The 72,089-nt window shown below is 38.3% G+C and overlaps 2 long non-coding RNA genes across 2 annotated transcripts; both read right to left on the bottom strand.

Moving 5' to 3' along the window:
* Nucleotides 1-31,994: 31,994 nt before the first annotated feature.
* Nucleotides 31,995-55,409, bottom strand: LOC118163408. Its single transcript, XR_004749032.1, has 3 exons — nt 55,290-55,409; nt 33,705-33,936; nt 31,995-32,281 (listed from the first exon to the last, which is right to left on the bottom strand). It is a non-coding gene; the product is annotated as an uncharacterized LOC118163408 (long non-coding RNA).
* A 12,213-nt stretch (nt 55,410-67,622) lies between these two features.
* LOC118163409 lies at nt 67,623-68,734 on the bottom strand. Its single transcript, XR_004749033.1, has 3 exons — nt 68,664-68,734; nt 68,298-68,373; nt 67,623-67,749 (listed from the first exon to the last, which is right to left on the bottom strand). It is a non-coding gene; the product is annotated as an uncharacterized LOC118163409 (long non-coding RNA).
* Nucleotides 68,735-72,089: the final 3,355 nt, after the last annotated feature.

The following is a 72,089-nucleotide window of genomic DNA, read 5'->3' on the forward strand; positions in this document are numbered from 1 at the left end:
GCAGAGGCAGCTGCAACAAGGGCAGACTGCTCAATCCAGGAAAAGACACGTCCTGCCATGCAAACACCCAGAGAAACCCAGACTTGAATGTTTCATGGCTGCCAGGGAAGTTGCAATTAATTCATTTTTAGGCTGGTTTAGGTTAGCAATATGATTCTGCTACTGTCTGGTGAGGGACTTTGAGGCAATGCCAATGACAGGGACTTTGATGACACCAAGCTTTGGATGACACCAAAGAATGAAGAGATGCCATTCAAAGGGACCTGGACAGGCTGGAGAAGTAGACCCATGTGAAACACATGACGTTCAACAAGTCCAAGTGCTGCAAGGTGCTGCACCTGGGTCACAGCAATCCCAGATAGGAGTAGACTTGGAGAAGAACTCATTGAGAGCAGGCCTGCAGAGAAAGACTTGGGGGTTCTAGTGGATGAAAGACTCAAATGAGCCAGCAGTGCATGCTTGCAGCCCAGAAGGCCAACTGCATCCTGGGCTACATCAACAGAGGTGTGACCAGCAGGTCAAGAGAGGCAACTGTCCCCCTCTGTTCTGCCATTGTGAGGCCCCACCTGGAGTGCTGTGTCCAGGTCTTGTCCCCCAGCACAGAAAAGATGTTGGCCTGTTAGAGAAAGTCCAGAGAAAGGCTACAAAGATGATCAGAGAGCTGGAGCACCTCTCCTGTGAAGAAAGGCTGAGAGAGCTCAGGATATTCAGCCTGGAAAAGGCTCCAGGGAGACTTCATTGTGACCTTTCAATACTTAACGGGGTCTTATAAAAAAAAAGATGGAGAAAGACTCTTTACACTCAGGTAGATGATGATAGGACAAGGGGGAATGGTCTTAAACTAAAAGAGGATAGATTCAGATTAGACATTAGGAGGAAATTCTTCACCATAAGGGTAGTGAGGCACTGGCACAGGTTTCCCAGAGAAGCTGGGGTTGCCCCACCCTTGGAGGTGTTCAAGGCCAGGCTGGATAGGGCTTTAACCAACCTGATATAGCGGGTGGCATCCCTGCCCATAGCAGGGGGGTTGGAGATAGATGATCTTTAAAAGTCCCTTCCAAACCAAGACATTCTATGATTTGAGTTGCTACAAGCATTTAGTGGATGGGACAGTGGCAAGCTGACATCAAACTTAGTTTTGCTGTTGGCTAAGTGAAGGACTTTGTTAGCTGATCTTCATGGTTAAATGTCAGCAGCTCTCTCTGTGGAGCAATATGAATAGAGAAATATAAGCCGTGACGACCAAAAAAACCTACACACCCAGATTGATGGTGTTGCTTTCTCCACCTGATTTGTACTGAAATAGGCATCAGAGGATTTGCCTTTTGTACAATAATGTTGCAGGGCAGCAACAACTGCCAAATAAAAGGAACTGAGCCTAAGGGATAAGGGTTCTGAAATAATGCATGGGATGTACTGTCAGGGAGTCACTGGTAGACTTGTTAGGGATTATGGCTTACAGTGAATCTGGTTTACAGTTTGGTGAGAGAAGATAGGAGTTATAGGGTCTGAGAGGGGTGGAGAATGCAAGCTGTTTTACCATATACAGTGACTTCAGGCCACCTAGGCAATAAGCAAATAGCCATGGCCTTCTTTGCTACTACCATGCTTCCAACAGCAGAATATGCTTTATTAAGCATTGGTAGCTGTTACAGCATAACTCCTTCAGCCAAAGTGACAATAGGTTTTGTTTTGGAGGTGATGTTTTGGTGGAACCTCCAAATTCTCTAAAAAATAAATGTTATTTATTGCATAAATTCTTGACATAGGAAAGCTTATGAGAATTAGATTTCCTGTCAGAAAAATGCAAGACCAAAACCAGATAAACACCACAAGTCACTTTTTCTTCAGGTATCTTGCCTTAAATAGGGAAAAGTTAGGAAGTACCCAGCATGCAAAAAATTAAGACAGATATAAAAAAAAATGTACTGAAATGATGGGAATGAAGATGCATTTTCTTAGATGCTCTCTGAGCAGCTGTGCTCTGAGCCCCTGCTAGCTTTTTGTTCTGAGTGAACTTTAAGTGTTGCCTTTTGGATAAGCATGTGTTGTGCTTCATTTCACTTGAATTTCAGGCTAGGAACAAAATAATATGAATCAAAACTTTAATTCCTGAGATGTTGCCTCACTTTGTGAAAATGACACTGTCTTCAATGAACCCCAGCTTTCCCTGGGTAAAACAGGTTTTGCTTTCTTGTAGTTTTCTCCATATTGGTTGCTTTTATAAGTATTTCCCCCCCCCCCCCCATTTTTTTTGCCTTGGAATCAAAGAAAATAAGACAGCGATTGACCTTGGAGATTGACCGCTAAGCTAGATACATCCAACAGCAGCAGAATAAGTGTAATTCTTTGCCCCTTTTAAAATTTCTGAGAATCCTTTAATATGTATCATTCTGCCTGGTGCTCTTCCCATGTCATACACTTCTTGTTTCTTATGAGATTATTTTGAATTGGTTATTCCAGAAGCCCCATATTCAATATTTTCCAGATCACCCACTCGGTGACCATTTATGCATGTTCTCTGTGCAGATTTTAAAACAACTTTGGTTTCCATTACTTTCACCTCACTTCCTTATGTTGCAGTTTGTTTCTACTAAACAATGTATTTCTAACATATTCCCCTTCAGTGTTTCTGTAAGGGATGTCAGCAAAGCTCCTTGTTACATTTGGCTCCTTGGCTTGTATGCCATTTTACCTTTCAGTAATGCTTGTATCCAAAGCATAAAAGAAAGCCTTTCCATTGCTACTGCATATTTCTTTTTTCCTGTTGCCTCTAAGGCATGGAGCATGCACTCATTTAATTTTCTCTCCTTTTGGTCTCTCTACTTTCACAATCCTGCCCTTCCCAACACTAAAGCTCCTCTTTCATCTGCATTTCACAAGCTGGGGATAGTGGGGTTATAGGGCATTTTAAATTATATCCTAAACTTCAAGATTTAAAGTGTATCCATAAACAGAGGAGAATCAGAGAATCCTTCATAATAGAATAAATTTAAGAAAATATTGGAATGCCAAAGGCCTTGCTCTTGTTTTGCCTAACATATTCAAAAGTATTGCAAGAGACTAGCAGGACTTTCAAAATGGAACTAGTTGCCTGAAAACGGAAGCTACCTAGAGCCTCCAGTATCTAACAAAACCCATACACCAGCCACAGACTGCCACAGTCTATCTGGTCTAGAAATGATGATGCCCAGTCAAGCAGATAGCATGACAGGCTGCCCTCTGATATTCAGAGGGGATATCTCACTATCCACACTCCACCATCACGATATCTGAGTATCTCTAGCTCATTTACTTTCACCATCTCCCATCTCATTTTCCAGTGATTTTTCATCATGGAAAATAACAGCTCAGGATCCTTGGGAGATGCTGTTTCATTCCAACTGTTTTGGGCACTGCACAATTTCATGTACAGTATGATCTCCAGCATTTCCCCCTGCCTACAGCTCCCACCAGCTTTATTCTGACAACTTGCTGGCACTGCACATGGTACTGCTGCTGAGCTCTGCTTCTGCCATGGTCTGGAGCATTTTAAGGAAGGCTCCCTGCAAGTGTCATGCACTTTGTGCCACAGTCTCATTGGGTTAGGTGACTCCGGCTATATTGATAAAATCTGATTATATTGTACAGTTTCAGATCATTCTGTCCAGTAAAAATCCAGTCAAGTATAGAGAATAAGAGAAAGTCCACAGAAGTAATTTGAGTTGTCATTCTTCATCCTCTCACATCCATACAAAAATCCTATACGCTGTCTTTCCAAAGAGACCGCTGAAAACAAAAAGCACATTAATGCTGTGCTAATATATGCACATTACTGAGCTACCTGTGACACACAATGATGCGCTTTGTAGAACTCCGTGTTGGAGGTGATCTGGCTCTATATTACTTAAATACTGCAAACAGAGGGGTAATGCAACCTCTCATTATGGATGCCCAAAGCCTTTCAACAGTAGCATCTGCTTTAAATGAAATTGTTAAACTTCAAATTCCTTTGAAAAATTGTGAGTTTATCAGGAGAAGAACAGGTTGGAAAGTTATTTCTGCTTCTTTACCAAGTGAAGTGCTAGCTGCATGCTAAGCTTGTGTGTGCGCTGAAGGGGAAAATACATCGAGTGAACATTCCCTGGTGGGCCTGTCCCAGTATTGCCCATGCTGTTGATCTGGCTGGTTTTGACAAGCCAGAGACTTGTGACAAGCACAGCCTGTTTCCTACAGGCCTCTGAGGAGAGAAAAAATAATAATAATTTAAAAAAATCTGCCATTACATTAAAGTGACAGAAAAATCCCAATTTGACCTGAAGGTACACAAGAACCTGGAATTAATAAATTGCCAATGGTAATTTTAGCATGCACTTTTCACTAAGGAAATAAAAAAAGGATATTACCTGTTTAACCACGACCAGACATGTTACACACAGGAGATACAGTGAACATCTCACAGTTGCAGCTCTGCCTTCTCCCTTCTCTTCCCAGCTTAGATTTACCAGGGACTAAGAAGATTCTAATTCACCTCTCCCACTATATATTACCACAAAAGACTGTGAGTCAGGTGAGTCAGATCACTCACAGCTGTAGCCACTTTTCTGCATCCCTTGAAGTCGTCACTAGCTCCTCGAACTCAATTGACATGATGGGAAGCACCTGGCCCTGGTTACAGTATCTGCCTCCTCACCTTAAAACTTTGGCCAAGTTTCACAGTTTCCAGTCTCCCATTTCTTTTACCCTTGTGTCCCTGATTGTTTTCCCCCTAATCTCACCATGTTTTTCCCCAGTACTGTATATTTCCATGGGGATCAGCTCGACCTGCTTACTGGAGTTCCCACTTGTCATGTGATTAACGCTTTTGTAGCATGCTATTGAGGCATCAGTGTTCTTTATTGACCAGCTTTTAAGTCTTCATGCACACATATTTATGGATAGTGTTCATCAAATACTCAAATGACTGTAACCTGCTTTGTTGTACAGAAAAAGACACACAAACTGATATAAACTGAAATTAACCAAAGGAGAAATGAAGGGAGAGAGGAGTGAGTAGCGGTGTTTCTCGCACCAGTGGCAGCTGCTTCCCATGAGAACCTGCACAAGCACAGCACCAGGGGCTGCAGCTGCAGGCCATGAGACCCACAGTGCCAGAATAAAAACATGGGAATGCAAGGGAAATATGCTGGCAAGGCTCTGGCACTCCAGGCAGCTTGGGTGAAAGGTTACAGAGCTGCAAATAGCAGACTCATAGCATTATAGATGTCAAGGTACTAAGGTACCTAGGCACAGCGCACTTCCATTTTCTCTTTGGCTTCTTTACACCACATGTGATTTCCCAGACCCCTTCTATGCCACCCCTCTTTATCTCTCTTCATTCAGAGAAATCTAGTTAGTCATTCTATGTGCTGTCTGTCCTGAATCTGTGATCATCCTAATCACCCTTCTCCATGCTATTGTCAAGCCCACATCTTTTAATAGTGTTGCACTAGAATTACACACAATTTTCAAGACACAGTGCTTATTATAAGTAGTATTATAAGTGTCCTGCTGATGTTTTCTGTTTTACTGTTCTTCTCCTGACATTGTTTTTACTTTTTCACTGCAACAGAGTAATGCAGTATCCTTTCCATTTTTATAAATCCTGAATCTTGTTCACAGTGAGCAGAATAAATCCAATAGTTGTAAGGCACTGTGAATCTTTCTGTGTTTAAGATTTTCTATATGAAGTATGCAGACTGAAGCTGGATCACCACACGAGCAGGGGCATTTGGAAAATCACACATTTATATGCATGTAGATATGCAAAAAGTATGGTTGAAGAGTGATTTTTTTTCAAATAACTTAGATACAGGATGTTTATGCATGGCTTGGGAGATATATCTATAATTTTGTAGTCATGGTCTCTGTTTGGGAAGAGGACTTGTCAGATTTTAGAATTACTGATATTCTTTGTAGGTTTCTCCTCAGAAATTTGGAAATACCTAGAGGTGCTGTTGTCATGTTGCACGCAACCAACCCTCATGCAGTTGACCTCGAGTCAATCACCAAAAGTATTTTCAAATGAATATTCATTATCAAAGCTTTTTGTTGGATTGTTATAGAACTAAGCAGAGGTACTGGGACAATGCTATTTTTTGTGTATAGAGTGAATACACAGCCTGTTCATCACCTCTGAACAGTGTTGATTCTTCTTGGGCTGCCATTTCTGATGCAGAAACCATACAACTGTCACAAATATTAACCCATTCCTGGCTGGGAAGGGAGGAGAATCACAGCATTAGCAACATCAGCCCAGTGTTAAGGAATGTCACTTACCAAAAGCCATTGAGGACCTGATTTGAAGGTCTGGCTCCCAGGCACCCCAGGGATTTCAGTCTGCTTCTGAATGCAATGGGAAACTCATCTGAATATAAATTCCCATTGTAATAAAATGTTTTGTGTTTCCCGTGCAGCTGAAACAGAGTAGAATGCATCACTGAGGAGAAAGGGAAATATTTTAATCTCTTGGAGACTGAGGTGACCCCCATCACCTCCTCCCCTGCTACACTCGCAAGCAGTATCTCGGACACCGAAGTGCCCCTTTGCCTGGGGGGCAGTTTCTCATGGCCAACAGCAGCACACCGAGTGGGAACAGAGCACACAGACCCCGAAGCCCCATGCTCTGACCCTGTGTGGCAAACCGTCCTCTGTGTAGCATGCTGGCTGTTTGCCTTTCCCCAACAACACATTGCATGCAATATGGCCAAACACAAAGATCATGTAATAAAATATCATCACAGTCATTCACGGCTTGTCACTAACATTTGCTTTCTTAGTTGTTTTTGAAAGGTAAGGAAATATCAGAGATTCAGCTGACAGAATGCAGAGATAGAATCAGTAATAATATCAAAGAAAGGAAATTAAAAAAAGAAAAAAGAAAAATAAATCAGAGGGCACTTATCACACTGTGGCAGATTTATGCTAATCTGCTTTAGTTAATTTTCATATTTTAAAATAATGCCTATCGTTTCCAATTCTCTTCTATTACTTCTTAGCGTAAAAAGATTTTTCTTCTTCACTCAAAAAATACTGAATTTCTTTCTCTTGAATAATTAAATAAAATATGTTAAAATTGTTGAGCAAGTCTAGTTATCAGAATCTAATTTTGTATTGTAGCATAAAGCCATTCTAAATTATTATTTTCATTAAAGTCTTGGCTTATTAAAGCATATTGGGCAGACCTGTAAACTCGTAGTATACCTTTTATTCCACAAAGTCCTTAAATGTCTGCTTAAATATCAATCTGTTTTCTGGAAATTGAGCTAAAATCTGTTTTATATGTCACAATGTAAAACAGAGAGAGGTAATTCACTTCCTCAGAACTGTAAAGCTCTTCTCTAGATATATAAAATTAATGCAGGCAGAGCAAAAACTTTAAACCTTTAATTTGTTGAAAAACTGCTAACAGAGTTTGTGAATTCAGGCAAATGTAACAAATGCTTTTGTCAATAAAAAAGCAGCTGTTCCTCAATTTGGAACACTTTGTTTTGACTTATTTGAACAATACATTCAGCCTTTTTAATTTGAGACCTTTTGTTTCAAACCTGGCAAGGCGTGGACAGGCAAAGGCATTTGTTAGAGACACCATTCCTCTCCATCAACCATCTGAGGTTGGCACACTGCAGCTCGCTGTTCAGATGGCTCCATCAGGTGGCTCCTGTTATGTGGCATGAACTCTCTGTGCCTGTTCTTTGGAGGCAAAAGCAAGGCCACTAAGTCCTTTGAAACAAAAAATTAGCAAAGATCAGAATAGTTGATAGTGCAACCACCAGGAATCATACCAGAGAGGATATCGTGGATGATGTGAACCAGGACTTCAGTGGCACATTATGTCCATGTTCACATGAACAGATGTTGTGTGCAGGCAAATATAGTTAAGGTCTTAGACGAACTGATGGCTGAAGAAACCAGAGAGACTATGAGATCTTTACCCTTGAAAGTAAATACTGTAAAACTAGAAGGAACAATTTGCACAAAAGCAAATTCCTTCAGCCCGCTCATCTTCCTGTCTGTTGATAAACTCTAGGGCACAGCTACCTTTGTCAGTGAACACTGTTGCAGGCCAGGATTGAACTGTGATTGTTGCATTAGGTGGCACACCAGGGAACAACATAATCTCTGTGACTGGCTCTGACTAAGAAACATACATGCTTTTCCTCAGCAAAGTACTGACCTTCTTCTTCCCTGTCATAGAAACTTTCCCTTTATGAGGAGGGAAACAGGGTTATATTTCACCAATGAGAGGGAAAAAATATAATAATAATAATAATAATAATAATAATAATAATAGTTTCATTCAGACATGACCTAGGAGCTTTTAAGAAACAGAGAACTGTCCTGGAAGGCTATTATATATAATTGCTTGTTTGCTTGTGCATTTTCATCATGTGATACAAAGCTGGTGGAGCTCTTGAGTCTGATTGTCATGAGGGAAACTGATTTTAAATACAGAAGCATTAGCAGAAGGACAGAAATAAGTGATCAGCCTGATACTTGGGAAAGCCTTCTAGCTGACTAGATAGACCAGAAGCTGTGATTAATACAGAAGATCACATTTAAATTAAAACAAATATCAATAAAGGAAATATTTGGAGATTTCTATATAACACTGAAAATAGCTGAAAAATAAGCAAAAGACTGTGTGAGAAAAGATATTATTCAACAGAACTAGCTGACGGGACAGTCCTACAACGCATTATGGAATCATAAATTACAATTTTGCTTAAAGTTACAGATATAAGAAATTTGATAATCTTGTACATGAGTATTACAAGATCAACTAGCAATTTAAAACTGTTGGAAATCATGACCAAGAAAAATCCACATCTTACTTAAATAACCAGGACATACTGTGCAAAATTTGTCACTGAAAGAATAGTTGTATTTTACAGAAACTATTTGGAATATTGGTCTCCAGCAGGGAGAACAAATCTCATACTGTTTTTAATAGTGATTGCAAAAGTAGGGAGGCGATATATTGCTTTTAGACTTTGCAGAATCATTGACAGAGTCACTTTTAATGCCTGATGTAAGACTACATTCATTAATAATCAAAGAATATCCCTTCAGTCTGAGGAAACATCATTGGAAAATATCACTGGATTCCTCCTATTAAATATTCTAGAGCCACTCACCTGCTGACTTCATAAGTCACCTACACAGATTGCTTGCTTTCCTTACAATGTACTCTGATGTGATATAACTGTGCATAACCCCTCAGTTGTATGTCATCAATATACCACCATATCAGCACATACATACACAAAAGGATGACTATTACTCACTACTATTAGTTTATTCTTCATTTGTGCAAACAAAGCTCCCAAGATTCTAACACAGTGTTGTCTGTGAAGCAAAACTTTTTTTCTTTTTTTTTAATCAGATAAGTCTGATTTTTCCCCAAAGTCCCATATACTGGTTTGTATATGTGTGTGTGTTGAGGGCAGATTATGATGCATGCACCTCAAGGTTTGGTTCCTGGATCTGGTATTTTTCTACATTGAAGTGCTTGCTGTGGTCATAAAGTAATTTTAATTCATTTGGTTTTCATATATGTCAACATGTGTGTGCTTTTATGCATTATTTTCATTTTCTATTAGCTGGCCCTGATGTTTATCAGTAAGTATGAAATCTTAATTCAGCCTCTTGTGAATATTTGCATGTCAATCTTCAATCTTGTAACAACATAGTATTTTTCTCAAAAAATCTGCTTCATTTGAAGCATTGGATGCAACCATCTCCTGGGAAATGTTTTCTGCCTTTTCTGAAGTACTGTTAAATGAATGTAAAATGAACTATAGGTAAAGTGTAAAAGATGTTAAATCATGTAGAAAGAGCTCATTGACCCAACAGCTTTGGAGCCTTAAACTCAGTATATTCATGGGTGAGCTATGAATTCATAGATACCATGACCATATATTTGAGAAAGTGTTACCAGGAGTAACTGTGAACAATCCACTATAGGATGTCTTCAAATCTATCCATAAGGACTTCATATCCTTGGAAGAAGGTTTACATTCTCTCAACAGAGAAGCTAGTTACACATAGCTTTCCAATAGACTGAGGTACTAGGCTATGCAATGAAAACAATATAAACACCTTTGAAATTTAGACTTTCACTTTCTGGTCTTGAAAAGGCAGCATTAAATTTTGGATTAATCTTGTTTGACTGAGCCCTAAATAAAATTATTTAATGTCTTTTTATATAAAGCTAGAAACTTTATTTTTTGTCCTAGCTTCACTTAGTTGTAGATTGTGGGTCATGTTCTTGTCAAATATACAAACATGGAAATGAATATCCAAGGGCAGAATTTATCCATGTAATATCAAATTACAGTACACTGTTGGTAGAAGACTTATAGATTCTGACATGGAAAGATGCATTAACATTTTGCTGGGAAAAAAAAAAAAAAAAAAAAAAAAAAGAAAAAAAAAAAAGAAAAAAAAAAAAGAAAAAGAAGCAGCAAAATTGGCTCTTCTCCAGTTTGCACAAATGAGACTTCAGCACCAAATTTAGTAAGGATAGACAAGTTTTAGAAGAACACTGACTTTTCTGAAAAATATTTATTTTACAAGTCATTTCTGATTTGGAGTCAGTGTGAATTCTTTATATGATATATGAATAACTATGTATCTTTTTTACAGAATTTGTGCTACACAGAAACAATGTGTCTGAAAATAGACCAAAAATTCAGTGTTAATAAATCATGAAGTTTTATTTAGAATTAGTGTTTCCTTCAAATGTACATGTATACAAATGATACTATAAAACACATAAATTCAGAACTAAATAAAATACAGGGATTTGGTAAAGTGCTCTATTACATTTGTATTCTTTCCTAGTGGTTCAAGAAGGTTTGGGTTGGTTAGGCCCCACAGATTAAAATACCAGTCATCACCCTACAATACCAAAGTTAGACAACAGAATTTCAAAATTTGTATCCTTTGACTTTCTAAAAGAAACTGTCTGCAGTTATTTTCCCCTCATCTAATTAACTTCACGTGAGAATAGAATCTTCATAGAAAAAAAAAAAAAAAGAAAAAAAATTGTAAGGAAATCTTTACAACCATTCATTTCTAGATCATTTTCAAATGTTTTACCATTCAGATCTCTCTGCTCTTTTTGTGCTGTTGCTTCATATTATTGAAAAATTCATCACCAAAATTCAAATTAACTCATCAAAGCAAAGTTGATTATTAGTCTAAAATCACCAGGACTAATCATCTCTCTCCAGCAGTATCTCAGGAAGACAATTATATTATATTTACATTTAAACTAAGAAAGAACAACCATTTCAGATCTGGTAGGGAGGAAAGGATTAGTGCCAGTGTCCTTGGCTACTAGTTTGCTAAACTTCATTGAGGACCAAGACTGCCACTGGGCCATAGAGAAGTTGCCAGGAGGCAGTCAAAGGGGCAAGTGGATGCCATGAAGCCCTCCTAGTGCAGCTGCAGTTGCTATTCTCCTGCAGTGTGTGTGTGGCTGAGAAAGTGACCCATCTTTGCCTATGGGTGCAGAGGTAGGACCCACAGCCTTGCTGGGGCTGGCAGTCCCCAGCCTCTCAGGTCTTTATGTAGCAGCAGCCACCCTACAGATGTGTCCCTGGGGGTACGCATCAGGGATCAGAGATGTAGGTTATGTCAACCTGGAGCTTCATTTCCCTATGGAAACCTGCTGCAAGAGCAGGTAGTAACAGCCAGGATGTGTCCGAACAAGAGGATTATCTGATTCCTACCACATAGTTCATTAAGGCCTACTCTTTTAATATCACTATGCAAAGTATCACAGAAAGACAGCAGCCTCTGCAGCACCCAGACACAGGAAGGAAAAAGAAATCTGATTTAAGAAAATAAATCTTTAAAAAAATATAAAATGTTACTATTACTAACGCATTTTCATTGAGAAAGCAGTCATGTCCAGGACAGCATGTGTGCTTCAACCTAAATGTAAATATATGCCTTAAGTTTAGTGAGACTAATGGGGCTTAAGCACTGAAAATTAAACCCTGTTTATGGGTCTTCAACTTAAAAATCTGAGGCAGGAAAACGTTGGTAGCAGGAGAACATGCCTGGACCAGATGGAACATCAAATATTCACACAAAGGGTGCTGTGGACATCCATTTTGGAACAAAAAATTCAAAGTGTCTGGGAAGTCACTGGATGTGACAGATGTTCAGTTGCCATAGAAAATCAAATCCTCTTTACTAAGGTGATTAAATATGTCTGTGGGTGGCTGGTTTTATTGAAAATGTCTGTCTTGAAATCAATGAAGCTTATTTTGCTATAATCTGTATTTGATGTAACCAGGTTATTCAGCTTTGTTTATCCAAAATGGTCTTCCAGTTTTCCTGGCCATAACATGGCTTCCTGAAAATAACCAGTTCATAGAAGTCCCATCAAAATACTGAAAAAAGGTAACTGACATTGAACAGAGACCCAAACTTAAAAACTACTCATAAAGGTTCTGATAGCATCTCTTTAAATATATTGTTATATGACAGATTTTCCTGTCATGATATCAGGTAAATCAGGACTCTGATACATGCAGAAAGTTAGTTAGGTACTCAAGACAGTCTTGCGAAAAAACAAACAAACAAACAAAGCAACACCTTGGAATGTTGACTCAAACATACAAGACACGATTTACTGGAATTACCAACTCACAAACATTAGAAATATGATGCTTCTTTTGCCATGTTGTTCTACTCTTTAAACAAAAATTAATGCCAATTTTTTGTTTTAACAGATATGCTACTATGGTATGTTAACTGTATATATGTACCATGCAAAGTACAGCTGTAAATAAAGAATATGGATTCATAAAGAAAGGTTGATTTTGTTTATCCTAAAGGAGGGACATTATGATACATACACTTCCAATACATAATCCTAACATTGTTCAGATCACATGCCTGCAGTGTCAGGATAAAAATAATCTGCATCCCACTTTTGCATCATGAGGTTGTCATAAAATCTATAGATTTGGAAGCTAAGGTATTGGCAAACTAAGCAGTAACAGTTTGCCATTTGTGACCAAAAGTTCTTAGACTGTAAAATGTGAAAATCCAGCAATATCTCTTGAGCCAGGAGTAAAATTCATACTTAAATAGCTAAATGAACTAAATAAACTCAAACCAACTTATTCTCCAGAGCACACAAAGTACAGGGACTGATGCAAGAACAGAGGGCATACAGCACTTCCTACAGGAAATGTCTCCCTGGAATTGTTCCTGACTGCTGCAAGATGTTTCAGCAACACACATTTGAGCGACAGTTATAAACGTCTCTTTTTTCTTCATAACCTTCTCTTTGAGAACATTGTAGGATAAATTACTATACATGTGTACCTTTGCCTTGAATTTCTGGGAAAATCATTTTTTATCCTTATTGCGTACTGGTAAAATCTAGACATAATTTTCTTTTGTTAATAATATTCTCATCTGCTACCCCTAGTGCTGGGGAAATGAGCAACAGAAACATCAGTAAATAGCCCTCATCCTTTAGCCAAGTCTTGAAGCCTCTAAGAAACCTATTTTCTTGCAATCTCATCCTGACAATACTCAGTAAAGCTCATTACAAACCTCTCCAAATAAGGCTATCTAAAATTTCTTGCATTTTGTACTTTACGAAGAAAAATGTCTTACATTTACGCAGTTTTCAAAGGGTGTCTGTTACTCAGAAGATCAAGTCACATTTTGAAAAAAGTTGTGTTTCTAAATGCCTTTAGTCATGTCTGAAAGGAAGATTTAGGTTTCTAACTCACTTAGGCATTTTTAAAAATATATCTGTCATCCATCTGAAACTAATTTACCCTATGCTCTCTAATTCTGTAGGCATTCATTCCAAGATGTCATCACTCTGTTGTTAGTTTTAAAATAGCTCCATGTGCAACTTTTCTGAGTGCTTTAAAAATTTATTCCCAGTTTTGAAATAAGTGATTTGTCAGTTCTGCTTCACAGTCTTTCCCTCTCCACGGATAAAACTTCAGGGGAAAGAATAGAAATATTCAGGGTTTTTGTTTGTTCATTTGTTTTGTTTTGCCTTGTTTTAGCACATGTATTTACACCCTAAGAAATATTTCACGTTGTGTGGATTAGATGCCACTATTTTCATGCCTAACAGTAATGCAGAAGTTGCTATGGTTTGAGAAGCACCTTGCAGTTTTTCTTCAGGATCAGAGAGAGGGATAACGAGCCATGGAAACTCTTCCTGTGTGTTTCCCAAGACCAGTGCAAAGTCTAACAGTGCCAGAAGAAGCAGAGGCATCATTAGTCCTCCCCTTGAGGGTAACACTCTTTGCGACAGGCTGTGCAAAGCAGTTGGTGTAGCTCTTGGGTTCTATTTGTCAACAGGGATTGGGAGACAAAAGCATGCTGCAGTCCATTCATGACCAGCATCATTTTTTGAAACGTGTTGGCACCTCATCAGAGGGAGGAAGAGAAAGAGGTTTGGCTTGATCTGTTCAAAAGCATAGGTGATGCTTTGAGTTCTACGTTTCAACATCCAGCAATAGCAAATGGGCCCAATCCTGGCCTCAGCCAGAGCCTCTTCCCCTTTTACTGACCAGAAGAGAGCTCTGCCAGGTCTTTACCTTGATTTGCAAGTGCAAAATAATGGTTCAAATAAATCTCCCCACCTTATGGTTTACCACATATATCTAAACATCTTTGGGACTACCTTCCTCTTTCCCAACATGAAGTAATACCATCAAGAGCCAGGTTTTTTCCCATGCTCTAAAACAGCATAGTCTTAAACTGTACAACTTAGTTCCTAAAGACCAAGCAAGTATGGAAATAACTTGGAGTATGGAGCTCCAGTAGATACTAATTCTCTCAAGAATCCTGTGACCATGAAGACCACTGCTATTCAAAACACTTTGAAACACAATGCAAAACACAGTAAGCAAATTGTCAAATTATCCTTGTATTGGAAAAGTTTTATTGTACTTCATCTGTGTAATCTTATGGAGGCCTCATTGTACTTGCAACTCATTCTGACATTTCCCAATTAGGAGTACCAAGCCTAGCCTCAAGTACAAAGCTCTATTTCTTTTAAAGGAACAAATAAAGTTCTCCATATATATGTCTCAGAGATACAATAAATCACTGTGACGCCATGTTTTCACCCTTATCACCCAGTATACAGGCGCTTTTCTGCTTTCCATCTCTATCTTATCTTAAAAAGCACCTGAGGATATGTTGAAGAGCTGCCAGTCCACCAGAAGTATTTTCATGGTTTGTGGAGGGATGATTGAATGTAAAGTTTGGGGGGTGAGAGAAGGAAACCATTTAAACACTAAATATTCAAATCTAAACAATAAACTTCTGGCAAAGTACCTTTCTGCAAGTACAATGCATGCAATTCTACACTTATATTTTTTAGACAAATAACAATGGGTAAATTGGTCAAAATGATGATTTCCTATAATATTTCGCTGTATATATACGCTAATAACTTTTCAATTATCATGAAACTACTCTATAATTGGATTGCAAATATATAATAACTTTTACCATGAAAATTACCACATAATTATAATTTAATTAGACTCCACACTCCACATTCCCACAGATACATAAATTGTTTTTGAAATATTTCATAGAATTAAGTGATAATGCATATTTTGCTCAGATCCCAAAGTAGGTAATTTAGAAATTGATACGACAGACTGAGAGATAATGATACAGAATTTCTTTAACATAAACACCTCACTCATCTCCAACAAGCATTTTCTCATCATTTGAAAACCTGTGTGCTGCCAGAGTGAAATAGAAAAACAAGGAAAAAAGGATATTCTGAGGGCAGCACCATGCAGGTTGTGGTGTCCTCAGACCTTAGGGATGTCTCACCCCACTGGTGACAAAAGACCTTTCCTGCTGTGACGAATGGTATTTACAAATAGGAAACAAACTCAGCAGGGACTAACTTATCCCTTTACTTCAGAGAGCACCCTATTTTTTCAGATGTCAGCTTAGGGAGGAAGGATTGAGGGCCAAGGATGTGCCTGGAAGAAGATAGGATGCTGCCGCTACACCTGATATATAGTGCTGCCTGCCACTAACGGGCTGGATCTCTTCATCACTGTCCTTCAAGAGCTCAGGTGGCTCTTTTATGTCACATTTCAGTGACTGTTCCAATTTACTCTGAGTTTTTCCCACCTTCTTCTTCTCTGAATCACTTTGTTTATTCTCACTTTAGTTTCTCTCAGCAATTTTGTGAAGCTGTCTTCTCCGATTTCTTTCTGTCTTTTCTTCTACATAAGCACTTCCCTATCTGCCTTGCTTTTCTTTATTTATTTTCTTGCCTCTTTCTTATGTCTCACAGCTCTTTGTCATTCTTTCCATTTTCCTGTTTTGTTTTTTGGTTTGTTTGTTTGTTTGTTTTCCTTACCTTTGAAGATATGGCACTTTGGATAGCTTCAAGAGGCCACTTTCTAGAGGAAAGATGCAAAAAAAAGCTGCCGTCTTAAATTGCAGTGATGACGCCATTAAGACCATGACAGCCCATAATGCAGGAGTTGCTTTCTCTATTCTAAATCTGTAGGCACTGAAAGCCAAAGGTCCAAACAAGTTTAAGAACTGCCTTCACAGAAAAGTGAGACATGGCTATCTCCATCCTCAAATATGTCTTTTTTTTTCCCTTTTTTTTTCTAAGAATCACACCTGTGAAAGTGATTTTATGGTTGACATTAAAATAATGAATGAAACATCTGACACACTTTAACATTTGACAGTTTAAGTTAGCAACACAAAACTGTGCTAAAGAAATGGCATGCCACTGTGCAGAAATATGTTCTGCAATGGAGAGCACTCCATAGCGAGGCTACTTTTCATCCTTAGCTGTTAAAGTCATTGCTGCAACACAGTGACTATCCCTTCCAAATGCTGTCAGGAATATTTTACATCACCTAGGATTTGTACACAACCAGCCAAAGCTGTGTATGATCAAAGCATCATGCTGCAAACCAGAGGCATGCATCTGAGCCCCTCTCCCAGTCTGTACCTACAGTAGCTCCCACCAGTGCACCCAGGAAGGGGCAGCAGGGATGGTAACACTCCAGGCTGACCAAGGTTTGCCAGCAGCACCAGATCCAGGATCAGACTGATGTCCCAGATGTCTCTGCCTGAGACCCAGGGGTCTCCAGCTTCCAAACTTGGCCAAACTTACATAGAGGATGCTGCATACCTCTCCCAGATTCAGGATCAGAGTTCATGCTCTCATACCTGCTCTTAGCTGAAAAACTTTGTGAGAACATCAACTGCAATTACATATGCATGAAAGGTCATAAGAACATACAGTGTACATTTAAGCATCTCTCAAACTCTTTGGCAACTGAAATAATTGTCCTTGCAGAGGACATCTAATAATCCCTGCAGGCCACAGCTGGAGAACTGCCAGGTTGATGCACCAAGGACAGGGTGACTGTAGACGTTGAAATAGACTCAACAAACCTGAAAAAAAGGTCAGGGAAACCTTTGTTATTGCAGAGAAGGTGCTTATTGTAATAATAATAGTAACAAATGGGAGCCTGAATGAATTCTGAGAACACCTTCATGATAACCTACAGGAGAAAAAAAAAAAAAAAAAAAAAGATCTTGTGGAAAAAAAAAAAAAATGATGGAGAAACCGTGGAATGAAAATGTATAAGCTGAGTATTTACGTAAATTGTTTGCTGTTTATTCTTTTATTCCTTTTGTGTGTGTGTGTGTGTGTGTGCGTCTGTTTGCTTGTTTGCTGAATGTACAACCAGCTGTTCAGATCCACCAATGACAATTTTCCCAACCCATCTTATAATAAGATAATAAACAAAGAGTAGATTTCTCTAATTATACTTTACACTTCAAAGCAAAATTAACATAATTCTGTTCATTCTGGAAATAAGCCTTTTTTTCCCCTACTATCTGAAGTATCAAAAATAATTGATTAATAGTGGGCCATAGTAGCACTGAAGATCAATTATTCAGTCCAGAGGTCACTGGTTTATCTAAGCACTAGAAAACTAGGGACAGTTTATAATTTATTTTAGCAGTTAAAAAGGCAGCATTTTCCTAAATGTTCCACAGCTCTAATTAATCTTTGATAGTCTTCAAAAAATCATAGGAGCATCTGTAAATGTTTCAGTGCTGCAAAAGCTAATATGCTCACTCAGATCATGAGATCTTTAAAACTCACTGCAAGATTAATATCATATTTTAACATAAGGTAGCTCTAGTGCAAGTGTTCCACCTCCCTTATGTGCCAAGCCTGGCAGCTGTGCCAGGCTTTGACTTTTAAACCAGCTGTGCCTTCCCTGAATTGTCTTAATATAAGTTCTCTTTAAAGAGATATTAATCAGACAGGCTTGACTGCTGGGACTTAATGTTTCCACTACCTACTTTTTTATCTAGCCTTATAAACTTTATATTGAGATATAAATTAAGACTTCAAGTGCTCCTATTTGCTTCTCCGACTCCTTGCCTGAGGCTCCCTTTAATTCTAAACTGTCTGTTGAGCTATACAAATGATGCATATGAGAATGTCATCAGCTTTGTTATGATGTTTATTTCTTCCTGTTAATGAAAAGATTTCCATTTTTTATGCAGATTTCTGGTGGTTTAAGAAAATGCCATGTATGTATTGCTTTAATGTTCACTATGATGGAAAGGTTTTTTATTAAAACAATATTTTTCTCTAGTTTCAAGATTGGCACTTGCATCCTCTAATTCTGACAGTTTACATTATTTCTCTGCATAATAGGATTGAAGCAGTGAAAGATTAACAGGAGGCAATCTAATTTAATGGTTGCAATTATAGTTGATGAAGGAATGTGTTAATCAGGAAAGATATAACTCTGATGACTTCCTATTAAAAAAAAAAAAAAAAGAAAAGAAAAGAAGGGAAAAAAGGAGATGAGAAATTTGTGCTGGGTGAGTTTGCTAATCTGCACACCCACTTTTGTTCCAGAATTATATCTTAACATAGATATTCTGGTGTAAAAGTGCATCCTAACATACATGGGCTGTGTCAGCCTGATGGCACAGCCAATACAAAATATTGAGGAGTTACTCAAAATTCTTCACTAAGATCTAGTTAATTACTGACGGAAGAACACTTTACTTACCAAATTGTCTGCTTAGGCAGGCCTCACACTTGAGTAGTAGATATGATCTGTGGAATCACTTCTCCATCTCAACATCACCCCTTGGTGTTTGTACATACACAGCAAGTTGAGAAAACTGTGTAAGAATATTGTTGGCCATTATTTCCTAAACAGATAGAAACTGCAATCTGTCAGGTGCTCTAATACATAATGTAGCGGGGTATGATGACCTCAGGGAGCAGCCATTCCTCGGGTGCCTCAGTGGATCAGTGCCCGGTGGATGAGCAGCTCCCAGCCTCATGTGAGACAGCAGCCTTCATCTCCCAGGGCTATGGCTGTGAATATGAAGCAATCCTCAGGTGCAGAACACAACACGATACCTCCACCCCCAGCAAAAATAAATCTTCATTGCATATTCAGATAAATTTACACAAAGGCAATCTGGCAAAAATAAAAAATAAAATAAAAAAAAATCCATTTCTTTCTCAGGGGAAATTTCAGTGAATGACACAAGAGAAAGAGAAATGTGTACCATAAACAAAATGAAGACCACACATAAATATTTACTCTAGAAATGCGTATTTTTGAGGATTGATTTTATGACTATTAAAACTTATTTTCCATGTGTTATTTGTACTCTGCTACACGCTTTCAGTGAATTACACCTCCAGGGTACTCCTGCTGGCTATCAGTCCTCAACTCTTTCAAGCAGGAAGAGCATCCCTTCCCAGCACCTCTCCAAGCTTCAGGAGCAAGATTGTGTAGACTTTGGGTTCTCCAGTTGCCACCTGATGGGCAAGAGGAAGGAGTAGGGACATGCAGTAAGCACAAAAGCATTGCTGCTGCATTTTCTCTCTCTAACAGTCATGTGGAGCAGTGAGTTCTTAGGATTGCTAATGGTAAGAGCTCCAGAAGAAGAAAATGGGCCTAGAGAATTATTGTTATGGAAAAATATATATATATATATATAAAAAAAAAAATTCATCCCACCTTTTCTAGCACATTAGCTTGGAACTAATACTGCCTCTCAGAGGCCTGAAGACCAGACTTCACTTTAACCACAGCTTTTTGCCAGGACTATATCTCTTTTTGCCCAAATCCAAGAAGCATCTCATTAATAAGATATTATCTTTTGAAGGACATGGAAGTAATGAGATTAATGCTGCAAACACTGTGAATAACCACTAATTTTAGAAGTGCCGAGTATCCTCTGAGGCAGAACTTTGGCTGTTTATTATTTTCTCTGCTACAGAAATGTAGCTTCAAGTGACCAACCACCTATTGCAAAGAGACAAGATGCAGTGAAATGCTCACAGATTGAAGATTTTTATTCAGTGATTTAGCCATTATTTAGTGAATAGTTATGAACAGCAACTATCTTTATATGCTTCATGCTCAGTGCACAAACAAACAAGCTAAATACACTGGATAATATATTCATAACAAATAACTCCCAAAACTCCTATGTTACCTATTTTTAAGCCTGATCATTTTACCATATCATAGAAGGGAAGTCCTTGAATATAAACGAGTAAGGCTTCAGGAGATGTGAGCCTGCATTAACAACAGTATCCAGCTTTTTTTTTTTTTTTTTTTTTTCAATTTGCAGCCCTTCAATTCTCCCAAAAGAGAACAACAAGCCAGGTCCAATTTTCTAAGCTCAAGCACTTTTGGAAACAACAAGTTATTTCTTTCAGCATATAGCTAGATTCTTGACCTGGAAAAAAAAAAGAAATAAGAAATAAATACCAAATTTAGGCATAGAAATAAATAAACTATAGAGTGGAATCTGAGGCAAAATCTCCTTCAGCCTTTGGGTTTTGAAACATGTGTAATCATTAGTCTTTTCACACAGAAGCAACATGTACATATGATGCATTATCATTGGTGGGGAATTCATCATCTTCCTATCTGTTCTGGGGAACTCATCATCATCCTATCTGTCCTCCTCCCTAGAGGTTCTCTATTTTTGAAATGTTCTCCTAGGTGCTTGGCTCACAGTCTTCAGTGTTCACATAATATTTTTTTTCTGAGTTTAGGTCTTAATTGATAAAATTTGATAAAATCCACTCTTAGAGCAGTTAATGCCATGGATCCTTGGAGCCTGAAATATTTCTTGTACCTTAAGGACATCTCATTGAAAAGCAGACTTTGCAAATCCATTGTAATATAGTACCCATTTTCCCCTTTTCTCCAAGGAAGGCTGTTATTTTCCTTTCCAATTGGACTGGAAATGAAACTTTGAATACCAATTTATTAGAGGTACTGATCCATATTCATTCAAGATACAGAATAAATAGCAAAATAATTCATTCAAAAATGTTTTTTTGTTTGTTTGTTTCATATATATATATATATATATATACATATATATATATATATATATATATATATATATATCAAACCCAGTTAGGAACCTGACATTTAAGAAAAGATGGGCTGTGCATAGCTCAATTTTTTCATACACAGAATATGTTCTGTTTAAAACTTTATTGTACAAGACTAAGTCAAGAAACTGTTACCCCACGAGCAACTTTATGTTTGAGAATTCTTGATTTTTTTATAAGAAGAAAAAATGAGAGTTTTCAGGGGAAAAAAAAATAAAAATTACTGATTATATAAATCAAAATGCACCTTTTGCATCTTTCAGATCCACAAAGGAAAAAAAAAAAAAAAGGATTTAACTTGGGGTTTTAAAAATTAAAAAAATATTAAAAAAACCAAAAACAAAAAATTTAAAAAAAAAAAAAAAAAAAAAAAAAAAACAAGTAAGGAAATGGAAATAAAAGAAATGAACAGAGGATCTAAATGTAAAGAGCCATTTGGAACTTTAAAATGAGCTCACTGGAAACAGAAATGGAAAAACCGTTGGACTGGAACATTGAATGACAGGGATGGAGGAGGAAAGTGTGGAGGAAACCTTCCCTCAGTACGCATACAATTGAAGTGGTTTCAGAAACACTTAAGCAAGAGGATATTAGTTGGCTCAACTCAGAAATTATTTTGAGGTACTAAAGAGAACAGAAGAGACGATTATGAAATGGTTGAGCTTTGTGGATATTTAAAAGGTTTCCAGTACTGTAATACACGACAGGAAAATCTACTGCTATTATGCTAAACAGATTTACATCCACTCTCCACATAATAAGAGGAAATTTTTCAACAGCTAATGTGGATGGCAAGGGAAGGGACTTGGGGTGGGTACAAAAGCCTGTTCAAGAAGAATGACAGAACTGGGTATTTTACCAAGATGTTAGCTGTGCAATTAGAATTGAACAAAAACCAACACCACTTTCCAAACTTACAAGTTTGAGGGGTGGGTTGGACAGGGGGACAGAAACAAAACCAAAATAAATAAATAAATAAATAGGACCATGTCCTAAACAGCTTGTTTGAGAAAAAGGATAAAAAACGTTTTTCTACCTCAGAAGCTCTTAACATTCTTGCTTCTGCTTTCCAAGTCACCCCTGGTGGAGCCTGGCTACAGACCCATCCATCTCTGTAAAAGCAGTAACTGAGTGGGACATTTCCCACCTGGCCTCCTCTCCCTCCTCTCACACCTTTTCCTCTCCTCAGCATGGCTGGCCACAGCCCTGGTCCCCCTGGGACACTAGGCCTGACGGACCTAGCCCAGGGCCAGATGATCCCCAGGAAACACGAACAAGTAACAAGTAACTTGCTGAACCAAATCCAGTAGGTGTCAAGGTTTTCTGGGATTCTAAAGAGAGAGACATAACAAATATGCAGCCACAGAAATGAAGTTTTCAGTTTAGGTATTATTTAGCTGGCAGAAATTTACACAGTAGGATTAATAAGGCCATACCTAAAATTAAAGATATTTTATGTCATGTTTGCAGTTACAATGTTAAACTATTTAATCTCTAATTTATTTTAACTTCATACCTGTTAACATTTTCTAAGATTTCTAGGCAATATGTAAAAAAATACTGATTTCATAAAGGAGTGAGACAATGAGGAGAGGGGCACTTGAGGTACAGAAGACCCTGGGATACCTACAGATGAGCTTGCTGGGGGGTAAAATAGGCAGAAATGGGCTTAAGGTGCCCAGGCAGGTCCCACACCATGACTTGAGCCCTTGTATCCTGATGTAATCCTTCTTCCCCTGTGCCAGCTCCCATCCTTGGCGATAACAGTGTGCTCAGAAAAAATATGATGTTCTGACTTAGCTCTTCCTGACAGAATTCCTTGGGGAACTTTTTGATCACATCATGAGAAAGTGGGGAACCCCTGTAGGAAGAACTGGAATGTGAGGAAAGATTAATGCTTCTTTGCAATTCTGGGTATCTGCAGGAGACATCTCCAAAACTACCTTATCTTTAAATGCTGTTAGTAGCATTCATATCAGCAGAGATCAGGAACAATTTAATTCTGAGGCTTCATTACTGATAATCAGATGAAGCAGATTCTGCATCCCAGAAAAGAGAAAATGCAGTGAAGGCACTTGAGCACCAAGCTCTGTACCCTTCCTGCAATTGGTCGGCCTCACTTTAATTGGTTCTACCTTTGCCTTCCCCTGCTGATCATGGGGATACGGGAACCATGGGACCTGCACCACCTCTTTGTGACAGGAACAGCCCTCCTTGCTGGTGGTAGTCCTCCCTCCCAAGGTCCTACAAGCATCCCAGAAATGCTGCTAGAGCCTATGGAAAGGCCAGATATCCAGATCAAATAAGGTCAGGTCATCTTGGCAACAGGGAGAGGGACATGAGAAAGTTATCCCATCCTCATCACGCACAAACCTGACTGATTCTTTGCCCAGAAAGGTTTAAATCTCATGAAACTTACTGGTTTTGTTTGTTCACTTTATTTGTGTTTTTTGTTGTTGTTGTTGTTGTTGTTGTTTTTGGTAAGGAGTGTCATGAAAAATTGAAATGCTGTTGCTGATCACTACTCTGTCCTCAGGCTTTGCTTTGTTCCTAATTTTCTGTTTGTTTGTTTTTGTTGTTGTTGTTGTTGTTGTTTTTGTTTTTTGTTTGTTTGTTTGTTTTGTGGATCCTTTTTTTCTTATGAAATTCATTGAAACCTATTTATTTGCCCTTAAAAATAGAATTGAGGAGCTGTCCAGCTGAATTAGTACAATAGCCAATCAGTATGAAGATTTTACGTGAATTGGCAATCTCACAAAATTTCAGATTTTTTTCATTTTTTGTTTAGTCTTCTGGCTAACCTACTGTGTAAATTTTTTGTTTTACTAAATAGAGTTTAAGTCTTATTTTCAGGGCCCAGCTGAAACATTTAACATTGTTAACGTTTAAAAATCTTAAGTACTAACTAACTTATTAGCAAAACTGAAGAGGCAAAGTTCTTAGATAAGCTCTGTTAAACAATTTTTAACATTAAAATACAATTCCTTATACATCAGAAATGCTATCTTCAGTATAGCAACACCCAATACAGCCATTAGGGAGTTTGACTCAGAACACATCAGAATACTACACAAGCTCTTGTGATATCAAGAATTATCCAAGCAAAAACCACACATTTTTAATTACACCCTTTTTTCCCCTTCTCACATTGCATACATCAGATCAGTCTACATGGCTTGACCGTTCACTTACAAAACTTTAACAAACTGTACTAGTATGTATGTAAAGGAAAAGCTAAAAAAGAGCAACCTGAAACTTAGAGGTGTTTTTCAATTATCTTTTTTTTTTTTTTTTTAACCAAGGATACTGAGGCTAGATCAAAAGTTTGTTCGGTTTTGATTCCATTCTAAGCCTTACACTAAGGTCAAATTCCTTCTTTAAAATGTTTTAGTCTGGGATTATCTTTTACACTTGCAGTATTAGAAATAGTATGACATGTAAGAGCTATTGAATACTATCATATTATTTTCATCAACATTTTTTTTTATATTTTTGTTAAACACCCAGACCAATGTAAAATCACAAAGAAATTAGCAGCAAAACCTTAATAGACTATTTTCATATCTGAAAAAGGTTTTTGCTTTTATTTAATTTTGAACGAGCTCAGCTTGCTAATTGTTTTAAATTACTGCAATTTTCTAGTTATAACCAGAAGAGTTAAATGGGAAAACCAGAAGTGTTCTTTCAGGTTTTTACTTAAAGTGTGCCATTTGTTCATCCTGATGATGCATAAATGTTGCCTCTAACAGGTCAAACTACTGGATATATTTAAAAGCACTCAGTATTGGCCTAACTAGAGAATACAATGGAAGAATTTCCCAATAACTTCAGCGCCTGCAGACGTGGGTCAATGCCAAGTGCTTTAGAAATTCTTACTTTCACAGTTCTCCCTCCTAATAATTAATGTTTGTGACATTGGTACGTATACCTCACCATGAAAACCAGTATTTCTTCTGCATATTCAACACAATAGCTTATTTCAATGCATTTAAATTCATAGTTTATTTGAATGCATTTTCAAGTTCCTGTGTCTCTGACTCTTACTGGATTTATTTTCCACATAAACTACTGAATACCATGACATCCACAGACCTGAAAACATGCTTGAGCCTCTTAAATCTAATGAAATGCTACCACCACTAGGCAAGATGTCTGTCACATATTATCCAGAGCAACAGGCTGATTAAATCAGCCAGCTCCTGAGGATACCCACACCCAAATTATTTTTGCAGTCATACCTGAGTTTCATGTTCTTGTTTAGGCACTTGTCAAAGCAAAAATCCTCTTGTTATTTTGAAGTTCATACAAATGGTCAGAAATATTACAGTGGTCTAAAAAGAAAAAAGGAAATAAAATAAATAAATAAATTTTTAAAAAGCATGTTTTTTCCATGCTGTGGAAAGTAGAGCACTGCTATTTTGCATAGCAGCACTCCAAAGCATTCAGCCGAGATTTGGTCCTTTCACTCAGATGGAACAGTTTTCCATCAATATTGTAATTTTTAAGACCATTTAGCATACAACTAAATGTTTTATATTTCCTTTAAAACAGAAAGTCCAAAATCAAAATATCTATATTTTCCTGCTGCAAAATTTACATTTTCCAATTGAAAGGTGCCTTTAAAACTAACAGATTTTTTTTGTAATCCTTCATGGAAACAAAGTTTACTTACTGGCAAACTTTCTATTAAGTTTCTCCCAGAGGTCCCCATGTCACAATTGGAAAGAAAAGAGGGGGAAGTGGATAGCAAATGGGGTCCAGAATGTGGGGTCCACCTATGATGAGAAGTACATCTGCACCTTCCAATGTAGTATCCAGGCTTTATCTTTGTTCCAGAGGCCTGACCACTGGTAAACTTTTCATTTCATAGAATCATAAAATGGCTCGGGTTGGAAGGGAACTCAAAGATCATCTAGTTCTAACCCCTCTGTGTAGGCAGGGATGCCACCCACTAGATCAAGTTGCTCAGGGACTCATCTAACCTGGTCTTGAACACCTCCAGGGATGGGGTATACATAACCTATCTGGGCAACCTGTTCCTGTGCCTCACCACCCTCTTTCTCAAAGCAATATGAAGTAAAATATGTAAGGCAAAGTAAGTCCCATAAATGTAAGACAAAATAAGTCTGGTTCTTCAAGACAAGTCATGGAAGTTGTCAAACATTTTTCACACCCTTGTTTTTTGCATTCATTGATCTGCTGTTTCCAGGTTGATATACGAGCTCTTCCAGATCACTTTGAACAGTTAAAGCAAACATTGGAATGTCTTTTCTTCTTCAGAGTTTATTACTACATAGAAGCTTCATAGAAATGTTTTATTTTTGAACAATCAGGCTGAAAGGAGAAAAAAAATAGGTTTTATGAATAATTAAAGTATCATGTAACAACTCTCATAATAAAGCACTGCCTTCAGTTACTATGCTGTTTCACACAATTGCACTGAAGTGCTAACAGTTCTGCTCAAACACTTGAAAAATATTACTACTGTTTTCTCATAAACTAGTCATTTGTTTTTCACATTAATATTAAGGACCTGAAATCCATCTTTTTTTTTTTTTTTTCCTTAATGATCAGATAAACAATATTTGATAAATTAGAAAACCTGAAAGAACTTTAAAAACGGAAGTGATGTTAAAAGGGAAACATATTTTTTCCAGGTATATTTTTTCTTTCTTTCTTCTAAAAGTCAGGAAAAAATGATGGACAAATTTCACAAACCTTCAGAGTGCTGTGTATGGATGTCTACATGTAGTTTCATTCTATACAGCCTGACAGAACCTTCTTGCAAATCTTTGTGAGACACCTCTCTTTTTTTTCCTGCTTATGTTTTCAGTTATTATTGATAACCCCAGACATGTTTCCAAGACCAATTCAGTAAGTAAAGCTTTCTTACTGTAACTATCCAGAACAATCATGTTACAGTATATCTTTCTTGTTTAGTACGGTAAACATATTTTGTGCTAATAATAAGGAAGAGAAGCAAATGTCAGCAAAAATATATTTTTTTCCTCAAGTATGAACTAATATATTTAACACATTATTATAACTGAAAACATCAGAAAAAACACTTATAATCCAGGAAAATGGCTTTTAAAAGACTCTAAACTGATACATTTGTTTCTTTGTCATGGCTTGTACTTGACTCCTATTAAAGTTATGTAAAGTGGGAGAGGAGGTCATACTCCTAAATGATTATTTTGTATCATATGTCTTCCAGAGTTTCACAAGATTCATGAATTTTTTATTATTGTTATTAGAATTGTGAAAAGATACCTAAATCCACTTAATGTTCTTTTTTATAAATTTTCTTCATAGATTGAAAGCTTATAAATTCTTCTCTCCTCCTTCTTTGGGACTTTTGGTCTTTGAGCAAGATCTTGCTTCACTGTCAGAGATCTGATGGAAGACAAACTCTCATTAAAAGTTGGAAAAATTCTGTGAATTAGTGAAATATTTTTTATAAGAGGCAGAGAAGGATCTTGGACATTTTTCAGTACTTGTGGGGCGTGGCTGGGACAGAAGTGGTTAGAAAAGGGATAATTAGTTTAAAGTAAGGGAAGAAGAGAAAAAAGAAGTCTTTGTTATTAAAAAAGAAAAATAGTATATAGAGAAAATTAAACTGGATAGGTGGAATAACTTCCTAATAAAAATTACAGAACATTGTAATGGCTATTTTAGGTCTTTAGGAAAGTTAGAAAAACATGACAAAGAAGTAATGAATCTGTCTGGGTGGGAAATTCTTAATTTCCCTTCCAACATTATGATTTATGATGTTTATAAGCATAAAATTATATTTATCTTATGAGGTTTACTATGTCTCAATCATTCAGCCTATATTTGTCACTTTCTGACTTCTTCCAACAAACATCTCAAACTTCCCAGATATTCCAATGAGCTGTTACATGTTTAGAAGTTCATAATTCACAACATTTCCTCCTTCCCTTGTTTGTCTATGATAATATATTTATCTGTGTGAGCCAACCCCTTTCTGTCTTAGGACCTACCACATACATTTGTCTTAGTTGTGCTTACATTCCACACAAGCATGACTTCCCTTCACTCATACTGTTGAAAATCCAATATATAAAAAATAAAACCCAATGTAACTGTAAAACATAGGTCACAGAATTTCTGTTTTACTCTAGACAGATTTTTTTTCATTCATCCATCTGGGGGACCCTGGATAAATCTCTGGACTAACCCTAAGGGGTCTGTGAAAGACACTAAAAGCAAACAAACCTATCTTTTGACAGTACACCTGAACTCCCTCTACAGAGATCTACAAGGAATGCTTCAGGGGACTTGCAAATTGAAGGTGTTTGCTCTAGGGTAATACACCTGTAATTTTAAATTTCCCATGTGAATACTTCAGTGTGACTTTTACATTCTAAAACCTGACAGCATCTCATAACTCAGCAGGAGAAAGCCAATTATGAGACACCAGTAAGGAAATGGATGAGAAATATTATCTTGCAGCCTGGATCATGACTGGATGAAGGCCTCATTTCACACCACAAGTTCTGGTTTATGTCAGAAGATGGTTGGGAAAATCCTTTTCTATGGTCATTAACTCTCAGCCTGAATCAAAACAGAATTGTAGCATGTTAAAACACTTTAATGACAAACTGAATTTAAAAAAGGGGAGGCAACATTTGTGTGTGTGTTTATAGCAGATATATATGAAGCTATAAAGTGTGATTCATGTGGTGAAGCATATCTCATGTAACTTTCCCTGCTGATAGCTAGGCACCCAGCCCCAGCAAGTTTTCCTGGCTTTTTTGTGTCACAAAGGGAAAATCGCAGCAGTAGTGTGAGGATGGCTCACCCTCAGGAAGCACTTTGATGCCCACCCCAGGGTGAGCCAGACGGCTGGTTTCCTTGGCTTGGCTAGATGAGACGCCTGACCATCAAAGAGGTGAAGGTAGCTGAGGTGGAGGCCTCCCATGGCCCCAAGAAAATATGACTTTACAGACAAAGAAATGCTTCAAACAGCACCATGAAACAGTCTGTGCATCACGATTTTTTTAATGGTGTGCGTTTCTGGAGGTTTTCAGTCCCATTCATGGAAAACAAGAGCCTAAATCCTTTTCTGAAACATGTCTGTGTACTGGGCTCATCAAAACTTTCAAAAACACACAAAGCAGCAAGATCTTTACAACTGCTGAGCTAAACATTAGTAATTTATATCTTCTGGAGCAATGGAGTGATTTAAATGATTTAATCTCTAAGAACTTAAATTGAAGGGTGAACTGTTAAGGTTTTCATGTAGTTTTTGAAGACATAACTAACCACCATAACAGTTCTTTATGAAAAAACATTATTTCTTTGAAACGTATTCTTAAAATATGCTGCCATCTCTGAGTCAAAATTAAGAATTTTTAAGTATGCCAATTAGTACGCTTTGCTCTTAAGAGATTTTGATTGCACTTCTGAGCAAACTGATGTGGGAATCAAGTTGATTCTCAGAAGGGGCTCAAAAAGCTTTTAATATAATTATTCAGATGTATGAAAGCATAATATAAATGGAGCTGTGCTTTCACATGAGGTGTTGTAAGAACACCCAAACCACCACCACCACCACCAAAAAAAAACATAAATTATTTCATTATTTCTACAGAACAAACATCACCATAAAGGTAGTTTTACTTTTCGGATAACAGATTTTAACTGCTGGTATTTTTGCTTTAAATTGCATGTGAATTTAGGCGTATGTGAATGGACAGGCATTTTAAGGGTGAAAAAATGAAAGGGCTGATATGATTTAAGCTCTTGCTTTAAGGATGGAGACAGGATAAAGAGGGTGAGAAGGACTAAGGGCAGCAAGGTCTCAGCCCATCAGGCTGTCAGAGAGACTGAGAGTGCAGCAGGCATGATGATAGCTCTCTCCAGGGAGCACCAGGGTGGCTCTAGAGTTGGCAGATAGTAGGACCACAAGTTTGCCACTGACCAGGACTTCAAGGCACTCTGAAGACTTTATTTTTCCCTCAAAGCATGATGTATTTCCTAGGACTCTGCATTATGGGAGAAAATTGCATACAGCTTATGTACAAAGTATAAGGAACATTGCATGGAAAAGATGTTAATAATGTCTACTGCATTGTATTCAAGTAGTTGGGTCACTTCAGAGTACATGATTCTTTCCTCCTAGCACTTGTGAATAAAATTCACCACAGTGAACAGAATACCTGGAAAGTGGGTACAGAATTATAGTACAATATAAAAGTCATGAGTCCCATAAAGATGTAAGAAATTTTACACTTTAGAAGGAGGTCATAAAGTCCTTACAAGGCTGTTCCCTTGTCCTACACTTTCTCCTTCGAAGTATAAAGGGTTTCATCCTAGCAAAACACACATGCAAGCCTACACCCTTTACAGAATCTGTCTAAAAAAACCCCTATCTGTAGGCTAATTCTTACCAACAATGAGTAACTCCACTCGTCCTAGCAGTCTCACTGACACCTTGCTCTCCTCTCTGGCTGGCTCCTCACCCCATGCATCTCCTCAGCTCTCCTCCCCATTGCTGCAGGAGAGTGATACCATAGCAAAGTGTTGGTCTCCATCTTGTTTTTATCCTTTTTAATCTAACCTCTTCAGAAAGTTCTTATAATCAATATCAAAACCAAAATTAAAAGTATATTACCAAGCATTTTACATGTATTTCCTCACTATGCCCAGGTTTCTGACTTAACACAATATCCCTGAAAATGTAACACCTTATCCTCTGTAGGAGAACCAGGGTATTTTCCCCATTAAAACTGTAACTGGCAATTAGACTGCAATGGAGTCCTGATGGATTACAGAAGTAATTTTATTATCTCGTGAAAATATTCAGTTGATACTTGCCTAATTTTATTATTTTTAATTAAATTGTCATTGAAGATTACAAATGAATCTGAATATATTAGTTTGGTCCTAAACGGAGGAAACAGAGAAGATAGGAGATACTAAATGTCTTGTGGTCTTGTGCTGTTTCTGAAATAAAACACCCAGTATCTTGTCCCAGAGTGATTAAAAAAAAAAAAAAAAAAAAAAAAAAAAAAAAAAAAGGCAAAACGAATGGGAGAATGCTCCAGCCAAAGCATCTACTTCTATTCAGAACGAGGTTGTACTAGCTTCAGCACAAAAATCTGTTAAGAGAAGAGAAGCCTATCTCATACTCTCAGTATGGGGAAATGGAACCCCAAACTCTATGCAGGGTCTTAAGAGAAATCTCTTAGAATCTTTTTTCTTCTTTTCATATATTTTCCAATATCTGTTTTGCACAAACTAATTAGTATATATAACTTGAAGTTACTTAATGCATTTTAAATAAATATTAGAACTAAATATAAGCATGATTTTAAATTAACCATGTAATTTAGTTAATGAATATCTAATATCATGGTAATATCTGCATTAAAAGAGACTTAAGAGATATTATCCCACCTGTGGCAAAAACACATTCATGTGAATATGCAATTATGCTTTACTGAAGTTGTATATTTTGTCCTGTTCCAAAAGGATATACTCTGCTTCTACCCTAAATATGTTGCTCCAGTGAAAAATACACTGTGCTTACATTTGTCTTTGTCACAAACCATGAGCTGATGTTTCAGTTCTCTCATCAACTTTCAGATGATCTTTGTAAGGAATATAAACATTGCGGGTTTTCTCCTGATACCACACTGTCTACATTTAATTACAGGTGCAATTTTACCTTTATTCTGGACCTTGGGTTTTTGGAAACAGCTTCTCAGTTTTTATGCTTTTCCAGCTTATTCTTATAGGATTATAATTCATATGTTTTCCATAATTCTAATCAACAAACAACAATAAAATAAAATAAAAATAAAGACATTAAAATCTGTACCATTAAACTGGCTACTTACAAGCAAATGTGAGCAGCACCCCACCATTTAATAACAGAAATGATCAGTGCCCCTATTCATCTCTTTTCCCTGCTTACTTGAGTAGCCTTTCAGTTAATGTACAGTTTTGTGTGAAGTGACCGATTTGTCCCTGTTAAAGTTTCTGTGGGTGACTAACCATGTGGGGAGATGATGCGGTGTGTGGAGAATTTATTATAGCACTGAAGGAAAGATCGGTTAAAATAAATGTGTCTTGTGCTAAGTTCTGCTAATGGCAAAAGACAGGACTATATTTTAAATTCTGTGAGTTCCTCCACTGTGTGCCAACTTCTGGGAATTTTATCTCCTCAGTCTTGAACTTCCTTCCAGTGGCTCAGTTTCAGCATCCTGGTGAGACATCATGGGGCCAGAAGCAATCTGAGGGGCAGGTTGTGCCAGCCTGCAGGGCAACGTGTGCTGTCAGGGTTGGGGACTATCAGGTTTTGGACCAAAGATAATGAACCAAGATAATGGACAGCAGCAGCTAAAGTTATTGCAGTGACTTTGGAGATGGCACTGGCCAAATGAGGATTATATCTTGTGGACAGAACCATTTTAGGGCCAGAAGTAGAGGGCCTACCTGGTTCAGACATGCAGGTATAATGTCTCTTGTTTGGACAGACAAGCACACCACCTGCCACCCCCTCTAAGATTTACAGCATCTGCTCTACAGATGCGTCCGGCCCAACCTTCAGTGAGGCGAGCCCAGAGCCTCAGAGTGGTCTCAGAGACAGGGATGAAAGACAAAGCACCCATAAACTCCTCCAGGAGCCCCAAACCCCTCCCGATGGAATAATGCATTTTCTCACTCAGTGAAAAACTATTTCATTTTATGTTCTATAAATAAGTACAACTGAGCTGATTTGTAGCTGTGAATATTCTAACTTTGCTCTAAGAGAAGGAAGTAAAAGGCCATTTGTAGGCCTTTATTGTCAGCCATTTCAAAGTACTGATCTTTACATGCATGAGCAGTTGCACTACAATTCTCCTTGCAGTTTGCAGACATAAAGGACACAGTGATCCATACCCACATGCTGGATCAGCCCCATATTTATTGCTTGCAGAGCTAAGGGGTCTCAAAATCCTACTGATAAGGGTGATTTACTAAAAATGGGTAGACCTTCTTTTATTTGTTTCACTGTTTCATAGCACTGACAGAATGGCTGTCCCGAAAATTAAACTCAGTGGAACTATTTGCCTGAACAAGGACTAGCTTTATGACCCATATTTCTTAGGACCAGAACGTGATTTTCTGCATCACAGTATTTAATGAAACTGTTTAACTGATTGTGAAGTGTGAATAAAGATAATAGACCTGTTCACATACTCACGCCAAACTTCAGTTTCTATCCAAAGCTGACTCAAAACAGAGCCTGTCAGACAGTCTGTTCTCAAGCGATTTCCAGTAAAATCTCTGAATATTTCCAATGGTTCTTGATCCTGTCCAGGAAATCCTGTAAGGACTGCTTCTCATGAGACTGAAGTGTCTCTTATGTATATATAGTTCTTCTTTTCATTGTACTTGCAAAAATGCAGAACTAAAGCTTTGTCAGAATTCTTACACTGTGAAAGAAAATAAATCTGAAAGACTTTGAAAATGAAAATGTGTTCTCTGGGACCTGCTAATGTGTCTGTAACATAGAATATTGTGAATTGCATTACTTTGTGGTTAATAATCAGATATATTTATGAACTTATTTAATCTTGTGAAAAATGTATTTCTTATTAATAAGCACACCCTGAATAACTTAATGATTAAAGTCAATGATTAAAGTCACACCATAGGATTAGAAAACAACTTTTGACTTCATTTTGGTTCATACAAGCTATGCAGTTATGGTGGAGTTTGTTGTACCTTGAAGCATTTGAAAACAGAATGATTAAGAGGCAGACATACCCTTGTTTAAACAATTTCTATGCTAAAATCTACTTGCTACTTTAGACAAAAGAGCTTTTTTGTTTATTTGTTTGGTTGGTTGGTTTTTGTGTGTGTGTGTGTGTGTGTATTGGGAAAAATAACTACAATACGAAGTGACCTGAAATTTACAAAACAATGAACAAATGTGTGTGGCAAAAAATACACAATAATCTAATCAGTTCCAGTCATCTACAGTGTCTTGAATGAGAAGTACATTGTGGTCTCAAACATGAATAAGGATTAGGGGAATCACAGAATCACAGAATAGTCTAGGTTGGAAGAGACCTCCAAGATCACCAAGTCCAACCTCTGACCTAACGCTAACAAGTCCTCCACTAAACCATATCCCTAAGCTCTACATCTAAACGTCTTTTAAAGACTTCCAGGGATGGTGACTCAACCACTTCCCTGGGCAGCCTATTCCATTGACTAACAACCCGTTCAGTAAAGAAGTTCTTCCTAATATCCAACCTAAACTTCCCCTGGCGCAACTTTAACCCATTCCCCCTCATTCTCATTTGATGTATATTGCTTCAGCCTCTCCTAATTAGAAAACTTATTTGCAGTACAATTAATGATTATTTTTTCTTTTTAAGATTTTAATAGTCTATAACTATATACAACATAAAGCATCTCTCTGAAAGAACACTGTGGCACTTTTTAATCCTGTAGTTCGACAGCAATATAGCACACATGTTCAGGCAACAGCAACACATTAATAAATCCCATTAATTCTTTTACCCCTGGGGTCTTTGCTGACTGTTTGACTGACAAAGTTCTGCTGTTATTAGTTATGACAGATCAGGCTTTGGATTTCATCTCTCTGGGGAGACGTCACACTGTTATTTTAAGTTGAATTGCTCAGTTCAAGTAACAAAACTGCCTCAAGCTCTCAAGACAGTTAACATGGCAGCTTTTTTAGTCAAACAGTTTCACACTTTCTCTGACAGTAGGACTGTATTGATTATGAAGGAAGCAGAAGAAAATGGATGGGACAGACAGGGATTCTCCCAGGGTTTCAATCCGAAAGGTGTGGAATAAACCTAGGAGTGTGCTGCTCACCTGGACTTCAAAACCACACACTTCAGACAAGTAAATCTTTTTTTTTTTCTTTCTCTTTCAACTTTTTTTAAAATTATTTTTATTTTATAAATTAAATATTTAAAAATATTTATCTTATTTTATTATTAAAAATATAAATTAAATAAATTTATAAATTTATTTTATATTTCTCTGCTCATGCATAGACATCCAGCTTCTACAGTCCAACATGCCTGGGCAGTCCTCAAAGCTTGCAGTGTTACTGCCCTTTGTTGTATATGTACACATACAGGTTCAAAAACCTAAACCAGAATATGGAGTTGGAGAATAAAAAAAAACAACATTGTGTGATTCTGGCTTTCTGAAGCTCCAGATAAAGAAATATAGGTTGTGCTTGAAATCTAGAAGCTGGTGATTAGCAAAAGCTGATGTTGGGCAGCTTGTTTGCTCTTCACATGCTAAGGAGACAGAGATGGAAATAAGATAACCTTAGACACATAGACTTGTATAATGGCACAGCTCCTTTACATTTTGTGTCCTGCACTTAACTTTCCATCTGCTGTTGGATTATCTCTGAACAATGAGCAAGGATGCCATTGAGCTCCCCACAATGACAACCACAATTCATACAGTTAAATTGGAAGGCAGTGAAATGCATGAGTAACTCAAATTGCTGCTACTGTTGTACATGACAATGGGCATACATCAACAGTTTATCAAAGCAAGAAACTTTTGTTCTCTTCTTTTTTTATGACCTAATGAAGTTCCACTCCTCTCTAGAACTGAATATTTGAAGCAAGTTTGTGTTTCAGGAAATTTTCAGTATTCCTCTCTTCAGCTTCACTGTTGCTTTACTTCACCCATGTAGTAATTAAAGTAATAGATTCACGGTTTACAATTAATTTCATATTTACAATTAAATTCATTAATATATTAAACTGCTGATCCTGTAGAACACCTTGACACACTGTGTTATTAGCTTTCCACAATTTAAAAATGGACTATGCACATATCCTTTCATAGTTGAGACAATTTCAAGGCATTGAAGGCACATTCTGCACCACGGGATCACTTCATATAGTGTTTTGATGGACTTTGTCATTGGCTTTTTTAAGTCTTTGTAATTTACATAAACCTTTCTCCCTCTAGCATCCATTATTTTCATGTGCTCAAAACATTACAATAGATTAGAGGTGGATGATTTTCTTTTAAAGAAACACTGCTCTTTTATCTCTGAAGTACCACAAAGCTCTAGAAGTTCTGTCATTCTGTTTTTAAAGATCAATTTAATTGCTGAGATAAGCCTTAGCAATGCAGTTCTCAGGAGCAACAGCTCTGCTTTTTCAAAACACAGATATGTTTTCTAATATCTTGCTTTTGAGGAGGTGAGCCGATTTCAATACAGATTATTCAATACAGATTATTCCAATTTCAACAGAGATACACACCAGAAAAAGCAGTGTTGTAGTTTATTTATGGGACGGTAGGAAAGAGGGCGACAATCACTGTGAACAGTGATTTGAAATCATTGGCAGGAGCATGACACTGCTCTATCTCACTGGCAGTCGCAATAGATTCCATTCCGCTGAGCTCCTCATGGCTCATCTATGCCTGAGTTATTTCAGAAGTTCACTAAAATGTTAATTATGTTTTTAAATAGCTCTAGCTGCCTCCTGTATCATAAAGGTCTTTCAAAATGATAGTTAACAGTCACATCTTCTTGTAGAAATACAGTCCAAGCCAGAAATAATAAAAAAGCTGTCCAAGCCCTGTGAATCCTCAAAGTCACTCTCTTCTTCTTCAAAAAAAAAAAAAAATAAAAATAAAAATAAAAAAATCCACTATTAGAAAGTTATTGGCAAAACCAAAACAAATCATGCTAGAGCTGAATTAAACCAGTATCTGTCCTGTGCTGACATGCTCCCCATTTTTTTTCTACTCTAGGACATGCTATCAGCAGTGTCACGAGGCTTGCACAGAAGCATCTGTTTTTTTCTGCTCTATGCATGAAAAAAATTCCCTCAGAAGCATGTAAAGTCTAAAGGCCTAAGGTAGTCTCCAGACAAGTGGGCCAGAAGTAGGCAGTAAGAGTGTTTTCCTCTGACACCGTGTCCAGCTCAGTGTTCACTAGCTCCCCCGACTTGCAATCAGGACTACCAAAGTCCAGGATTCACATATCACTCTAGCCCTTATTTAAAGGGTTTGCAAGAGACAGGAGCTACAGGCTCTGCGTTGTCTTCTTCAAGGACTAGTGAAGCACAGCCACAGCACCTATTGCATCCCATATCCTTTCAGCAGAGGCAATAATGGAAGTGGCCCCACACTGCTGTGCACCAGCGGCACACTCTGGTACACGTGGGGACACTGAAAGCTCTGGTGCTCTGAGCTATGTCCCTCTGACTAGTCCCACACAATAGAAAAACTTTAATGTCATCACTATGCTCAGTGCCATCGGGAGTACCTTGTCTTCACTTAGACTTGTATTTTAGGTCAGGTTTGCCCCATTTGAAATAAGGGGAGACCCAAAGAAATTAATAGCGGGCAAGGAATTAGCCATCGGGAATGTAGCAGTAATGTGCTGCATCAGGGCTTGTCTTAGAGCTCAGATTGTGGTACGTCTGAGAGCAGAAAAATCCCATTCTTGCATGACCGAGGAGAATGTAATCAGCAGCAGCACTGGAAAAAATCTTGCTTAATTACATATTTACACAATAGAGAGAAATGGCATTGGAGTTGTTCCAGGCTTTTGGTTACATAATACATGTTTAACAAAACTGTCTAATTATAACTGCACGTATTTACTCAAGAGATAGAAAAGGCTTCAAAGGAGATTTTCCAACCTCCAGGAAAGTATTTTTTCCAAAACAAGCTTAATCATTTACTATTACCCAACAATCTATGACCTTACAGTTTATAAATACACAAACTGAATATTTTTTAATAATTAATATTATATAACATAGTTCTTCAAGTCTCTTAAGTATCTGGTTTCAACCAATAATATCTCAGAATTCAAGGTTGAGGATGACACTCCTCTTGCAAAAGACAAAAATAAACTGCAAAAACAAATACCAGTGCCTGAAAAGTTTCCTTTCTCAAAGGGCAGCTTTGCAGAATGCGGCCTGACCTCCTAGAGCATAAAAATACCCACATGTGTTAACATATGGAGATGTGATGGATTCTCAGCCAGCAATAGTTATTGGAAGAAGGTCCTGTTTAAAATAACAATAACAACAACAAGAATGAAATAACACATAAGCTGCTAATACTCTAACATAGGGCAGAGAGAAATGGGAAAGATGCATCCTGAGGATAAAAATAAAAGTAAATAAATAATAATAATAATAATAATAATAATAATAATAATAAACAGCAGAAAACACTGTTATGTTGTGAACTTCTTCCTCCTAGGCAAGCTGCAGTGCCCAGGACCTCATCCCCCATCATCTGCCCCTTCTCCTTGTGACATCCCTGGGTCTCAGCCAGCAGGACCCAGCAGCCTGAGGTGCAGTATGCTTGGAAAGCTGAACCCCAGCTTGGAGGATGGGACACCCCCAGCCCAGGCCGCGGGTGCCTGTGAGGTAAAGCAGGGCCTGTCTCAGCCCCTGGGGAGTCAGGAGGCATGAGGACCAAGGGACACCAAACACTCTGCCTTTTGGCCATCTTACCTGCCTGGTTCCCACGGTAAAATTTTAAATGACCAACTAATCTCCCCAGAACATCTCATTCCATCGAACTAGTGTTTTCTGATGTGTGAGCTGCTCTGTCAATGCTTCCTCTTTTTTCTAACCATCTCTAACTCTGTGCTGAATCTAATGAGGTTCTATAGCAACATCACATCCTTAGCACATCAAGCACCAAGAGAAAGCTGCTCCACTGACTCATCAGATGCAATGCAAAATATCTCCTCACAGCAGGACTGTAGAAGCCCAGGGAACAAGTGACTCTGCTGTTTGTACTTTCTGTCAAGACAAACCCCTGGCCAACTAGCAAGTTCATTTTGTTACTACAAAAACACACTGCAGCCACCAGGATTTCTACCTAAGTGACAAGGCTATGCCTTAAATTGAAATCCTTCTTCTCTCTAGATGTGTACAATACAGTACTGTCTTCAACGACAGAAATCATAATAACTGTACTGAGGCCTAGGATGACATGTCTGCATGTCCTCACCACAGACCAGAGGGAATCTATGCCCAAGACAGGAGAAAACTTCCTCCTCTTGATGTTAACAGGTCCAGTTCTTGTTTTAATATGCATACCTCCCTTCCAATTATCCTTATTTTTTATAGTCCTTTTAAATAAGTTAAATAGCCAAATACATTATCAGGCAGAGAAGGATATTACACGAAAGCCAATTTTTAATCTGACAAATACATTATGTATAATAGCTTCCTTTTAATATTTCATAATCATCTTCATTTAATAATTGATCTGGGTCTAATTTGTAATGCTCATTACTCATATGAACTGAAAATGTTTTTCATCTCACACTGGAGCTGCAACACGGGCAAAGCCTGGAGCTGCGGCTGCTGCTGACGTGGTGTTAATCAGGAACTGGAGCCTGGAGAGCAGCACAGGTGCAGGGCGAGGAACGTGTCCCCTCTCTGGGAATGCTCAGGGACGGAAATTGCTTGTGCTGAGCGGTGCTCTGACGTATGCCGAGTGCCTGTCAGCCAAGTGAAGGGCATGTCTCGTGCTATCTATTCAATTGCACTGTCACTGCCAGCTCAAGCATGTCTCTCGCTGTGTTGACATGCATGACAAATTGCAGAAAAAGCTCTGACTGCTAATACCTTCTTCCTGCATCCCAGCTTTCAGCAACGATAAAATACAGTTAAGCCCGATGAAAGGTTACACTTATGAAAGCTGGTGAGATATGCAGTGGTTTTGCTCAGGATGTACTCGGCTGACCTATAATGGAGTAGCCCTGCTCCTATTTTGGAGTTCTGCAATTGAAGCTTTTTGTATTCAGGCTATTGTAATATTTACCACTTAAGAAGTAAAAGGATTTTTTCTTGCATTGTAATGTTGTGATATGAGAGCAAAATACTAGTGCCTGTGAGGGTCTATGGGTTGAACAGTACTTGAAAGTAATTGATTTTTCTTGCTACAAAATATGCCACTGCATTTGGACCATCATAAAGAAGTGTTTGGTGACATCAATTGAATTATCGAGGGGTAAACAGACAAACCAAAAGAGGTCTGCAATTAGTAATATAACAAGCAAATATTATTGGAGTTATTTTAACTTGTAGAAACTATGAAACAAAAAGTGGGAAACATTTTTGACATCCTTTAAGCCAGGAGAAGCTTGGACCTTTCCAGCCCTCAGGATGTGTCGACAGAATTCTTGCCATCTACTTCACTGGAGCAGTAACAGATCACAATAACCATGACAGAAAACCCAAGGTGAAGTGAGGTTGTATTACTAAGCTTAAAGTTCCTGCTGTAGTAGACAGGCAGACAGACAGATGGATGTTGACAGATGCAGCTCATTGTACCGGTCCCAGGAACTGGGTTGGACTGCCTCCCTTCCTTAGCATCCAGTACGAGCCTGAAATGCCTGAGTTCACCTAGAGCTACTTCAGGTGAAGCCTTCCCAAAATACCATGATTTTCACTTTAAGAAATATCCTGCAAAACTTTGCAAACAGTTTTATTATTATTTGTGTGTGTGTGCTACAGGAAGTCTTATTTGGCCAAATTTAGTCTTTAATTATTGTTTTTCAACTACAAGTTCTCTGGAGCAAGAACTGTTTCTTCACATGTGAAGGCAAAACACCTCAGGTAACAAGTCCCAAAGTTTTGAGGGAGACGACTTACCGCATCATAAATATGGCCATTTTCAAGGATAGAAAACCACATCATATAATTTTTAAATGCAAGTACTTCAATACTCCATTCAGCGGGAAAGATGTTGCCTTACTCTGTGTCTGGTGGGAACTGAGAAGGAAAAAAACAATCATTACAGCAGCAAAATTCTGGTCCACCTTCTTCCTCCTGCTGTTCTGTATCATGGCCAAAACCCTTCTGAGAAACCTTGGTATTACACACTTATCCATGGTATATGGATGAAAACAAAATAGGATAATATACAAAATAGGACAATATGCATGCTTGTTCTTTTCAGCAAAAATTAACCAGATCAGAATCAGCAGTGCTTGACCCAAGCAGTACTAGCAGTACTTAACAGCCTGAGCCACATTTTCCCACAGGAATTTCCATTTTCTGTGTTGATCACTTGTTTTCATTCTGTCCTAGATACTCTGTGTGGCAACTGTGCTCTTTACATATAAAACACCAAGAAAATTCTTGCTGTGCTTTAGATTGTCCTACAGTATCATCAGCCCTGAGCTAGATGTGGGACCAGCTCATGAATCCTCTATCACCAGCCCTGACCTGGGCACCTCTGTTGGACCCCTGGTAACAGCTAAGATGCATCTGAAAATGGGGCCTGGTATTCACTAGGATTTTAATGCCAGCAACGACAGTGATGTTTCATGGGTTTTCCAAAATGTCCTGGGTGTGGTGCCTGTCTTGCTCTTTTCTTTTTTAAAGCGCATTCTTGACCTGGGTTGTGTGTGGGGGTTGCTAATGTAAAACTTAGAAAGGGAACAAATGCCAGTGCTGAATATGCATAGATGAATCCCACTATTTTTGTGCGCAGCACATAGCACTTCCAGATGGCTTTGATGCATGCTTAATGTTTATTATGTTTTCTAAAATAATTTGAGTTTAACAAATTATTACTGAGTGTCTAAAAGGAGAGAGGAAATAAACACACAACGCAAATGTTTTAAAAAGCTAAGTAATTGTTAGTAATTGCTATTCAGGGGTATTTGTTTTTACCTGCAGTAAAATATTTTTGTTGTGTGCTTTCCAATGACTATTTTGGAAAGCAGCACCCAGAACAAGGTGTTCCTACTTAATGTTTGAACTCCTGGCAAAAAAGGAGTAGGCAGTAGGAAGTCCTTAAAAATAAAGGAGGCAAACAAAGCTCAGCAGCCTCCCAGAATGTATGCACTCAAACCAGTTTATGAAAGCTGACCATTTCCCAATGTGAATGCTTATTTATTTTTGAGATCTGCTTGTTGATATTTGTAAAACATCTCCAAAGCACCTAAGTGCTCTATTCAGAACATTTTCTGATCATGCCTAGCTGCTGTGGCATCGTGTTGACTTCAGAGCAGAGAGAGGCAGCAGCTATCAGCCTCGAAGGGCAGATATTCTCAGGTTTTTATCATTTCTTCATACTAAAGGTAAATATGTAGGAGACACTCTGAATATTGGATTACATAAATTGGGAGCTTGAACTTGGAATTCCAGAGGAAATTATGTTCTCAAATCTTATCATTTAACTTTGGTGTCTAACTCCTGTGAATTACAGTAAAAGATAGACATGGAAGTTCTTTTGAGTCTAAAATCTTGCAACATTTACAAATCTGCTTTATGTTTCTAAGTCACCCAAGAAGAAATTATGCTCAAGCCTTAAAAACTTTTCATCCTACTCATGATCTCCAAGTGTTATGGTAGCTTGTGAAACTACTGAAAGTCTGCTGATAAAAAAAAAAAAAAAAAAAAAAAAAAAGCAGACAAAACAATTTGCTTTGAAATGTAACAAAGTAAAAATCGGATTTAAATCAAAGTTCTTTTGCACCTCTCATACTGTACTTGATATTTGAGGCGATTTTTCCTCTTTTCATCTATTAAAACAAAAAGACTGACATTCGTGAGGCTGACATTTGCAGCTTTTCCCATTAGACTTCCAGGATCTTAATAAATGGCAGGTCTCTCAAGAAACAAATCAGAACACCTCACTTCTGTGATTATGAGTTGGGAAAGTTTGCTTTGCAGCAGGCCTGAGGATACCTCTGCAGTGACCTCTGAACTCAAAGACAATCAACCCAAGAGCTTTGGTCCATAATCTTAAGAATCTGCAGAAAGACAGTATCAGCTTTTCCTCAGTGATAAAGTAGCTATCACCAGATTCAAGTCCCCATTAGGAAACCCTTTGGAAAGGACTGCAGTGAGGTATAGATTAATATAGTCAGGGTAAGAGTGCTGAGGCAACAAATAAGGGATGTAGTCTGGAATAATGGACTGTGTCAGAAGACCCCTTCGGGAAGCTCACAGTCAGCACAGGTTAGAGAAGCCTTCAGATACTTATCTAACAGCATTGCACACAGCCAGGAGGAAAAGCAAGGCACAGGAGGTGATTTAAAGCTGGTCCCTCTGAGCTGCACTATGCACTCAAAAGCTGCCAATCTCAGCCACTGTGTTCAGCTGAGGTCATTAATTATTTGTTCTTGATTTCACCTCCACACCTGAATGTTTCCGTAAGTTCCAACACTGAGAAAAGATTTGCTTATAGTTTTCCCCATAGCAAATATTTTATTGCTGCTAATTGTGTGTATAGGTGGAAAATGTTACATGATTTTGATTGCAACTACATTTTCCTTCCTGTTAGATAGCCCTCAGGACTGTGCAAGCACAGTAACGAAAGTTGAAACACTTCTGCTCCCCAGCACACAGTTAGAAACTCCTTCTCACAACTCTACTGCAGAAGCCAAATTTTCCCAACTCCTCAGTCATTCTGGATGTACCCACTGCATTAAAGGAAAAAAAAAAAGGGGGGGGGGGGGGGGGGGGGCGGGCGGGGGGGGGAGGAGAACACCACATGTTTCCTGATCCTGCTGGTTTCAGGGTAGCTGTAGCCATCTTCTAATTTTTTATTCTATTTCTTTCCTCCTCAGTATTTTTCACAACTGTAAGTCATGCTCTTACATTCTGCCATTATGTCCTCTTTAAGTCTCCTTGTAATGTAACTTTCTTCTGCCTGTTCACTAATATTCTTATTTTCATGTAACTGACAAATTCAATCAATGTCAAATGTAATCATTCTTTTAAACCAATCATGAGAGTTTAAATGCTAGGGGTCAGAATACTGTACCATGCATTAACCTCAGCTCTCTATTTGTCAAAGAGTTTCTAATCCATTACGTGATACTGGATGCTTTGATTCTGTCATAAATCAATAATGTAGTACCATACCACATTCATTATTGAATGTCCTGTGTAAGAAAACACCCGCTAGTTTTCTTTTTCTTTTTCTTTGTTTTTACTGTATCTATCCGAGAAGATTACATTTATTTGACATGTAATAAAAATGTATTTTTTCTTATTTCAGAAGTACAGTCCTACTATAAATATTCATATAGGATTCATTTCAGACACTGTCAAAATCAGTACACTATCTAAAAAAATAGTGTTGACACGAGTATCATATTAACATTTTTTCATATGCTCAGGCACTTATGAGCTAAACCTTGGCTGTGTCCTTGCAGAGTACTAGACTGAAATACCTGGGCAAGTTTCTTCAAGCTAGCTCAACAACCCAAAGTAGGTGTATTTAGTGTTCCTGTGTCGGAATAACTCAGCCAAAAAAAGTAGTATATATAAGGACATCGTCATGCATTTGCTTCTTCAAGAGCTTTGTTCATTATCTCTGTCAAGTATTATTGACCTCGTTTTACTTTGCAGTGAGATGGACCAGAAGCACTCTCACAATCAGGTGCTCCATTTCACCTGGTAATGTCACAGCTGGGTCTGAAGTGCCTGAATTTTCAGCTCTTGCAGAGCAACAAGAGGACAGCTTCTGTACACAAGTGGCTTGAAAAGAGCTAGTTCATCTAGTGTGACAATGCACAATGCCAAATGCCTGTCCTTACTGCAATCAGTACTTCCATGGACTCTTGTCTTCTGACATTAGCTGCTTGTATATTGCAGTAGTTCCCACATAACTCTAGACAAATGTATAGCTTTTCAGAGTGAAGGTGAAAGGGGAGCAAGAGTAGGGATGAGTGTATATTCAAAAAAACATTCGGATTTCAGTTCCTTTCCTGAGACAAAATTCAAAAAGTCCCTTTGGACTAGAGGAGCTCACTCATCCAGTGCTACTCTTAAAAAAAAAAAAAAAAAAAAAAAAAAAAAAAAAAGCTTGGTTTTGCTAAATCTAGAATGATCATGGAATGAACAGAAGAGGAGTTTGCCAAAAATATCTTATTATACTTCCAAAGCACAAATTCAGACAAAGATTTTTCAATTCAGGTCCACTAGTGATCCCCTAACAGCTAAGCCAACCATCTGAATGCCAGCTTCTCCTGGCCTTTCAAACAGCAGATAATTGCATTAATCCTTCAAGATGAATTTCCCATATCATTTCCACAAAAGCACAACCATGACTGCCATTCATGGCAGTCTTCACAAAAAACAATCACTTCATTTAGGCTGCAATTATTTTCCTTCAGCATTCATAGAGCCTTGCCGCCATACTCTCCATCCCTAGCCAGTGCAAATTCTCAGCAAATTAATTAGATAAATAATGAGCTCATGCAATGTTGCTATTGCAAATTATTTACGATTTTTGTTAGCTTTGAAGAACGTGCTATCGGATCACTACGTGCTATTAAATTATTTGCAGTTCTCCATTTGAGTTATTTGATTAGATTCATGTATGATAAAATCAGTTCATTTCAATATAATCATACATGGAGGAAGTCTGGACCATAATATTGAGTTTTACTCACTTGGGATTTCCTATTTCCTCAATCAACATGCTTCCTTATTGAACACTTGAATATAAAATTATATGTTTTGGACATGGTCCTGGGTAGCCTGCCAGGTGGCCTTGCTTGAACAGGGGTTTGGACCACATGATGTCCAGAGGTCCATTCCAACCTAAGCCACTCTATGACTCTGTGAAAATCATGTTATTTTATTATTATTATTATTTTAAATTAGTGAACTTTGTCCTTGCTAGGGGCACTTTTATTTTGACTTTCTTTGTCCTATAGGTGTGCAGCTCCTTATTCAGCATCTCTTATGCAATGTAGGAGAAAATGTACTTGCTATTCCAAAGCTCCAGGCCTGGGGCACAACACTGCCATGGAAAGGGTGCCAGGAAAAGGAGTGAAGCCAAGAGAAATGAGTGAAAAGATCTACCTCCTCTAGCTGCCAAGGACATCAGAGGGCCTGAGGCATTATCTTTAATGTATTTTCTTATATAGCACAGCCCCTAGGGATGGACCTGAAATGGTGATCTGGAGGTGAGAAGAACTCTAATGAATTGAGAATCTGAGCTCTTTCAGTCTAATGTAATTGACTTCACTGCAGCCTCACTCGTTATCATCAAAACAGCTCTGCCTTACACAATGTTGGCCACTCTTCATGTGAACTGATAACTTACAGTGTAATTGCTTAGAAGAGAGTAATTGTGAGAACTCAGCATTTTGACAGTGCAAGGAAAAAGTCAGACACAGCAAGGTCTGAAGTGCAGTAAGAATATCTTACAGCATCTGCATTGCTTTCCATCTGTGAAGATACAGGAGATGGGGGGGTGCAAGGGGAGAGTGTGACTGCAATGTACCTCTGCTCAGCTTGTGGGTTAAAGCAATCTCTCCAGCTGTCAGGGAGAATGCAAACAGGAGGGCACAGAAAGCCACATGACCACTTCCACTGACAGCATGGGAAATGGGGACATGGGGCAATGTGGGGAAAGCTGAACAATTTTATGTAATTTCTTTGAAATGCAAAACACATGATGCAACAAATTTTCTCTCAAGTTCCCTAAGAGCCTTTAGAATGAAGAGACAGTCCTTTAGAAAAAACAGGTTTTTCATCTCTATTTTCACCACTCAGGAGTCTGATGGAAAGTGGCATTTTGCGCACACTGACCCTTGTTAACACCTTGATTTGGGCATAACAGGTAGCGAAAGTGTCCACCACACAAACTTCAGCCTGCTTCACTCTGATCACAGAATCAGAAAATCACAGAATGGTTTGGGTTGGAAGGGACCTGTCATGGTTTCAGTTAGGAAAGAGTTATTTTTCCTCCCAATAGCTGGTAGGGTGCTATGTTTTGGATGAGAAGAGTGCTGATAACATGCTGATGTTTTAATTGCTGCAGAGCAGTGCTTACACTAAGCCAAGGACTTTTCAGCTCCTCGCTCTGTCCTGCCAGCGGGCAGGCTGGGGGTGCAGCAAAAGCTGGGAGGGGACAGACCCAGGACAGCTGATCCCAGCTGGCCAAAGGGGTATTCCATACCATCTGATGTCATGCTAAACAATATATAGGGGTGGATAGCCGGGGTGGGGGGGCCGGCTGCTCGGGGTTGGGCTGGGCATCGGTCAGCGGGTGGTGAGCAATTGCATTGTGCATCACTTGTTTCGTACACACTATTATTATTATTATTTCCTATCTTAATAAACTGTCTTTATCTCAACCCACAGGCTTCACTTTCCCGTTTCTCTCCCCCATCCCAGAGAGGGAGGGGAGAGGGTGAGCGAATGGCCATGTGGTGTTTAGCTGCCAGCCAGATTAAACCACAACAGGACCTTAAAGATCATTTTGTTCCAGCCCCCCTGCCATGGGCAGGGACACCTCCCACTAGAGCTAGGTGGAAAATGCTTTCAAGATTATGAAACACAGGAATGAAGTTGTAATGGTAAGATGATTCTAATAGAAGGAAAAGATTAATTGCACTTCATAAGTTATCCTGAGGAAATTCCCAGATGGGCTAGACTAACAAAGCTACAAATTAGTAAAATCACATCCCTTGTATTTTTTTTCCTCTCCTCTGTTCCAAGACAATGCATTTTCTCCTGTCAACTGTCATCTGTCTCTCAGATACGTATGTGCTGTTCTTATGTAATTACATAAAGCTTTGGACATGACTTGTCCTTATATATTTCTATTGGACAAGTAAACCAATGGGCTTTTCTCTGAAGGACTAAAAAAATATGCGTAAGCATGAAAGAAACAACTGGAATAAACATGATATCAGAGAACATAAAATCACACTACAGCTGAGGTTAGAAGGGACCTTGAAAGATCATCAAGTCCAACCATACAAGAGATACATTCTTGCGTATTTTAAAGGCAAGTTTTGGATAAGCAAAGTAATTAGGAGTAGGACTTCTTATTAGAACTGGACCAAAGGACAAAAACAAATAATTACTGGTTAGGCTACAGGTCAGTAACCTGTCTTCCAAAGAAGGTGTTTGAGCTCCGTAGAAGAAAATGGAAAGGAGGGAGATACACACCTCAACCACGTCATTATTCGTCCATCACAAAATGAAAAGTATATTCTCTTAGAATATACTAATATGCTACCATGTTCTGTGAACAAGTAAGAGTTTCAAAGAATACAAACATTGTGTGAGGAGAAGGAAAACTCACATTTTGATTTGACTGAGGAATAGTGACTCATGATAGAAGACCTAGTCTGACCAAGAACTAGGGAACCTGAATAGAACAGTTACTTGAAACACTAAAAATGTTTTCTGGCCAAAATACTTAAAGCTTTTAACTAATATAGCTCAATAAAATGTCATTTTTCCACAGAAATTGAGAACCCTGTTCTGACTTTTAGAATGTCAATTGATTAAAAGGAAGTTTCCCTTTTCTGTATCTGAACTGGATCATTCTGAAGGTACGTCTAAATCAGACAAAAATATAAGAAGCAGACCTCTTATGGGAAGATTTTACAGACTGGGTTTGGAGTCTGTAAAATATATGCAGGAACTACTAAGTGATGATGAGTTATCTAAAATGTTAATATTTCTTAAGCATCTTTCCTCTTGCTGTTATAGTAGTTAATAATCCCTAAGAATAATTTCACAAAGATTCGGTGGGTAAATTTGAGTCATTCCTCCAAAAATATTTGCCTCTTTGAGAATTTTCATCAAGTAACTGCAAAGTTCATAAACTCAGACAAAATTGGGTGGATTGCTTGGCTGTGGTACACTCTTTATGTAAGTCAACAGAATGTTTCTCAGACTTCTCAGGGGATAGTGAATCAGAGACTGCAGAACTTCAGGGTGCCCTTAAGACAATACAGGATGCAATGAAAATCAGTGAAGCAAGCGGAACTTGTCAAATGAGCCACAGAAGTTAAACTCAGCTGGTACAAAATCTGATTTAAGTTTTATGATTGTCTTGCACGTTACTGTATGACATCCTTACACTTTTAATAAGAATTAGAATGTAAAAATGCAGTATTCATGTTTTTATTTTTCTTTTTTTTTCTTTTTTTTTCTTTTTTTTTCTTTTTTTTTTTTGCCTACAATTGAATTAAAATTAGAATGCAGATAATGTTTTAAATATATATTTACCAAAGGAATAGGTCACTTCATAGACTTTTAGGATATTTGATAACCCAAAAGTTTTCAAGTTTCAAGACAACTAGCCAAGCTCCTTAAAAGCTTAATTTCTTTCTCTATATTCATCCTTCATGTACAATCCAGGCTCCCCAAAAAACTACCACTGTATAGCTGCCTTGAAATCCTGAATCCTCCAGTTTCCTCTGCTATCAAGAGAGAAAAAAATGGAAATGAACTATTAACACATACTACAGCACTGACTGTGGCTCACTCTGGAAACACTAACAGCGTATAATACATTTATTCCTCAACAAGATCTATAAGGTAAGAGTTACTGACCCAAATGCAGAACATAGTCCACTGCAACTACCCAGTCCTGAGGAAGTAACAAATACCTCTACACCCCTCCTTCTATTTTCTCCATTTGTGAAGAAAACTGGCCAAAGTTTCATACAAGTCACAATCAAAACCATGCACAGCATTCATCCTGACATTGGCTGAAATGGCTCAAACTTTTGTGATCATTTGATGTATGATTCTGATTCTGTACTGTAAGGAGGTTGACAGTGTGTGGAAATAAGCATAAGAACCTAGGTCAGTTTTTGAATCTTAAGTACAAATTTCATGACTTTGGTTGCTATTAAGATAATTATTAGCCTCTTGTAGCTATTGCAGACATTTTCATGTATAGCTACCTTTCCTGATTCCATTGTGAATGAAATCAGGAAATGTCATCAGTTAAAAGAGGTGTTATTCACTAATGGAACAAATGGCCCACTCTCATGTATGGTACAGATGAGTTGGGTAAGTGAAATTTTGCATGCTGATCCAAAGCAGAAGTAACTTCTGAATTTTCTGAGATTCACTCTTAAAATTTCTTCTCATACATTTCAGCTATGAACTTTCTTACAAATTAAAAAAAAAAAAAAAAAAGTGTTAATTCAGTGGTGAAGTTCAAAAGTGGCTATGTTTAGTACCTACTAAGAGAGGGTGAAAGTAACAGAAGGTCTATGTATTGGACTAAAACCACATAAAGGAAAAGAGAATGTCAGTCTGGGAGTGTGTGCTTGTCAGAAGCAATAATTTTGTAATATGTACACATGATACACTGTGCTTACCTAAAGAAGATCCCAGGTTTCCAGTGAAACCTCACTGAGTTCAAGAAGAGCCCTTAGCTTTTAATGTCAGAACTAATATTATATATGTGACCTTAAATATTCATTGAGTTTGCAGAGATTTCATCTTCCTTTGCATTTATCAAGAATTATTCATAATATGGCAGTTTCTGTCACAATTCAGACACATTAGCCCAAACACGTAGGCAAAAAAATATAATACCTAAAAGATAAAATGACAGCTAGAGTGATGGAATGGGGATAAGTGATAGTTTTAAAGAAACTGACTGTACATCTATAATTTTCACTTTTAACACCTTATCTTTAAGCTATACTTCATTTAATATGTCGCCACAGCTCAATGTGAAGTGCATAATTTATTGAATGCTGACATTTTTTTGGTAAGATTTATTTTGTTGTTTTGCAAGTCAAGTACAATCTTGCAACTCTAAGGCTTACATGTAAAATAATAATTTAAAAAAAAAAAAAAAAGTGACTGTGTTTACTGGAGCAGCGATCAAAACATGAACATTATATGCCACATCTAGTTTAAAGCATAAATATGAATGTCCAATTTACCTAAAATCAAGTCACTCATCCAGAAGGCACAACATCAAGGAGTTGTGATTATATCTGACAAGCTAGCACAAGGCATTTGATAGGACAGTCAACAAAGCAATGAAAACTTGCTTTGCCCACTGCATTACTCTGTGCTTCCTGGTCAGTATTTCTACCTTATTTTTTGAGGTGGTAGAGGTAGACGAAAGTATATTACAAAGATCTAGTGGAAACTTTATTGTTAAAGTTGACTGTTTAATTCATATTCATCATCCATATTACATATAGGTGGATAAAGTTGCGTACTTCTTATTTTCAGGATGCGGTTCCCGTAAGTCTCTTCAAAACCATAGATTAGAAATGTTTTTATATCAATAAAGGGATTAAGAATTAATTCAAAAGGGTGAGGCTTGTGGCTAATATAGCACACTTATCAACTTAAATGATGAAATAGAATTAAGAGACAACATTGTAACACCCCCCCCCCCCCCCCCAAAAAAAAAAAAAAAAAAAGATTTGAAAATTATTTCTAATGTCAGGTGTACCAAAGATCTAGACAGATAAGCTTACTTTTCTAGAATTCTTATTGATAATGACAGACTACATTTACAGATTCTAGTCCTTTCATCTGGGGACATTTTTTATTGTTCTAATACCCAAAACATAAAGAAAATTGATAATAGATAACTAGTTTGGAAAAAAAATAGATAATCAGTTGGAAAGAGTTTTGTGCGAAGGTGCAGGAAACATTTTAAACCGAAGTTGGATGACAATTAATTAGTGACACTGGCTACCTTAAGCTTGTATATCTAATTTCAGATGTCTTAACAGGTCCTGCATTTCAAAATGATCGTATCTTCCCCCTTTCATTAAAGTCAGGCAACCAAAACTGAGTTAGTCAAGTCATTCTGTTTAGCTTTGATATTTCAGCCTAAATAATGAATAATAAGCATTCTGTAATGACAGATACACCACGGGTTACAGATCTTTTACATTCATGTAAAATTCCGTAAATAAAGAAAATTAACTCTCATTCATGTGGACATTAATACAAAAAGAAAAAAAAAAATAAAAAAAAAAATAAAAAAGAGGAAATGTCAGTTACTAGCTTTACCCTCTACACAAATGACTTGGAATAGGGTATGTGTTTGTAACACAAAATATTTGTCAAATAATACAGTAAAAGCCATAACCATTCTGTCAAACTGTCCAGATCCCAAAGGACACATGAGGAGAATGGAGAAGCAACAAGATGAGAAACACCAAGTCAGTTTCAGAGAACAAATTAAAACTAATATTCTTTATTTTGTGTTCTTTTTAACCACAGGTCATACTTTACTATAGACTGAATATGCTATTAACTATAATACTGCGTAATAAAATTTTAATTCAATAATTTGAACAGCCTCAGCTGAGCATTTCACATTCTGTATATTAAATATCAATATCTCAATACTAATTAGAAAAGAGTATTAGAAAAAAAAAAAATGTTTTCTGTAGGAGACAATGAACATCTCAGCAACATCATGTTCTACTCCAATTCACTAATGCAGTATAATTAATTAAATCCATACCATTCCTCATAATGGACATTAACAATGGTCTGCTGAGCAATAGCTATTAATCTTAGATCATAGGCTGTGAAGAAATGACCTGAAGAGGTACTTTCATTAACAAGAACTTTTTACAAGTAATAGTTAAGATAGTGTATGCTAAGCAGGAGATAACACTAATGAATCTCCTGTGTTCTGAATATTGATTTGTAATTTATACAAGGGAAAGATACTAGAAACTTAAGGGGGAAGAATTCAAACATTCAAATCAGAGGTTATAATTTTTTTACACATCTTTCAGCACTTCATTTTTCTTTTGCAAATTAAGTTTCTAACATAAGTCTTCAGGATGTATTCTACAGAGATAATAATCTTCAACATGTTATGATATGGCATCAGGATGTACAGATTTATAAATACTGTGTTGACTTGCTTCTTTTCAATTACTACAAATACTTGTGAGGTCCTAAATCTGAACATTTGATCACATGCTTTCAATGCTTTTATAGTTCTGTAAGTCTAATCTGAAACACTTTCTAGCCAGTTCTTTCACAGTAGCATCTGTGAAAACCAGTCTCAGGCTGCACATTCAGCAGTGGGTATCTAAGGTCAGTGACTGCTCTTTAAAAATTGTGCCTTTGCGAATAAGCCTGTATTAAATGTGTTTTCAGATTTGTTGCAAGGCAAAGCACTGTGGTAGATGAAATAGACACTGCAGGTTTCTGTGGGAGAATTCCCCTGATCGCTTGAAAGGACTGCACTCTAAATCTTCTTAATGTATGTTACCACAAGAGATACACCAACCTTCAAATCCCAAACACATTGTCCACAAAACTGTCTAGAGCTCCACAGAACGATTCTGGAGAAGGGAAGATGCCTTTGAGCATCAGTAGGACGAGAGAAAAATGTACATTTCCTCAACAAAACAAAACAAAATAAAACTAAACCAAAAAAAAAAAAAAAAAAGAACAGAAAACACTGGTAAACTGAGTGAGCTACTCAAAGGTACTCTGTGTGCAGAGCTTTTGCTATAGTACAGTGAGTAAAGTTTTCAGCTTAAATTGCAAGTACTGCATTGCACTGACATGCTGCCACAAAGCTGCTACAGTGCAGAGTAGTTGCGAAGCATACGGACAGGTTCTGCCAGCTTTATTTCTGTCACTTAGCGCCAGGCTGTTTCATTGCTCAATGAATTCAAAGGGATTGTATGCATTAGAAAGTTTTACTCAGTGGCAAAAACATTTTGCTGTTTTTCCAGAAGAACTGAAAGCCTGAATAGTGAAGTTTTAGCAAATAATCTAAAATCTTTAAATTATCCCATAAAGCTCTTGTGTTTTGACAGATGCTTTAATATGTGCCATTTGATATTTCACATTTTTCTAATGCCATCAGTGTAACATTGTACAAAGTATGTGTGAATCATCTGATGGGACTAATGTACTGAGCAGAGGAAGTAAATCCAACTGTCTCTGGGGACCTAGGCTTGTTGTAGCATAAAACAATTCATGTTGAACTTGAAACTAATGTTATTCCCCATTGTTCTGCCACATCACTTAGGGGCCTTCTATAATGTTTCTGCAACTGAACAAAGGCATCATTAGAATAAAATCTGTGAGCATTTTAAAGGATGATTCCAAGATGATGAACGAGAATTTCCCTGTGGCAAAAAAGTAGTGACAGAGTAAGTATCGTCATGGGCCTTAAATGTCTGAACAAGGTAATGAAATGAAAGATTTATGCTTCTCACATTTGTAATATTGTTCAGAAGCTTATGGGTTTTTGCTACACTTAAATATCAGCCAATGTCACGTATTTAAACACAGTCAACCCGACAAATTCCAAGCACATTAAAACATGGTCAACTTAAAATCTCCTAGTTCTATTTTCAGTGGGAGCTCTAAGTCCCTAGTACTGCTGAAGACACAGCCACTTTGACCCAGGTGTCTAACTTTTTGTCCAACAGTCCACATTTGTACTTTCTGTCCCATGTTCATGGTTCCATTTGGGAGCTGATATTTTTGACACATTTGCTGTGTTGAAAATAGGCGAGTTTCAATAGGGACACAAAGGTATAGACACAATAATGGATGGCACCTCTGTACAGGAAAACGGGGCTGGAATGTGATGCATGCTTTCCTGGTACACAGAATAATAGGAGGAAATCAGACTTGCCAAAGAAAAGGGTCAGATGCAGAAAATGAGCTTGACTGTTTTGGCTGTGTTAGAAAGAATAAATAACTCTGAGCAGCCAGAAAATTATCAAAGGGCAGCCTGAATATTCAGAGCTTGTTCTAAGTCAGTGCTCTCCTATGAGTGGCAGCAGGAAGCTGCCACCATTATGTCCAGGCAGACAGGAACAGACTATGGTATTTTGTTACCTGCAACGTGTTACTTTGCCAGTATGGAGAGTGTTGTTTTACACATAACTCCTACAGAATACTTGGTATTCTGGTATAGCTTCCCACCAGATTTATTAGGTCAGTTCTTTCTAATAGTATATCTGAAGAAGGAGATACTTTCTGACTTGGAGAAACAGCTGAAAATGATAAGAGGAGATGATCTGACGTACCTGCTTCCTCAAAAATGGTGACCAACAATGGATGAACTTGCACTCCATTTCTATGTCTGATCCTGTGGTTGTGCTTGGCTTATGTTCTCCAAACCAGTTGGTTTGAATCCATTTCCTCCACACTACTTGGAAGAACAGAAGCCAAATATCAAAACATTCTCCTGCACAGCTGTTCTCCTACCTGTGAAGTCAGATGACCCATTCCAGATTTAAACTAGAGAGCACCAAATATTAAGCTAAGTGGATGAAATGAGTCTAGATCCAAGCATAATCTTGTGCCCTGAGCTTACACATCAGAGTAGATTCTGCCTCTGTTTTTTGACAAAGTCTGTGGGGAGCTTTTAGACAGATGTGAAGAGCTGCAGCAGCAATTTCAGGAAGACCTCATTTAAACTGTATTTTGCTGCTAAATCCATAATTGAAGAACAGAAGAAATATGCTCAGGCTGAAAAATAGTTGGCAGGTAGTGTAAAGTGGTGAGCTCAGTATGCACTTGCACGGATCCAAAACACTCCATCTACTCTGTAAACAGGCAGCAAATGTACAGTGCCATTGATCAACAGCCAAGACATAAGTCACCACTCAGATGTATGTGCCTATTGATTAAATCTATGAAATTCACTGCTAAGGTGCAACTCATTTCATGGAAGAAGCTGACTGTTTGCCAGGTTTGCAATGTACTTATAAAACCTGCTGGATTGGAAATATCATCATTAGAACATACGCATGCACATATACATAAAGTTGATCATGTAAGAAGGAATATTATATTTTATCATACTTACACCATATAATGGAGAAAACATTAGACCTTGCCACTTACACTTGAGAATTGCATACTAGGTAAGACTTTTTCTGAGATTACAGGCACTTTCTTGTTGAAATTTATGAAGAACCTCTTGTGCTGCCATTAAGCATACACCTTTTCAACAAATCTTTCACAACCATCCAACATTCATAAGTTGCTGCGAGCTTCCTTGCCATGAAACAAAACTTTGAGGTCACAAGCACTCAGGATAAGTTTCCTTATGTGCCTTTGGACAATTCTGATCTTGTGAGATGTTTTAGCAATATGGCAACACTTGGGGGAGTGACACTGCAGCCTGCCATGCAAAAAGTGGTATCTGGAATACATTTACAGTAATTCTAACATCAGCACCATCAGCAGCAATTCTGGTACATAATTCAGATCTGTGGTTGCATTTCTTTTCCATGCACACAAGGTAAGTCCCAGAGAACTTTACAGCATTACCAAAAATGTCACTGCCTTGCATCAGCCTAAGTAGTCAACTCAATGTGGTTTGTGTGTGTGCAGATGATGATTATATCTTACATTTTCCGTTTAAGTTATTGAAGGCATGATTACTGGGGAAAAAAATGCTTTGGATTATTCCATTCCAGTATGTGAAAACCATGTGAAAACCATGATTGATGACATGGCTCCCAGGAATAAGCCTCAATGACATCTGCAGCACAGCTATGAGGTTACTAATAACCACAACCTGTGAATTGAGAAAGAAGCCCTTAAAAATGACTGCTGACAAACACAATGAAAGAGATTTATGGATTGCCTACTTCAAGGGTGCCCATCACTTGTGGAGTGAATGGCTTGTCTCATTCATTATGTTACCGTGATTACTGTGACATGAAAATGGTATTCTGCTTTTTTTTTTTTTTCTCTCTCTCTCTCTCTTTTTTTTTTTTTCTCTCTTTTCTTTTTTTTTTTTCCCCTTTTTCTTTCTTTTTGGGGCTATACTGAGTGTATATCAGATACTCCCTTCCAGGGAAAATCATAAATATGGATCATGTAGACACAGAATATTCAGAGGTTTAAGCCCTTCATTCCTTTAATGTTTCAGGAAAACAGGATGTCTTTAGATCCTAACAAAAGGGATATCATCTTATCAACAGTAGATTTTAGCAAGCCTATTATATGGCTATAAAGTCAAAGCCACTTTTAAATCCAATTATCTGCATTCTTACTGCCTTTATTCCTGCCAAGTTTTATACTAAATCATTGAGGGCTGATATCTCTAGTGTTAAATATCCTCAAACACTTCTCTTTGCACAGTGGCCAAGGTCCTCTCTCAAGTGTGTTGTTATAAAATACAGTCAGGAATAGACTACAAGACCCTGGACTACATACAGACAAGGACAGAAGAGTAGTGCCTGTGCCACACAGGAAAAAAAATAAATATATTAAGGATAGAAAAGGCACAGTGGGTCAAATATTTTAAAAGGAAGAAGGCCAGTTTACAGTCAAGGGTTATTCTCAGAACTACACAGGCCATGTAACTGAGAAACCAGCACTGGCAGAACACCTTGCAGTCACCCCCAGCACTGACACTGTGACCTCTCATTTGAATCTGGTGGATAGCCATAGAGCTGTGAAAGCTAAAACTCAAAATAGATAAGCTTCTTACACAAGTCAAGGCTTCTCCAATAATATCTCACTATCCAGTGAAGATGACAGGGAGACAATTGCTGAACCTGAACATCTAGCAATTCCTAAGAGATCTTCAATTGACACCAAAAGGAAAGGACCTTACCTACCTCTGAAGACCTTTTCTGTCTGTGTTCTTGGGCCAAGACAGAAGGTGTATGGAGGGAATAACAATGGAAAAGTGCTGTGTTCCTAATTTATATGAAGCCAGCAACCTTCAATACTACTGAAACACTGGGGATTTCAAGTGGCCAACTGACACATTGTAAGTCTCAGTTAATAAGTGATCCTGTCAAGTAAGCCCAGCTCTCTGTCTGCCTGGGGATTTTGCACTGCCACTCATTTGTGTAGCAGTGTGTACCTGCAGTGCTCTGTATACTGTGTGTAACATAAGTAATGTATACATATACATATGCATATGTACATAACATACATACAGATATCCCTGAATAAAGGGACGTGGGGCTGTTGGTTGGCAGTAGGCTCAGCATGAGCCAGCAGTGTGCCCTGGTAGCCAAGAGGGCAAACCACATTTTAGGATGCGTTAGACACAGCGTAGCCAGCCAGTGAAGAGAAGTGATTTTCCCAATGTGTTTAGCATTGGCACAGCCTCACCTGGAATATTGTACACAGTTCCAGGTTCCACAATATAAAAAGGATGTTAAGGTACTTGAAAGCACCCAGAGGAGGGCAACAAAGCTGGCAAAAGGGCTGGGAGGCCTGTGTTGTGAGAGAAGGCTGAGGACACTGAGTCATCCAGTCTGGACAGAAGGAGGCCGAGGGGCATCCTCACTGCTCCCTGCAGATCTCTGAGGAGGGGAAGCACAGAAGGAGGTGCCGGGCTTTGATCCCTGGTCACTGATGACAGGATGCATGGGATCGGCACAGAGCTGAGCCAGGGGAGGTTCAGACTAGGCTTTAGGAAACATTTCTTTACAACAAGGGTGGTCAAACACTGTAACAGGCTTCACAGAGAGGTGACTGATGCCCCGTGACAGGGTACAAGAGACATTTGGGCAATAACATGCTCAATAACATATCTTAACTTTTGATTTGCCCTGTAGCAGTCAGGTATTTTACATGCTGATCTTTGAAGGTCCCTTACTACTGACCTACTCTAGTCTGACTAGTCTAGTCTTTCTATATATCTGTATAACATATGTATGTATACAACATCCGTAACTGTACAGCTTATGTGTTATACCTCTGAAGTGGTTGTTTGCCTTAGCAGAGACAACATGCATGGCCAGAATACAAGAAGGAAATACCTTCATATGCATATTTAAGCTAAAGAAGTCTATTCAGTTTTCATTTGCAAACATTGTTATCCTTCCTCTGGATTCTCCCTTTAATTCCTGATGTTTGTTTTCCCAACTTCTTCTGTCTAAAGATCATTTAGAGAGCATTCGTGAGTCAGTAAGTTACTTAGTTGCTAGTCATTAAAGAGATAGCAAAGGGTTACAGAGAAAGTTCAAACATGTATCTGAACTGGTTGCAGAAAAATAAATCTCAAGCTGCAAGTAAGTCATAACAGAATGAAATAATTGAATTTCAATGTATCTCCCAATGAGAGACCTTGTGTATGTAAAATGTGACAAAATCATAAAAAATAAACTGCAAGAAACTGGAAGATGACGGTCTGCACTGTGGAAAGATGAGGAAATTAATATGTCTGGTGTACCCTGTCAAAAGATGGGTCCCACCTTGGGCTTTATTTTCAGAGCCTTCTTGTTGATTTAGACTGATTTTGGTTCATACCAGACTTTTCTTTTAGTGCCAAAGCCAATTAAGTGTGACTGTCTGTACTTAAAGTGATGAATGGGCAACACTGGTATTTTACATTACTCAGAAGTATGTGACTTTATTCATTTTGTGGGCCAGTATATAGTCGTTCCAACTGCAAGTAGTTTCACAATGAATGCATATCATCTTCATCAGCATCTATGTAGCAGCCATTGTACTGTAGTTTCAGTGAAAAAAAAAAAAAAAAAAAACCTGCTAACCAAATTTACCCCACAAACTGATTGCTCAGATATAAAGCAAAAGTAAATGAGTAATTGATCAGTTCACTGCTTAGCATATTATTATATCAGCATATGCCTACTACAGAAGTCAAAAGCTACTATGCACTTCCCTTCCTGCACTCATGGACCCAATATCTCCAGTGTGTTTAGCAGTGCCAGCTGAAAATACCACCACTCCTGCATTGCTCATCTCCACCCATCAGTGGGAGCTTGCAAGGTCCACAGCTCTATGGGTAGAAAGCTGAGCCTGTCTTAATCCCTTACTTATAAATTCATATGAGCTGGTACTAACCCCGTTGGTGGACTTTTTAAACTGATGCTGCAGATTCTTCTGGGAGCTGACCAGGCTGTCACCATACCCTGTGCTCCCAAAGCAGTGCCCTCCAGCAGAAGGGAGGTAACAAGCAGAAAGAGGGGAGAGAGGAGATAACGACTTCAGCAGACACCCCACTTTGCATAGGAAATACCTGCCCACAGAGAGTGCCCACTATCCCAACACTGCCACCAATATTTACATCTATATATTCCCCTATTTTCCTAAAAAAAAAATAAAACAAAATAAAATAAAATAAATCCTAAAACAATACAGCCATGCTATTTTCTTTCAGATGACAACTGATTGGTATACACAGAATCTTTTAAATTTAAAAGATCATGAGCCTACAATAACGTTAGTATTTATCATAACAAGCATCTGAAAGAGCTGTTGTGATCACCTAAAGTCTTTATTTACTGAAACAGAACTCATGTCCATTTTGAAAATCATCCTAATGTACACAAAACTGAAGCCATTACATCCAGGGAAGCAATAATAGTGGTAATAGTAGTAGAAATAGTAACAGCAACAGCTATAGCTATAATTGTCATTGCAGTTAGTCATAGTCAGAGTAATAACCTGTTACAAAATACAAAGTTCAGCCAGATATATATAATGTGGGTTTGGAGCTTTTTGGCTTTTTTATTTTGCATTTTGTTTGCAACTGTCTATATAATTTCTATTCTGATCTTGACAGCAAAAAAAGGCATCAGATTCTTGAAGCATATTTTACTGCTGAGATCACCTAGAGCTCCTAAAATAAAAGTTTTAAATTGCTGTTGTTCTCATACTGCTTTCCGTATGAATTCCCAATAGTAAGGTAGTAACTTTCTCCTCTTCACCAGCCAGCATTAGCTGATTCACAGACAGAAGCAGAGAGCATTTTTCAGTGGGATAATTACATAATCCTGTTCATTTGTATCCATTTTCATTAACAGAATACAAAAGAGCTCAGCAGAAAACTGGGTCTCCCGAGTTACCATTCAGTCTTCTGGCAGATCGTACTCCCCATCTGAAAGCTAAATTATTTTAATTTTAGACAGGCAATAAAGGGGAAAAATTAGAATGGTTTCAAATACCTGACTTTAATAAATTTATTTTTTAATAAAGTTAAAGGGAACTCTGAAGTTGTAGTCAAACTGGGCCTATCATTCATTAGCCCTAGATTTAATTGAGGTCCTGGCAAACCTGTAGACCCCTCATCTGCTTAACTAAGCCTAGTGTAGTTAATCCTAGTTACATGATCTGGGAGTGGACTCCATTCATGAATCTATCATCTCTTTTAAAGCCACTGCATCACAGGAGCACACAGGCTAAGAAGGACCTCACGAGGTCTCTATTCCAGCCCTTTGCTCACACCATGGTCAGCTCTGGGGTCAGAACTGGGTGCTCATTGGGTCGTGAAGTCCTCCAAGGGTGGAGATGGAACAACCTCCCTTGACAGCCTTTTCCACTTCATGGCAGTCTTCAGGATGAAAAAGCTTTTCTTTACATCCATCCTAACCTCTCCTGTTTCAACTTACGGGCATTATCCTTTGTACTTCCGTCATGCATCAATGAGAAGAGCCTGGCTTCTTCTCCTTCATAATCTCCTCATAGGGACCAGGCTGTCAGTAGTCCCCCACCAAAGCCTTCCCTTCTTGAGGGTGATCAAGACCAGCTTCCCCCACCTCTCCTCACAGGCCAAGCACTCCAGCCCCAGCCGTCTCGGTGCCCCTTTGCTGAACCCTTTCACTGAGGGATGCAAAACCACACACAGCACTCCAGATCATAGAATGGCTCTGGTTGGAAGAGAACACAAAGATCACCCAGTTCTGACCCCTCTGCCATAGGCAGGGATGTCACCCACTAGATCAGATTGCTCAGGGACTCATCTAACCTGGTGCTGAACACCTCCATGGATGGGGCATCCACAACCTTTCTGGGCAACATGTCCCAGTGCCTCACTGCCCTCTGAGTGAATAATTTCTTCTTAATCTCTAATCTAAATATCCCCTCTTTTAGTTTAAAAGCATTCCCCCTTGTCTTGTCATCTGATTGCACAAAGAATCACTTTCCATCTATTCTGTAAGTCCTTTTTAAGTACTGAAAGGTGGCAATGAGGTCACCCTGGAGCCTTCTCTTCTGTAGGCTGAACATCCCCAGCTCTCTCTGTCTTTCTTCACAGGAGAGGTTCTCCAGCCCTCTGATCAACTTCATGGCCCTCACCTCCCTTGCCCTGCAGGGTGCACTCCCTTTGATGTCAGCATGCAGCTGGCCATCTTGGCCCCAGGGAGGTACTCCTTTTGCAAGCCATGGGGGCTCCTAGCACACCATGCAGACCAGACCCACACTAACTCCAAACCAACCTGCTCAGCTGTTCTGAAGAACAGAGCACGCTGTGAGGTAATTTTGTTTGCCAAGAAAGATGTTAAGATGCAGAAGAAATTAGGCAGAATGGATCTCCATGTTGCAGTAGTTAGATAATATCTGGTACCTGCAATAGCTTGCTTAGAGTTAATGGGACAATATAGCATGAGATAATTGGCAGTGTGGTCATCTCCCTCTATGAGGAAAAAGAACTAGGTGTGAGCATCTTAGCTGGAGTTGTGACAGTATTTAGCCACTAAACACCAGGCTTAAAACAGCTACTAGAGACCTTTGAATTAAAATTATAGACTCCAGAATCAAACTTAGTCATCTACTTGACTTCTTGAATGTCTGTGCTTTCAGCAATAGCCGTCTTGAACTGCCTCAAACCATTAAAGCCTCAGGGACACTCTCCCATTCAAAGCATAGTACCCAGCACAATGTCTCACCTAGACAGAGGTAAATGTTGGCTTCTTCTTGATGCTATAACTGAGAGTTACAAGCTTCCAATGGGAGTTACTGCCTTTCTGTCCTCAATAAAAAATCATTTGTCCTGAATTATGTCTTTTTTTTTTCTCTCAAAAATATATGCAAAATCCTATAAAGATTATAAAGTAAAAGCTGTACATGTGTCAGGCTGAAATGTAAAATGAGAAGCCAGGCAGTCAATTTTTCTAAGACTCCTTTAAGAAAGTAAGTATTACAATACTGAAAAATGGCTCCGTATAAAGCCAGCTTTATTGGGGGAAGGAGGCAGGATGGGAGAAAGGAGAATATATGATCCAGAGCTGTGAAACAGTTGGATGGAACAGAAAGATTATCTTGCCAGTAAATATGCAGAGCAGCTTCTGAAATACCTTTCTGATATGCCTTGCATTTTATTTGAAAGAATATATGAGAGGCACTGCCTGTGTCATTATCTTGCAGGCGTACTGGTGGGTATGGTACATTAATGTTAAGCCATTTAGTCTATGTTCACTTGGAGACAGGGCAATTTCCAATTTAGCACTGTAAAATCAGTCAGGTCTCATGGAGCTCCTCTAAGCTGTTCGTGCATCTGAAGACCTGTCAGCCTGGGTCAGAGAAGTCAGTTTGGGCTGATATCCTGCTTTCACTGTGTCTATTAATAGATATTTAGGGGAATTATTATATCAGAGACAGAGATTCCTTCCTGGATATACTCTCCAACATTCTTACAGCTGTTCTGTATGGATGCTGCCACCAGACCACTGTGTTTAACTATTACAGAGTTATACTCCTAAACCTAGTTAAAACATGTAATCTCAGGATGGATTTTAACATTTATTTTCTCTTGTGCTTCTCTGCCTTGTACAATTCTTTTCAGCATTCTAAATTTATTTATTTATTTTTCTTAGATATTGAATAAAAGAGTAAACAACTGAATAAATAACATTAGGGGGTAAACCTAGAGCAGGAAAACGCTGCATCAGTGAATCAATTCCCAACTTGGGGAGTATGGTGGAGTCCTGTTTCCCACATTCCGTACCCCTAAGCAAGGGGCAGTCACTGTATCTGTAGGAACAGAGGAGCCCCCTGAACTGCTGAGCCCCCTGAATTGAACACTAAGGATCTAGATATGCATCCTGTCTGATGCAGGACCAGAAGGAAGGGCACTGACAAAGCTACCAAGGTACAGGTATTGCAGCAGAGATGCAGTTGACAGGGTGGTAGGGTGTACATGGAAATTGTGAGAATTGTGAAGGCCACGATGTCCAATCTAGTCAGGCTCAACATAGATCAGTACAGACCATCCTGTGTCAGTAAATAAAGAGAAAGCAAAAATGCCCTTACTTCTGTGCTCCCACCAGAGGACATGCCCGTAGGAGCTGTCACATAGCAGATCTTTGACAACACACTTCCCATGTGCTAACATGCACACCAGAGAGCACACAGGAAGGATGGAGAACTGGGTGGGGACTCCTGAACAGCCACAGCGATTCCTAGCAGGAGCCTGGGTTAGCCCAGCTACCACAGCCCTTCCCCTTGGCTGCCCCAACTGTGATGGTATTTAGCCCTGAGTACATTCCAGCAAGGTCACCAACTCCCAAACGTTTGGCAGCCAGTCTCTTGCCGACCCTGTGTTCCCTCATCTGGGCTTCACCTTGTGCCTGACCCTTATTCACTAAGAGGTGTGATAAAATCGACTCTATCTCACGTCTCAGGCTGGCAAGACAGTCTGGCGCAGGTTTGTTTCTCTATGAAGACAGTCCCCAGCAATCACTATCCACTCTTTCTTCTCATTTCCTTCCCTTCCTGGCCACTTGCACACACCAAGGGACATACCTGGCAGCTTTCCCAACAGTTTCAAACTTGTGAATTATTGATCTGGCTTTGGCTGACACATGTAAGCCATGCTTCCAACCACTTTTGTATTATTCCTGTGCCAGTGTGCAGTTTTTAGCAACCTCAGACTTACTGTATCAAGGTTTATCCCCAAATATAATAGATTTCTTTCTCATGCATACACACACCAGCAAATAAAATAAAAAATATTTTAAAAAAGAAAAAAATCAGTTGTCTGGCATAGCCTTAATGTTGATCCATAGCTTACCGAAGAAAGGATATGTCACCCTCAGCTCTGAAACTATGAATATGCAATCCCAGTGAACAAATGGAGGCTGAATTCTTACCAAGCTCTTCTTGATGGACACCTTATACACATACTGACCTCCTTCAACTGCACACCAGCAACTCCTCCTAGGTTGCTTTTCACGAAACTACATGGTTCAAAGAGCACTGATTCATCATTGTTACCCCTTACAATTTTACTGTGAAGCACATCTCCAGCCTCAGTCATCTGGCTAGTATGCCAGGACACTGCTAATATGCCCCACCCAAAAAATAACATATGTAGCAGTGAACAGGAGATCTACCAACAGAAATAGTGCAATGTAACACCTCAAGGTCAAAAAGGTGTACAAGTACCACAAGCTTTCAGGCAGGTTTATCAGTTTTGTTTCAGCAAAAATTATTTCATGCTGCTGCAATCTGTCATCAGGGAATAGCCTCTGTAGATGCAATATCCAGCAGGTAGCTAACACAGAATGGGTAAATGATCTGTGCTATCATTCATGTTATCATTGTTATACAGAAGACATTTTTCTCCATTCTCATTGCTGTAACTTGCAAAACAAGCAGAGCTACATTTTCAACCCTTTGCTTTGCTGAAAACATGCAAACCATTTTTCTTTCCTGTGTATGCACATGTGGCTATTTATTACTGCTTCCTGTGCCCATCAGCAACAAAATTCTTGCTGTTTCATCAGTAAGAAAGCCTAAAACAATTTATAGATCATACCCTCCTCTATGAGAAAAATGTGAATTATGCGGTCAATAGAGCCTGCAGCTTCTTGCAGCAGCAGCTTTTTCCCAAACAGTCTCTGGGACGGTTATCTACACTTCCATTACCCCAAGATGACATTAATGCCATTCAGTGCTGACTGGTCTGCCTGATAAAGCTAAGCATGAACCCAGGCTGATGCAGAATGTGACTAACAGTTCTCAGAAGAAAAGCAAAAGGCAGGAGCACATATCCCCTCCCTTGAAAGACCTGCATTTGGTTGCCAGTTAAACATATATGAATTTTAAATTGGTTCTGTCTGATATGCTGCATAGAATTTTACATCATCTCACGTTCTGTATCACTTTCTCACGTTCCTGAATGTCTGTGATAGTCATCTGTCAAGTCACAGGAGCTGGTATTCCTTTGCAGAGTATTAATAGTACATTGTAAGCAAGCAGCAAGCAATGCTTCCAAGGAAAGCACCTTCACAAGGGAGTGAAGGAAGGAAGAGCAGGACAGAGAATGAGGATGATGCTTCATACTGAAGACTCAGGGTAGTGCATAGCAGCTGTTGCTCCATAATACTCCATGGCTTGCAAGAAGCATAAGTCTGAAGAAAAAAATTCTTGGTATTTTTTTTTGTTGATGGTTTTGTGTGTGTGTGTGTGTGTGTTGCCTGAATGTGGAAAACACAAATTTAAGCAGCAGATTTTTTGGGGTCGGAAGAAGAATTTGGAGAATTCTACTTCAGCTTGATCCTACTTCTTTTCAGTGCTGGTGTGCTACAGATTTGCTTATTGACAGATTCCATCACATTCTAGACATCAGCATGAAAACTGAGGCTGCAGGAGCCAGTTACAGTTTAGGTTTTTGACACCAATATCAGAAGATGTTTTCCAGTAAATATACAAATAACCAAAACATTTTTTGAATCGAGGCTGTGATCCAAATCAAAATAAACTGTTGGTTTGGACAACTCAAATAGATAAGATTTTCTGAAACAAGAAGAAACTGTGCATTGATAGGAATATTTTGCTTCAAAATTGCCATAAATTTTTGACATATTCCAATTTAAAAGTGCACTCTTTTGAAATAGCATGTTTACCCTCTGTATTGACATAGAACTTTTGCAAAGGAGATTAGAAGGATCAAAAATGATCCAAACCAAAGTGAAATCTTTTCTGTCCAATTCCAAATCAATTATTTGAATGGTTTATGTTCTTTCATTTTCTTAGATTTCTAATAATCTAAAAAAAAAACATGCCTTCTCCTTTTACCCTCTTCTTCAAAGACAGCACCTTATCAAATTCATCCATTGTCTAACTTAACTTGGCACCATAAAGACATTAAAGATAATACTGTCCTAAAATTTTGGTGATAATAAACATGAAATGACTATGAAACACTAGCATTATCTTCAATTTGCCACAGGAGATGGAGGGCCATTTACTCAGAACTACGGTTACAAGCTGTCTGCCAATTCAAGCTATTGTATTGTAACATCTACACACCTTCCCCATACATTTTTTTTCACTTAGATTGAAATCTTGTGATCCTTTGAAATTCCTTTTCTCCTTTCCATTACTTGACTTGTTCATCTTCCTGAGTAGCCACCTGGCATTACACATGGACTGCACACATACATTTAACTTGGATTTCTTCTTCCTTTTGCACAATCATTGCTCTTGTTTGAAATCAAATAATTTTCATCTAAACCTCTCTGTTTCCTCCAAATATTTCCTTACACCTAACCTTTTCTTATCTGGTTTTCTATTTATGTACCTCTTGTTTGCTTCATATTCAAATTCCTGAACTGTCTTTCTTTCAAATAAAAAAAGCAGATTTGCTAGTCTTGGGCTTTGTTTCCCTTAATGGTAGATAATTCTCTTACCTGCTTTGTGCCATCTGTTGCTGCCTATTTGCAAGCAAAATTAAAGTAGCACTGGCTGTATCATCATGGACAGATCACTGGAGACAGCTGCTCAGTGAGCAGCAGTGGTCAGAGAAGTAAATGAGGTGTGAGCCTTCAAAAGGGGGGAGCAGAGAATAACATTGCCTTGGTTTCTGGAGATGCTGAGCATGTATTGCTCCCACTGAACTTTGACAGAATGAGCAGGGCTTTTCCATCTCTGCAAACCAGCAGCTGATAGAGCACCCTTCTATGGAGTCCAGCTGTGCCCAGCCCTTCCTGCGTGCCCAAGAACAGAGGGGACCCAGGCATCCGCAGGAGGTAAGAAACTCTCCACTCCAAGTCTCTGTGTGTGGGCGATTTCCAAGAGCTGCTTCAGGTGATTGTTTTGAAAACAGGCACTTTCATAAGCAAAAGAGTGACAGAGAAATGTCCATAGCAGGTTAAGGAAAAAGCTATTGTTCCCACAGAGACAAAGTGGATGCCTCACCCAAGAGAGAGGAACCTGGGGCTGGCGTACACCATCCCTCTGGATAAATCTCATCTCTGAACTGAAGTCTCTCAGTGTCATAACAGCTGTTATAATACTTGTCATAACACTTTTCCCATAGTGGGACTGTACATATTCCAGCTTCCTAGAAACATTTTTTCAGCCACACATACCTCAGTCATCTTCCAGGTTCAGATCTCACGTACCTCAGCTCTTCTGTCCTCCTGCCCGCAGTCTGGAAGCTATTCCCTAAAACCAAATTTCAACAACTGCTGTCAGCACATGTCAAGACACACTAACTGAAAATGGGACAAACCTCTCTTAAGGTTTAATTCATCTGGCTGGCATGTGTCAAGGGAAGCATGTCATGTTTACACATGGCTTTTTGTTATAAAGTATTACCTGTCATGTGATATGGTCGTAAGTTACCTCCTAGTCTAAAAAGAGCCTGAAGTGAGGTAAAATAATTCCAAAAAAGCGTAATGATAATATTCCCACAAGCGAAAGGAGCAAGAATCTATCTGGTCTTAAAAACTTACCATTTTCGTATTTGTCACTGCCTACTAGAAACAGATATTCCGTTGTTTAAGGTAACAAGAGTGATAAAAAATACAGGACATATTCGTACCACGTAGTGTTGTCCCTGAAAGCCTGCAAACTGGTTTGCTTAACTTTGCTTTGTTGTGTGGTGTTTTTTTTTTGCCTTTTTTTCTTCTTCATAGGAAAGGCAATAATTTCAAAATTACAAACAGTGGAATAATCTAAATATAATTAGCAATTTAGGCCCTGTTACATCAACTCATTTTTCAGGTTTCTTATTTAAATGGTTGGGAGCAAGCAGATACCAGATACCTTGAATAAAGGACTCTGGTAGCTATGGTTGGGAAGTATTGCCTCAGATGTCCATCCACAATATATCTCAAACAAAAATACCTTCTTAAACTTCCGTGTAGACCATTAAAACGTTTTCTGTAGGAATGATGGAGTACATCACCACTGACTGCTGGGTTCCTTCCTAGAGTGGTGGTCAGGGAGGGCCAACAGAAGTGCACAGAGATGATAGTGAAGCCAAGCCAGGGGTGAGAAGGTCGAGTGCCTTGTGATTTGAATTATCAGTTAATTACTGCCCACTTGTGGCAAAATGGTAGGGGCCTGGTTGGGCTGTGAGGTAAAAAAATGCAGGCAGGCAGCAGATACCAGCTGTGACTTTATGAGGTCTCTAAGATTTGATGGTGAGATGATGGCATCCCTCCTCTTCTGTCAAGGTAGATGTCATCACCAGAGCACTGAGAGAGGTGGCTAGCTGGAAGACACCATGCTATGTAAAACATGCTTCTGCTGCAAAGCTTGAAATGGTGAAATACTTTTTGCAGCACCAGCACATAGCAACTTAAACACACCCCTGCAAATTAAAATGGTTCATAGCAGAGTCCCTACAAAAAAAGTTATTGTGAAAATCCTGCTATGCAGCTGTATTTTTATCCCTTATTTACAATGTAAACCTGAATACAGAACCTAAGTGAGATCTAAGTATGCTAATGAATAATCTACAAACAAATATTGTTTAAGAAATAGTGGGTCCATATTTCTTACAGCCAGCACATAGAGGTGAATGTATATGAAAAATCTCTCCCCTTGTATATGACTAAACCTAAAGCAATTTTAGCAGCCTAACATTAGGCTAGTCCTTTGAGATAGTGGTCCTAGCTTCTCCCTGCAAATCAGGAATCTGATAGCTTTAAGAGTTAGGCTTGTGAAATATTAAAATAATTAAAATAAAATAGCACCTGAAATGTTTAATTGTTTATAAAATGAGCAGCAATCACAGACTGATTTGTTGTTTTAAGGCCTGCTTCATGGAATTCTGGTGTTCTCAGCAGCGTACATCAAGGACCTTTCAGTTTAGAGGCTTGCAAATCTAGAGACTGGGAAAATTCAAGGGCAAGGGCAAGATCAGTGAGGGGAGGGGTACAGTATTATATCATTCCTCTGAAATATTACATCTGTTATGTGTAGCTGTACTCAGCAAGGGCAGCTTTGCTGGAATAGTTACTGCGCCTTTCATTCTCAAATGGGGATTTCAGTGCACTTTACAAGCAATGAGTTAGACCCTGCTATTTTCCTCCTCATTTTGCAATAGGGAAACTAAGGAACAAAACAATTAGATAGCTTATTTTCAAAGGTGTTGAGCACACCTGCTGCAGCTAGAGTTAATGGGACCTTTTCAAATTAGACTGTAAATTGTATGTCTGAAGTCATAACCTCCTGCTGTACTGGCAACAGGAACAGAAGCCAGAGCTCTTGTACCATAATTTTTGCTTTAGCCAGCAGTTTTCACCCTTGTAATGACAGATCTTTTTATTTTGCTGGAAAAATTGAAACATTTGGCTTGTGACACCATGTTAATAAATGATTCGGGCCCTCTTTGATCTCATGCCTATCTCCCCTTTGGCAGGAAAAGCGAAACATTCTTCACAACAGTACTTCCATGAGATGAGCCTGTAGAGTACACATTTATTAGGGACAGTCCCTAAAATCGTTAGCCAGATAACATTACATTGTGCCCCCATTATATTTGCCTCATCTACTTTTTTGTCTCGTCTGTAATTAACAGCTAAGCCAAGTGTGTTTTCTTCAACTCAATTCACAGTAAAACAGGTCTTTAAAAACCTACAGAGGAAATATGCAAGGTATTCATGCATTGCAGTGAAAGATGTACTGCAAATTAATTAGAAGATGATTTTACAGCTGTGGGGCCAGCTCTAGTCCCTACTATTGATATGGGGTCCTGCTTCTGAGAAGTTTTACTGGAAAAAGAGAGGATTTGCAGTCTCTGTGGCATGAACTAACCATGCAGAACTTCTATTGATTTTGATGTGCGTGAACAGCAAGAAAGAGCTAGCTGCAGGAGTGTAAAACAAAAGTAAGTCATAAAGGACTGATGTTTAGGGAACATATAAATTAGTTAAAGAACTCTAAGTCAAAATAATGATGAAAAATAATGGAATAAAATATCAGATAGTCAATATTCTGTAGGAATTGCTGCAGCGGGAGCATTCGCATGAGCTAGCATTTTATAATAACACAAGCTTGAATATTTGAAAATAATGAGCCATAATAATTGATCCCAGCTGTAATGAAAACAACACTTAGTATTTCTATTCCAGTCCTCTTTGGCACTGGTCTTGATTTGGGAGTGACAAAAAGAAGCTTTAGCACTAACAGAAAGTGCTGAACAACTGATGAACAACTGATGATCCATAGGCAATGCAATATCCATGGCATCAATATTTGGATTTGGTCTGATCTGTGCTTTTGTGATCATTGTTGTTGAGATCATTGGGTCCACATTCGTTGTTCAGTCTCAGTCCCTGAGACTGAAACTTGAGGACTAGAATCTGGACTTGAGGATGAAATGGATCCCAGTGGGAGAGGGGAAGATTCCAGTCCTTGCCAATGAGAAATGTTATTGCCAGACTTCAGCTGGAAGAGAACCAGAATGACGATGCCAGACTGAGGAAGATGCAGAGCCACAACAAATCTTCAGTGGAATATTTCTGATCTGCTTCAGAAAAGTTAAGGACTAGCACAGAATTCACAGGACTGAACTGCTATGTGAATGAAAATCTCCCCAGTTTTATTTAAGAAATAAAATATCAATTGTTCTTTCTTTTCTGGAATAATCTGACTTTTCAGGTATACATGACAGAAATGCTACCAATTAGAGTGCAGATTTTTTGCACATTTTTTTCTACCTAGTACTAACTGAAAAAAATGAAAAGTTGGCTTTGGCAAGTAATAAGGACACTGAAGGAAAACTGGCTATAGAAAATTAACACAAGATGAGTGATCTGGAATCAATTTAGTCTAAACAAAATGAAATAATAAACAAAGGTAAATTTGTAATGGAGATTCTTTAGTTCAAAAGAGGAGACTGATAAAAGAAGATATAAACTGTTAAGCTG

This window comes from Oxyura jamaicensis, chromosome 3 (assembly GCF_011077185.1).
Source record: "Oxyura jamaicensis isolate SHBP4307 breed ruddy duck chromosome 3, BPBGC_Ojam_1.0, whole genome shotgun sequence".
NCBI lineage: Eukaryota > Metazoa > Chordata > Aves > Anseriformes > Anatidae > Oxyura > Oxyura jamaicensis.